This window comes from Helianthus annuus, chromosome 16 (genome assembly GCF_002127325.2).
Source record: "Helianthus annuus cultivar XRQ/B chromosome 16, HanXRQr2.0-SUNRISE, whole genome shotgun sequence".
In the NCBI taxonomy this organism is placed as follows: Eukaryota; Viridiplantae; Streptophyta; class Magnoliopsida; order Asterales; family Asteraceae; genus Helianthus; species Helianthus annuus.
The window spans coordinates 4,223,852-4,295,940 of record NC_035448.2 but is presented as its reverse complement, the minus strand read 5'-3'; positions in this window follow the sequence as shown (position 1 = coordinate 4,295,940).

Below are 72,089 nucleotides of genomic sequence, written 5' to 3'. Positions count from 1 at the left end.
AATTACTCGATCGCTATTACGATTCAGTTTCCGGAATCAATACATTCAAAGAATGTCTAAGTGCCGCCCACATTAGGCTATGCTTTGTCGTTTGTCGGTAATCCGATAAATGAGTTGAAGCATTGTACTTTGTCGTTTGTCGATAATTCGATAAATGAGTTGAAGTACTATACTTTGTCGTTTGTCATTTTGATAAATGAGTTGAAGTATTGCACTTGGTCATTCATTGTGAGAAATTGATCTCGGAAGTTATCGTAACTGCTGTATTGATCACTAATCCTGTTTTATGTGCATTATTGTGAAAATTAGGTTAACAGGGATAAAATCATATTCTGTCAGTACTAAATATGCAATGTGAGTCATTCTCTTTTATCAAATGTTTTACAATACTCCAAATCATTTTTCAGAGTTATAATTACAGTGATTAAGTTTATGTAATCACCAAATTACAGCCGGTATGTGGGGTATTGTGCACAGTATTGTTATTATTGTTTCCTTCACATTAGGTGGGCGAGCCTAATTGTGACATACGTCACTCATTGGGACAGCCAATGGTGATATGACCACAGTCACAGAGCTGGTCTGTGACAAATACCTATTCTTGAATGTTGGTTGATAATAAACATATGTAAAAACCCTTAATACTGTAAATTATAACAAATCTATCATTTTCATAAAATGAATGATTCACTCAGTATTTCCCCGCTGACAAAATCTTTTTCAAACATTTTTCAGGTGACCTGCTGTAAATCAGGAAAAGTGCTGAGGAGCATTTCAAGCTTAAAATAGTGGCTCGATATAAAATAAATAAAGATGTTTTGAAATAAGAAATTTATCACTAAACTTATGTATTGTAAATTCTCGGGGTTTTATCCCGAATTATGAAATACAAATAATCGGGAAACGTTTTAGCTTTACAACGATCCTGATGTTAAATTTCCGCTGCTAAACTCAATTAAACAAATATCACGGGGTTTCTGTCCCGCGGCTCCGGAAACGGGTCAAACCGGGTCGGGGGCCGTGACAATTTAGTCGTTGTAACATCGGCGTAGGCAATCTCCGGCACAAACTTAGAGTTTTGGGCCGCAGATTTTGGCCTGTAGGCCTGGGTTTGGTTGCGCTTAGTAGCGCGGAGGTATATAGTGCGGGGTTCCGTTGGAGGGACGTAATTGTGCCCTCCTGTCGGCTGTTAGTTGCGTGGGATTCCCCGCAATATGTATGGTCGTCCGGGTCGGTACGACCATACCATTCGTTGTGGGATTGCGGTCCCAGGCGGCTGTGGATGCCAGAGCCGCGATGGGCTGTAGACTGTCGCCTAGTTTCGCCATGAGGACCTAGGCAGCTCTGTATAGGGTCCCTGCGGCGGGACCCATATGAGGAATTCTCCTCATCAAGCATGCGGACCTCGCAGTAAGAGGAACCGCGTTCCTCGTGCCTACTACGAGAGGCTGGGTGTGTGGGGACCCTGCCGTCGTATTGCAAGATACGACCCGCAGATGTATGTGGTGCGGGGGTGGGACCGCCAGGAATTTGCGCTTCAGCGCAAGCTTTATTGTATGTTGCGGCCAGCATAGTTTGTTGTTGGAAATACCAGGTCTGGAGGTCCATGCCTGGAGGTATCACAGTAGCATACTGTGAAAAATCTGGTGCGGATGCGGGGGGAGTGCCCCCTGCTGCAGATGTGCCTATGTGGCCAACATTTTGGGCTGGGGGAGCGGTCCCCGCATGCCCTGAGTTTGCAGGGTTTAGACTTTCCCCGGTTGTATTATTTGGACGATCAAACATGATCTCAAGAAAGAAAGAGATGCGAAAAAAGTGCTAAGAGTAGCGGTGGGCGCCAATGATGAAACAATGGTTAACCAAGAGAGGTTAATTCACTGGTCTCGTCAAGTAGGGTTAATCCCTTCTTTCCGAGGATCGGTGGCTGGACCGTCAGCTGGGCTGTCTCCTGCACGAGGAAAACACACCGTGACTTGTAACAAGGAGGAAGAGGTGGGGGGTGCTCCTTGTTACCACTCTCCGACATGAGAATCAGTAATTTGCTTGAGAAGCAAAATGTGTGATAGTAGTAGTAGTGAGAGAGTTGTGAAGAGATACCTCAAACGTGGTTTGGGATGGGTATTTATAGCCGAGGAGTGAAGGAGGGTGGTTGAGTTGACAAACTGACGAAGCGTCGCCCTTATGCAGGTGTGTCAGGCTTGTCGGCTGTGGAGGTGAAGCCACGTCCTACTGCGGTGTCAGTCTGTTGCTTACGTATGGGCTGACAGGCGACTGTCATTGGTGCCACTTGCAATGCAGTGTCAGTCCCACTTGCCTCGTGGGCAGGATGCAGTCTCGCGCCGCATCGCTGCCTGTGGTAACCGCTGTTTTTTCCGCGTTCCCACTCTGGCAAAGACTGCGGGATGCGGTGCTGGGTCGCATCGCCGCTTATGGTGACTGTTGCTGTTGTCCAGATCCCTTGTCATGACGAAAATGTTCATAAGATGCGGTGCAAGGCCGCATCGCTATGTGTACACCCATTTTCATACACAAGGTAAGGAGATGTTCATAGGATGCGGTGCCAGGCCGCATCGCTTATGTCTATCTTCTTTTTCTAATCACTTGACAGATTAGATTCAACAGCTGTGTTCGCGCGTGCCCGCACGGACACAGATAAGTTCTTGCTGGTGGGGGTTTTTGATAAGGGTAATGGTCACTCGCGGTCATGCTGACGCGAGATCTGTGATCATACCCCTTCAGGCCCGTTGTTAGGAAGCCAAACACCCGGCACTGTCCCAATTGCAACCGCCTTCTCGAAACAACAAGAAAGAACCTCCATAACAACAAGAAAAAGAAACAGAGATAAAGGGTCCCCGTGCCTCATAACTTTTTCACACTGGAAATCGAATGTAGGCGACCCATTGACCAACACTGCAGATCTAGCTGAGGAGAGAATCCCGTGAACCCAATCACACCACAAACAAGGGAAACCCATTTGAAGCATCGCATCCCTAATGAACCCCCAATTCACATTATCACAAGCCTTCTCAAAATCCAGCTTCAACAGAAACGCCTTCTTCTTTCCTTTTCTAAACCAAATAATAACTTCGTTAATGATAAGAGGCCCGTCAAGGATAAACTTACCTTTTAAAAATACGGATTGGCTTTCGGAAATGACAGACGGGAGGACCTTTTTAAGACGGTTCACCAACACTTTAGAAATAACTTTGTTTATCGCTCCCACCAAACTGATCGGCCGATACTCATTAAGACTCGTCGCATCTCTGACCTTAGGGATAAGAGTGATAAAAGAAGAGGAACACCCTTTGCTAACCTCCCTCCTAGTATAGAATTCGTTCAACACCTCAACAAAATCCGCTTCAAAAATGTCCCAGAAGTGCTTGATAAACTTAAAATTCAGCCCATCCAGGCCAGGAGCCCTATCCCCTCCACAGTCCGCCACCGCCACCTTTAATTCCTCCAGACTAAAGCTAGCCACCAGGCAATCAGCTTCCTCTTGACTGATTTTCTTGATATTGTCACAGCTAACAAATGGACGGTTGACCAGATCCTCCTTAAACTTATCCCTAAAAACTGGAATACATTCTTCTTGATGATACTCGGCTTTGAACTCCAAGACCCATTCACATGTAAACCATGAATTCTATTACACGCCCTCCTGCAATTGATAAAAGAATGAAAAAATCTAGAATCCTCATCGCCATCCTTAGCCCACTTGACACGAGAACGTTGCTTGAGGTCTTTAGTTTTATTCTCCTCCAACTCCTTTAACAACCTGTCATTTTCCGAGAGAACCCATTCCTCTTCCTCGTCAAGCTCTCTTCCTTCTTTAAGAATCTCCAATTCTTCTAATTCTGATCTAGCTCTAGCCTCCAACTCTCCCTCCTTTTTAATTAACTCATCTCTCCATTCTTTAACATCAGATTGCTAAAGAAGTTTGTATCCCTCTTATTAACAAATACTAAAAAAGAGGGAGTAGTGAATCGAACCTATGACCCCTCTCGCGAGGTGATGTTTAAGCTAATGTATTTAATCTTGAAACACATTATAATGAGTGGCAAGTTTTCAATGAGTCTAGTTAATTCACATGAATATCAATTATTTTTTTTAATGAATTCTCATTCATACAGAACATAATAACTAGAACATTATTGATTGACTCCTAGTACAATAATTAAACAAGGACTCTTTGTAATTATCCCTAACACAACAATTCACATTGTAAGGACGCCTACATATTTATCTATTATATTTGTGTCCAATAATTATCCCTGTCTATTGTGCGGTCGGCAACGGTGGTGTTAAGGGGCGGCGGTGAGGGCGGCCGCTGGTGACGAAAGTGGTCGGTTGCGGCGGTTGTTGACCCATGGAATTCAGATTCCAATTCCATTAAATTCTTATGAATTTGTGCCAACCAAAAGGTTTATATCTTATCTACCTATCTTGACCTATTGGAAGAATTCTTTTGACAAATCCTGACCCTTAAACAAATGTAAGTTGTATCTAAACAATCCATCATTACCTCGAGTAATTTTCTTGACCAAACTTTTGGCTAAAAAAGATGATGCTTGGTTGGCGCTGATGTGACAGAAAATGCCTCTTAAGGACATTAACCATTCCAAATGGTCTATACATCAAAATTTAATATTTTATGGTATTCTACAATAATTGCTCCTAAATTATTAAATGATTACAAAACGAGTATATGTCTTAGATCAATATCAAAACCCTCATTTTTTTGAACGACTTTCAAACAACGGATGACCACACCCCTGCACGCCCGAAGGGTGTTAGGAACCCATCACCTACACACCTCGCTAACTACATTAATTACTAACTTGTTCAAATTTAAGAAATTCCTTTTTAAGGAGTCCATTGTACAATAAATTATGTTATTGTCTCATTTTCGTGCAATATATATATATATATATATATATATATATATATATATATATAGGATTCAGTTCATTTAAGAACTCTAATAATTACAAAAACTTTAAGAACTCCTAATAAAAAATCAATTATTATATTTTTTTATATTTAACATACTTTTATCATTTATTATATGTATTTTTATAATTAGATACATGTTAAGAGTAGTTTGCATATGTGTGTGTGTAGTAATTAGTTACATATATGTAAAAAACTAGTAAACATATGTGTAGTTATAAAATTATAAACAAAAAATGATAAAATTAATCTTAACATGTATGTAATCTTAAAAAAGCATATAATAAATTATTAAAATATTCCAAATATAAAAAAAATATGAATAAAAAGATTCTTTATTAAGAGTTCTGTAAATATTTAGGGTTCTGAAATGATTCTCACCCTATATATAAATATTTAGTGTTGAAAATATGCTACGTCGCGGAGAAGTGGTTGAGATTTTGGTTAAATATTTTCCGGAATACCCGATTCCCACCAAGTAATTACACTCACCCTTTTACATTTCTTTGAATACAATATCCATTTTTTATTATCTACAATGTCCAAGTTTCGTTTTCCTTACATAAAATCACGTATGGTAACATTTTGCGCGTACAACATTTAAAGTTACAAAGGTTTATCAAAGATGTCCAGGTTTTGTTTTTCTTTTACGCAATCTCTTTATGTTGTCATACCGAGTATGGGGACTATATTGATATCGTAATCAAGAAATACAATACCAATCAAATTATTACTGTAACATGCGAAGTAAAAATACCAGTTAAAGTTAGAAAAGAAGACATAGTAACATACTCACATAGATAGATAAAGCTTTATTTTATATTTATGGCTTGCTTATTTTCAAAGTCTAAATTATTAGGCATGTAAACAAAACGAGCGTTTATGAACTTTTTGACAGGAAAGTTCATTTAATAAAGAGTAAACTGCTAAAATGGTTTCTGAGGTTTGGTCAGTTTTGTCACTTTAGTCCAAAACTCAAACCTTTTAAATATGGGTACCTATTGTTTCAATTTTGTTGCCATTTTCATCCAAAATCAAAATCTGGTCAGATTTTTCAGTTAACATCCAGTTTTTTGTCTTTTTCCTCCCTTTTAATGAAGGGTAAAATGATCATATTTTTTAAATTTTTTACAATAAAACATTAAAAGACCATTTTGCCCTTCAATAAAAGGGAGGAAAAAGACAAAAAAGTTGGATGTTAACTGAAAAATCTAACCAGATTTTGATTTTGGATGAAAATGGCAACAAAATTGAAACCATATGGACCCAGATTTAAAAGGTTTGAGTTTTGGATTAAAGTGGCAAAAGTGACCAAACCTCAGAGACCATTTTGGCAGTTTACTCTTTAGTAAACAAACGAACATTAGCAATATATTTTGTTCATTTAATTAAACAAACGAACATGAACACGTATTTTGTTCATTCACTTATGTCCATCAACATCCGTTTATTTTCGTTTAAATTTTAATTAATATATAAATATGTGTGTAAGGGCTTTCTAACTGCTTATATAAATATAACTAGTTAATTAGTAATTTCAGTGGAACTCATGTTCATTTGTGTCCGTTTATGTTTGTTCAAACATGTTGATTTAAGCTTATTTGTTTACGTTCGTTTGTGTTTATGAACTATTCCTTTAAGTTTTAAACAAAAACATGCCCATTTTCTTAATGAACAAACATGAACAAAAAAAAATTTGTTCAATTATATGTACGTTTGAACAAATATGAACATGCCTCAATTCGTGTTCATTTGATTCGTTTACAGATATATTGGGTGATGGTGAATTACAGGTGTAAAGATGAGACAAAACCACGAGCAAGGCCATACAAATACTCAATCAAAAAGTTGAAGGATTTAGGTGTTAATTTATACCGGTATAAGAAAGTTTATATGACACGGTTAAGAATTTACAAGAGAATGGTCATCTCCCGATGCAACCAACCCAGACTGATGACTAATTCCATATTTCATCCTAGTAGTTTGAATTAGTTAAGTTTTATATTGAATGTCCCTCTATATATTTATATATATAAAGAGAATCATCATTGTTTATGTTTTATTTGTAACAAATATTCAGTATCACGTAATGTATACAAATAATATAGTCTTATAATTGTTTTGAAAAATAAGGAATACTACAAAATCACGTAACGTCATGTTAGAGGTTGAATCCGATACAAACAATGTTGAATCGAAAAATGGTGAGAACAAATCTGAGGCGTCTATTCTCTTTGTCAGGGCATGTTATTAATGACACCTCATCGAATTAGAATTATATATGTAACTTATTATCTCTCTATATATATATTTGTGTGTTTATATATATATATACATATATATATATATATATATATATATATATATAAAGATAAAGAAGTTTAACAGTGTTATACAACTTTCTTTGCTTTGAGTACAAGTGCTTAAAAAGTGATTTCTATAGCATTATTTGGGTTGGTGGATAAATGTAGCCCAAATCCACTAGTCAATAAATTAATTTTATGACTTTTGTGTAAAAAAATTAAAACTAGTCATGGGTTTATATATTTTTTTTATATTTATGCATTGATTAGAAACAATTTGTTATTGTTTATTAGGATATGTTTATGTTTATTTATTTTTAACAAATATTAGAAACATAACTCTATAGCTAATCATTTTTAGTGAAGTATACCATTTTTATATTTATACTGCCATGAGGTGTATGCCAGGGGGTCAACGGCTGTTGTTCCAGAGGGAGTGACTGAGTGACTGGGGTGTTTGCAAACCCCGGTGGTGCCTCTGCTTCAAACTCCTGGTCCAAAGACCTGGTTATGGCGGGTGAAACCGGCATGGTTGTAACCACTGAACTCGTCACCAGCAAAGGATTACTGGTTACTGCTTGGTTTGGTGTTGTTGCCGTCTTCTGATCGCTTGCCATTGGGTCTAAGTTCACAGATGTTACCTAAAGGTCCCACAGATGGCGCCAATGAAGAAACACTGACCTGAACGGTAGGCTCCGACTAGGACTTCAACTCTTGGCGATCCGAACAGCTGACTGCAAAACAGAACACCGTTAGGACTCGTTACAGGAATGGGGTTATTCCTGTAACCACCCTCCGGCGTGAGAATAAGTCTCGGTTTGGGAGTAAGAAAATATAAGTAGAGAGAGAGAGTAAATGAGAGCAGAATGAATCATACCTTTGATGTTTACCTCTATTTATAGTTTACCATTAGGGTTTCCCCTAATTTAGGATGGGCTCCGATAAGTTAGGGATTTGCATGATCTTCCCAAAAGATTGGGGATTTGGTTACGTGGTTTATTCATGCAGAATGGAACACTCTAGAATAAACATGTGTAATTAAATATTTATAATAAAATAATAGGTAATGACCAGGTCGGGTTAGCCGTTCCGGGTCATACCTCGTCAGGTACTATGTACTCACCTGATATGCTAGCAAGTTATCACACAAATTGTTGTAGATGTAAGTGGGCGTTTTCCAAAGAATTTATCCTTAGTTTAGCAAGCTAGGCAAATCAAATAGTCTTTAATGCGTATGCGAACCTATAACCCGCTATCTTTCACATCAGTTTTATAACATTCAAGTAATTCGTTCATTAACTTTCCCGGGAATCGCGAACTAAATGTACATATAATAATTTATAAAATACACTAATACATAATTAAAATTTGAAAATCAATATGCTATTTTTATATAATAATTTTTGGAACAATCTCACAGTGTAGTTATTTAAAACCAACCGGTGTTGTAAAAGTCACTAGGTGGACCTACCCTAGTCGGCCAATGGGGAGTTGGGTGTACTCGGAGTACTTGGACATGGAAAATATAATAAAAATTGATTATTGGATATTATATATATGTCAAAATAAGCATAATCCATGTCAAAATAAGCATAATATAAAAGTCAACAAACAAGGTTGACCGACTAGGCCGACTATGCCCGACTACTATCCGAAAAGTCAACAAACGAGATTGACCGACTAGGCCGACTATGCCCAAGTAGTCCCAACTAGACCGACTACTCTCTGATGTTGACCAAGGTTGACCGTCTGCGATTAATTGAGTCCGCCTAAGAGAAAAACGCCTCGGAATGGTTCTGAGGACCGACTACTCGCCGAGTACAAGGCCTTGGAATTCGACTATTACAACACTGAAACCAACACACACCCCACACACATATATACATATTTAATACACATGCATTAACACATATGCATTAACTGATTACCCACTCGCCATAAACATCAGACTCACACACCCACCCACCCACTCATAACACCCATGTCACACACACTTATGCACCTTCAATTAACACAGACGACACCACACATAATACACAAAACACCCACACCAACAAACTTATAACACATACACATGCATAAAACCTGTAACAAACCTGCACGGCGAATGGAGGTGCAGCGAGGCGGTTATGGTGCGGCTAAGTGCGGCGACTTGTACTCCGAAGGTTTTGGCGAGTGGCGTTAGGGTCGTGGTGGTATCGGACGAGGGATGCAAAAGAAAACGAAGAAGGTGTCGGGTGGAAGTCCTTTGCGGCTGTGCGAGCGGAAGGTATAGTGGTGTTTCAGGTTGAGTTTTGAGTCGCTAGAATAGTGTCGGTGTGGATCCCTTGATCATAAAAGACATGGTAAAAGGAACCGGGATTGTTTGTGGGTATGTAAAGGTGCAAAGGTGCGTCCCTAATGCGATTTTATACTCGATTTACATCAACAACATTTTAGGAGTGACTAACATTATACCCGAAATTATGGGTCTTTAACTTTTCAATCAATTAACATCAATACTGTCAGTTTGATTAAAAAGTAACACAAGACTTTCAGTGACTTGAATAATGCTACGTTAGACGATATAACAGGAACACTTATATATAGGAAGTACTAGCGGCATATCCACCATGTCTTTATCATATCACATTTGTCTCATTTTCCTAAATCATTATAGGCTCTATACTATAACACATGATAAAACTTGCGATGACTTCCATGCACCAATTTTTATGATTAACGTGTGCACCCGCAATTACAAAATAACCGATTATTAATCGAAAGTATAACCGGTTAATAACGACTGAGAAGCAACTGATTAGTGGTTTTTAACCATAGGTTCATAACTGGTTAGGGATTTTTAGAAGAAACCGGTTTTTTAACTGGTGATTAACCGATTTACCAGTTAATCAAAAATAAAGAAAAAGGAAAAACCGATTATTAACTGAACCGTATAAAGTGAATAACCCAAAAAATAGAGAAAAAAACCCGGTAGTTCAGTTAACTGAACCAGTTGGTGAAAATAAACTGTTTTGTGCACATGTGCATTGAGACTTGGTAATTAGTTATATGGTTAATTCTGCAATATCCGGCCCAGGCCCATCTTCTTCTCATGCTGTTCTTTAATGTGGGCCTTTGTTCAAAAAGAAGGGGCACTCACATATGGGCTTGATCACCTGCCTTTTCTCCTTTCCTTTTCTTTTATAAAAAGATAGTGACATTTTTTTAACTGGGCCTGAGATTCAATACTAAAGACATCATATTTTTTTTTTTTTTTTTTTGATAGTATGGATATTTCCCACGTGAATAATATGTGGATCTCATGTAGCCCACTTTAAAAAAAATTTAAAATGTCCTAATGATTATAATTTTGTACTTAGAAAAATAAGGTTTGCTATGAAATAACCATAAGTTCGTAATCATTCACATGACTACATGAGCAACTTTACTGAAAATAAATCTAAAAAATTATTAAAAAAATTAGGGAAATGGGCCTGTAATAATCTCATCTAGACTTTATTGGCCATTAATAATCCCACCTCAGAATATTCCCCCCACCAGTCCCACCTTTCACCTATTTTTCCTACAATGGTCCCCCGTTAAAAAAACTTAACGGAGTTAAGCTTTTTTCCAAATTACAAACAGATTTTTTAGGGCTTTTGATCAGAACGATGATACAAGCTCATTGATGTAAAACTTACTTCGAAATGGTGCTCCAAGTGACTTGATTTTGGTTAATTTGAAATTTAAGCACCCGAATTGAAGCGACGTTTTCATCGTTTGGAGCACCATTTCAAGGCAAGTTTTACATCAATGGACTTGTATCGTCGTTCTAATCAAAAGCTCTAAAAAATCTGTTTGTAATTTGGAAAAAAGCTTTACTCCGTTAAGTTTTTTTAACGGGGGACCACTGTAGGAAAAATAGGTGAAAGGTGGGACTGGTGGGAGGCAATATTCTGAGGTGGGATTATTAATGGCCAATAAGGTCTAGATGGGATTATTACATGCCAATTTCCCAAAAAATTATACTTGTTACAGAGAAAAAATATCAAATAAAAACATATGAATGCACATATATGTATACATGAACACGCTCTAGCACTTACGCGTAAACATAAAATACTATATAGACTATCTTGGGCATTGTATTTAATCAAATAATAAGCGTAAAACTTTATTATATAAACGATCTTTCATGATTGATTTATCAAATAAACTCAAAAGTTAAAAAGTAATAAATAAAAAATAACTAATCCAACATAAATGAAAAAACACTAAGGTCGGGTCTCGGGTGGTGTGGGCTAACGCCCTTGCCACCTCAGGTGAGTGGTGCCCCCAACACCGTCCCACCTCAGCCAAATGGGGCATCATAGATGGCCTCGGCCAAAGCCATGACGGGCGTGAAAGGAAGGAGAGGAGGCGTCCCACATGCATTAGCCAATTAGAATTCTTTTTTATTATTATTTTTTTTAAGTTAAAGAGGATTTTAAAGGATGTGTTATCCCACACCGTGTAAATTAACGATGAAATCTCGCGCTTATGTGGCGCATACGTTACGTTGAGGTGACGTGATAAAGCCTCTAGAGACTTTATCCCACACCACCCAGCAACTATTGAAATTTCGGCTAGTTATGGAAAGGCAATGCCGACTTTAACCTGTTCAACGTGTTATTTGCTTTTACTTTTAGTTTTTCACCTAAGTCAGTAACATCTTTTTTCTTTTTCTTGACCATTTTTACTCATTTACCTTACGTGTGCCAAGTATGCAAATAAAATGTATTGATCAAAAAATAAATAAACAGAAACTATATAAATAAATGTAATAAAAATTATAAAAATATAAAAAAAATAATAAATAAAATATTTAAACCATTTACAAGTTATATATATACATATAAACACAAATATATACTAGCTTAGAAATACGGATATTACACGAGATTGGATTAATAAAATATTAAATATTTATTTATTAATAAGCGAAAAAAATAGTTGAGAATATAATTATTAGATAAACAAGAGAGAAATGCAAAAATATTGATTTAAATTATTATATTATATTAAATAATAATATGGAAAATGTGCACTTTTGTAATTCCCATGAGAACATTAGTATCTCAAACTCACACAAAGCTATTTTGTACCACTTTTTTTTTACCTCCAACGACTTATGTGACTATTGTTGACATTTTTTATTCAAATATACTACGTGGATACCTGCTAGACCACAATCCTATCAAGCTCAAAAACATAATGCTAACATATTTATTACATGCAGACAGAGGCATAATAAGTGGGAAAAAGGAACCTCAAGAAATAGAAAGAAAGATAAAAAAATGTTAGAAGTGTGAAGGAAACCTAGAAGTTGGATGAATTAACAACAGCCTTCTCCCTTGTAAGTATAAACAACAACAAAAACTACCAGTTCCTAATTATAAGGAATATTGGATTTTAATAATCATAATTATTCGTTGATGGTCGCCAACAATCACAACTTTAAAAATAATCACTGATAGTCCCAACTATTAACATATTGGCCTTCAATGGACCCTGACTAACAGAATCCTAATGTTGCTAGTCTCTGGTCGCCGGAAAACCGTTTTTTGCCAGAAAAAAGGTTCCTAAAGGTCTGATATAAGGTTACAAAGAGGTTTAAAACGAAAATGTTAAGTTTTCCGACCAAAAAGTTGAGTTTCCGGCCAACAAAGAAGTTTTCCGGTGAAAAAAGAGTTTTCCGACGACTTCAATAATTGGAGCGTTTACTAGAAAAAGATTAGCAAAGGTCCGTAATAAGATTACAAAGAGGTTTGAGACGAAAAAGTTGAATTTTCCAACCAAAAAGAAGATTTCTGGCCAAAAACGTTTTTCCGGCGACTGAACACTAACGCGTTAGGGTTCTGTTAGTCAAGGTCATTAGAGGTCAATATGTTAATAGTTGGGACTATCGGTAGTTATCTTTTAAGTTAGAACAGTTGGCGACCGATAACGAATGATTGGAATTATTAAAATCCAATATTCCCAATTATAAGGGTAACACCTAGAAATCATATTACAAAGTTTCCTCTTTTGTAACTATAAATCATACTTTATGGTTTTAGACAATGTCTAGTGTCTCTATGATTATGGTGTATAATTAAATGTAATATGTAATACCTTTCATTAGACCATGTGTAGTGGTGAAGAAATATAATGTCCCACCATGGGACATTATCTGACACGTGTCATCCCAGTCAGCATGGGGCATTATAGCATAAAGTGCTGTAGTGAGGCATTATTCCAATAACCCTCATATTATTTTTAATGAAAAAAAAAGCATGTGGGTGTGTCATAGCATAGGTAATTTGATTGGTGGGTCTTAGTGGTCCAAGCTACCAACATCACATGTGTCAGAAATAATTTTTGCAATTCGGCGTTTTAAACATAACGCCAAAAACAATTTTTTTCCAAAAGTAACGCCCCAAAACGCCTAGTGTAGTGGGGGAGGCGGCGTTTTGGGGCGTTTTTTTTCAATTTTTTTAAAAATAACGCCTCACTACGGGTGGTCTTAGTAGTTATACATAAATAAAATACTGAATCTTTTTGGTTTTTTTGTAGCGTCATGTTTGTATAATTAAAACCTTTATCTCGGATGTTAATTTTGTTACAAAATTTATAGATTATTCTAACAAAAAATTGTTACTTTTGTATAATTTCTAGAATTGGTCACCATAAATTAAATAAAAAAATTCAAAAAATAAGCTAGACTTTATTGTATATAATAACCGTACAAAAAATAAGTCACTTTACTGTCTATAATAATTGTACAAAAAACAAGTCATCTTATTAGAAATGAATTAAACACATAAATCATTAAATAATTGATCGAGTTCTTGATCGGCTTTCCTCCTCATGATCAATTAACTCATTGATTCTTATTTTGAAATGATCGGCCTTGAACAAATAGTTCGCCTCTTGATTGTTGGCAGATTATTTATCCATGTCCCAAAGTTGAATTCCAACCCTTAACTCGACCAACTGGCCTTCTTTTTCAGGCTCTCTTCGTCTCTACTTAGGCTCTCATACCAATTCAAATCCTAGAATCCATAATTAGAAAACCAAAGAAATGTATAAATTTATGAAAAGTTTGCCTATAACTTCACAACCCGTGATTAACTTAAGGAAAAGTTTATAACTCTTCTTATAGCGAAGACATTAATATGTCCTACTTTTGTATGATTTTAATTATGTGTTAATCATAAATAGTTTTTAATATAAGTAACTTTTTGGAGCCCGGGAAGTAATCTCGAGTGATAACCTAGTATATGTGTGTGTGTGTGTATGCGCATGCGCACACACATTTAAAAATCTAAAAACGAAAGCCTTATTGGCTTATTGGGCCCTCTCTAATAATTTAGAGCTTTAAAACTTAATGGGCCATCTATGATCAAACTAAAACCTTATAACTGGTCCAATTAAACTTATTCTGATTAATAATTGATAAACCAAACTTATCGGGCCTTCTATAATCCATAATTATTTAGCTAATAATAAAACAGTAAATAAAGAAACATAACACAGTGCGACAAGAGTCAACCATGACATCGTCACCAGTTGACCAGGGCCCCGATCGGCCTCCGCCCTCCAGCCATTACCTTTGCCCACCAACGCACCACCGTAGCCAGCCCACCGATGACCACCTTGATTCCTTGAATGTATGTTTTCTTTTTCTTTTTGCATTTCCTTGATTCACATAATTTTACTTGTTTGATAAATTTAAATTTAGCAATTTATAAATTGGGTGTTTTGTTGAATGTTAAGCCCTAAATCAATAAATTGGGTGTGTTGTTGAATCTTGAGCCCTAATTTATGTTTTTTATTGATTGTTAGACTACGAATTGACTAAGTGTTAATCATTAGACTTCGAATCGAGTAATTTTTAATTGTTAGATAACAATATAGAATTGAGTAATGGTTTTAACTTTTGAAACCGAATTGTATTTTAAGAAATTGGGCCTCCTAAACAACTGTAGTTCATGGTATAACACCCAAAACCCATATACAACATATTGATACATAAACATCTATAATAGGACTTTACAAATGTAAAAAGAGAAAACTAGATGAAGCAGTGAAAAAGTCGTGCTTAGTTGAAGTTTAAACATAAACCGCACGTTGAAGAGCAAGAGCATGTAGAAGTAAAACTAGAAGAGGCGGAAGAGCAAGAAGAGTTTGAAGAACAAGAGCATGTGGAAGTTGAACTTGAAGAGGCGGAAGAGGAAGAACATGTCGAGGCTAATATAAATGAAGAACATGTTAAGCATCTCCAGTTGTTATGTTTGATCCAAGAAGGTGGGAATGACTTAATTATGACAGTCATGGTAGCATCTGCAGAAAGGAATTTTTCGAAATTGAAGTTACTAAAATATTCCTTACGATCCACAATGTCCCTGGAAAGACTTAGGGAACTGACGATGATAGCTATCGAGAATGAAATCATAGAGAGTATAAAGTGCGAAGAGGTGATCAAACCGTTTGCTATCAAGAATGCTATCAGAACTTCACTAATCATCAGTTAGCTATTACGTTAGGTCATTATGTAATTCTCATACTATATGTTTGCTATGTCTATTGCTATAACGTTAATCGTTGTTCAAAAAAATAGTTTATATAATTAGTTAGGCCTAAGGGCTTTTTTTTTTGCTCGTACAAGACACTCAATTCCCCATGGACGGCTCTTGTCCTTACTAAAGTGCAACCAAAAAAACCAATTAGCTTAGTTCTAGATTGTTATATGATGTTAGTTGACCAACACTTTTGAACTTAGAATCTGAATGGTGATATGTTTCGGTTGTTGGTTGAACTTAGAAAATCACATCTTATGGTTGATGATGCTATTTTTTTTTAAAAATTGTACATATGGGTTTGACATATAATGTGTGAAGGGGTATGGTCCAAGATCTTGCGTCAGCATCGACCGCGAGTGACCATTACCCTTATCAAAACCCCCACCAGCCAACAACCTACTTGTGCCCATGCGAGAACGCGTCGACACAAGGGTTGAATCCAATCTATCTAGTGATGAAGGAGGACTTACCTGGAACATGAGAACGGTAGAGTGATGCGACATAGCATCACATCTGATGTATGAAAACGGAAGTATTCACAGCGATGCGGCCTCGCACCGCGTCCAGTGAACACTTCTATCAATACAAGGAAGCTGGATAACAGCAACAGTCACCACAGGCGACGATGCGGCCAGCACCGCATCTCGCGTATTTCTTGATCACAAGCAAGAGAAGCGATAACATCAGATGTTACCGCAGGCAGCGATGCGGCTCGCACCGCATCCTATACGCTCAACAAGTGGGACTGACACCACAGTGCAAGTGGAACCAATGGCAGTCACCTGTCAGATCTACGTAAGCGACAGACTGACGTGGCGTCGTCTCCTCGGCCGACATGTCTGACACACCTGCAAAGGTGCGGCATGCCGTCAGTCTATCCATCCACCTCCTCCTTCACTCCTCGGCTATAAATACCAACCCCAAACCAGGTTTGAGGTATATCTTGTAACAACCCGCACCTTCGTGCGTTGTTACTACTCGATACACTCGTTACGCCTAGCACCGGAGATTCGGATCATAATGTAACTATATCAATTATATCGCTAAATCGAAGTATAATCGAATGATTACGCATATTCTATCATTAGTACAAACCTATTTTGCATAACACTCACGATGATGTCGAGTAAAGGCCTAATCTACCCTTCTCGATGAGCGTGAGGTGTCAAAATGTGAGTAATCAACGCTAACGAGGGTTATCGGGTGGGTACTATGACTCTAACCGTCATGACGATGATGGCAATATGAGTAAGTGGTGCCCCGATAATCATTGTGGCACATCACATCGAAGAACGCACTCAAAGGCACGCGAAACTCGATCAACGCACTGGATATTGGATACATAAATACGTATATACGGCCCTTTTGTGATTAATAATAATAAATAATTTAATAATTATATAAATATATGAAAATATGGCTCAAACCGTCGAAATCGCACCAAAAACGGGATCAAAAGGCATCCGAACGGATCAATTCGATCAGGCTAGTCCAATTGGTCAGACCGGCCCAATCAGATAGGCCAGTCCGATCGAATGGACCAGCCGATCGGATGGGCCAGTCCGATCGAATGGGCCAGCCGATCGACTGGGCCAGCCGATCGACTGGGCCAACCGATCGACTGGGCCAGCCGATCGGCTGGGCCAGCCGATCGACTGGGCCAGCCGATCCAACTGCAGTTTTGCCTTCCTTTCTCCTTCCTTGCCTATAAATACCCCTCCATTCCCTCCCAAACACTTGTGTTGCTGCTCCTAACCGACCAAGACGTTCCAGCCCTCAAATCTCTCGATTTCTTCCGATTCTTGTAAGTTTTCAACCCGAATCTTGTACTTTCTTGATCCAAATGCAATCCTTCATCTTTCTATCTTTCGAATCCCAATTTTTAACCGTGAAATCAACGGATTTGGGGTGTTCTAAGGTGATGTCACCATAAAGTTCTTCAAAGGTGATGTCATCCCATGAAGAACAACTCAGATTCGGATGATTTACATACGATTCTTCATGAATCTCAACCAAATCAGTGTTTTTCTATCAAGATGGTCATGGATCTGAGATGTTCTGACTGATTTCATCACAAGTTCTTATGAACTTCGAGGTGTTGACCTCATATCATCAAGAACAACTTAGATCTAGGGCATTTCCTAAGTAAAATCAAGGTTTTTACATCAGATCTATACATAAAAATGGTAAAACCAGTTAGACCAATCTCCTACACATTTCTAGTGATAAAATGATCGATTTCGAGTTAAACACTGAAAAACCGACAAAAACGACCAGTTCCGACGAACGGGGTGATTCCCGGCCGATGAAACAGGTTGGAATTGACGGGATTTCAGTTGCTTAACACCTCATCGTAACGTCTCGACCCAAAACGCCGAAAAACGCTCGAAAAATCATCGAAAACAGCCGAACAGGATGGCCAATCGAGCAGCTAGTCGATCGAACAGCTAGTCGATCGAACAGCTAGTCGATCGAACAGCTAGTCGATCGAACAGCTGGTCGATCGAACAGCTGGTCGATCGAACAGCTAGTCGATCGAACAGCTGGTCGATCGAACAGCTGGTCGATCGAACAGCTAGTCGATCGAACAGCCATTCGATCGATCAGGCTGTCCGATCGATCAGGACCAAGTCCAACCGATCGACCAGGCCCACTCGATCGAGTGGCCTGTTCGACTGGGCCAGCCCAATTTCACCATTTTGTCCGATTTCAACCCAATTTCGCCCGATTTCACGCAAATCGATACCGTTTAACGCATAGTAACCTATCACTCACGTAAATTATCTGAAATCAGGATATTCTCCGGCACCGGTTCCGCTAACCTAATCGAATACGCGCTGTGAGTATACTTGACCCCTTTTATCGAATTTTGGGTGTAACATACGTTCCATAAAAACCAAACTTATCAAACGAATGATTTAATTGGACTATTTATCACTTGCGAATAACTGTTTGCATAGATATACGTGATGCTAGTACATGTATGCTAGGACTTATACTCGTGACGTCCCCCCAAGACTAGTATAGTACTATTTCGCCCGACGGGGTCTAGTTATGCCATCAAGAGTCGAGCATCGAGGACTTAGCTGGTAGTATCAGTTTTGTGAGTATATATGTTGTGTATTACGTTTATGCATGTGGAAATTCGCAGCACTTTCAATCTATCACACTATCACATATCAAACCTGTATACTCGCCAATACTTTTGTATTGACAAAGTTTTAACGTATGTTGCAGGTTTAGCCGAAGTTTACATCAAATCAAGCTAGGAAGTCTAGAAACTCATCTAAAATCTAGGTTGTCGGATTTGAATTGTTCGAGAGGACAAGAAATCTGTGATGACTTACGTGATTGTATTGTTTGTTAGTATGGGATGACAAATGTAATAAATATTATCGCAATATAGTTGTTATGGATTCTCTTGAGCAATCTGATTCGCCTAGTGCCGCGCCCCGATGATTCCGCCATCGGTTGGGGTGTGACAGATTGGTATCAGAGCCATAACTATAGGGAATTAGGCAAAGTTTGAGACTCGACCTAGTCCGGGTCGATGTCTTATGAAAATTGACCTAGTCTATAGTCTAAGTACCTACAGGCCGACTCTTACGAACTCGTTAGGGTTTGTTTGGGCCAACTTGCTACTCTCGATCGAATTTGTTGAAAAGTTACAACTATTGTGTGAACACCGCATACTACAGCTTCACACAAAGAGCCTTTCCTAAGGCTAGAAGGTTACTTAGCCTTTCCTAAGGCTGACACAATACACATGTTTTCAAAACTACTCGCATAACAAAACCGAGTGATCTAGTCGAGACCAGGTGTGAAAACCAATAACTCTCGATAGGATCACTCACTCAGCGTATTTTTCTAGCACGAGAACTCTTCGTTGAGCTAGGAGTGACATCCACATCTCGACAAAAGGTCTCCATTTCGAAATTCTGGTGGAACTCTCGGATTTATTCGATGAGCACAACCACAAATGGGAACGAAGTTGTTAAGCCAGGGGTGAAACCCATACCTTAATCAACTGTTCCACTCCATAAAATGGTTTACAAAAGCTCTCACCAAGGACACGACCATAACAACGACTCAGGCTGTGCGAAGACTAGAGAGACGAATGTTAGGAGCTGCATCCCAGTGGAAGCGTGAGTCCTCTAGATCAACGCGTATGCCCGAACCTGTTGGTTATAGTCGGGTTACTTGGGTAGTCAACGCCTAAACACCCAAGGCATTCCATCTAAATTTTACGTGTATGGTTTACGTCTATGAGTTTTCAAATTTAAGCTTTACGATTTACCGATTTCTCGATTTATCGAATTTACGAACCTCGATTTACAAAGCGCACAACCTGCACAGCCATCGCAATCTAAAACAAAGACCGAATGATCGCAACAAAACCAACGTCTAAGTACTCGAATTCGCTTACGCTATTTCTCTTGTCACGTCCTCACAAATTCTGAATCAATATCTATGAATAACCTACAACTATATCTATATATGTATTAAATACAACACGAATCAATTATGTGAGAGTTTAGGAACCTAGAATTTTCCTATGTGGCTCCTATGTGTTTAATTAAATTCTATACCGAGTTTTGATCGAATCAAATCGCATCAAAAGCTCAAAAAATCATTATGATCGAATCTCATTCCGAATCCTTCTGTCTAGATGCCTTCCAACAACTCGATCTCGAGACGAGTAGCTAGGAGAAGAGCCCAACGACGCGCCGATAAGAGGATTGCCTCAATTGTGACCAAGGAAGTGGTCAAGCTCATTCCTCAAATTGTCGCGCAAGTGCACTCTCAAAGCCACTCTCGAGCCCCGGAAGACGTCAAGACGGAATCTGCATTCCTCTACAAACACTTCAAAGCCTGTGATCCAATGCCTTTCACTGGTGAAGGAGATGTTTCTCAATTACTCCAGTGGTTCGATGCCATCGAGGTTACCCTTCGTCAGAGTGGGTGCCCCGAGGACCTTCAAACTACTTGCGCCACCGGAGTATTCCAATCCCGAGCACTCGATTGGTGGACCGCCGAACGCAACAAACGTGGGATCTCCGCAGCCTACGCCCTCTCATGGGGTGAGCTGAAGGAACTCATGAAGGAAGAATATTGTCCCCCTCACGAAGTCCAGAAGTTAGAGAACGAATTTTGGGAAATCAAGCAAACCGAAGGTGACAATGCGAGCTATACAGCAAGGTTCAAACAGCTTAGCGTAATCTGCCCAAGTCAAGTCGACACTCCAAAGAAAGCTATCGCGAAGTATATTCGTGGCTTACCAGAGTGTGTGGGTGATTTTGTCGAAGCTGCAAAGCCGGCTACCATCGAAGAAGCCTACCGTCTAGCCGCAGAGCTCAACAGCAAACGAGTCGTAAACGGATTCTTCTCCAAGAAGCCTGTCAAACGAGCTCATCAAGCAATCATCATCAACTCGTCCGACGATTCCTCTGGAGAATCGGTCGATGGTTCATCTGACAGCTCCTCGGAGGATTCTTCTAAGGATTGCTCCGACAATGTCTCCGTCAAATCATCAAGCGAATCCGAAGACGACACTGCATCAACTCAGGAAGCCCAACCTAGCCGCAAACGAAAGACCGTGAGCCCAGACTCCTCAACAACTGGACTGCCACAACCCGAACCTCTCCGATCAGTCCCAGTTCAGTCACAACGCGCTTACAATGGATCTCATCCCCTGTGTTTCACATGCACGTATCATCACCCGCTAGAAGCAAAATGTCGCTATTGCGCAAATTGCAACTGGTATGGGCATTATACGTCGCAGTGCCGTACAAGACCGTAACCTGGAAGGAAGTCATCAACAACCGCCGTCTCCGCAAGTATCCACAACAACGTTATTTTGATCCTAATGTTGTTGTAATAATGCGACTTATCGCTATCATTTCTGGAACTTATTTCATATATCGTCGTGTGTGGATTCTATTTCTCTTACAATCGAGCACTATCTAGACGCTAGCACTATGTACTATATTATGTATTTTATCCCTATAACACTCTTAGAATGAGGTACGGTATACGTGCAAGGGACAACTAATCACGGGTGCACACGGGATTACCTTGGTCAGTGCACGGAGATCGTAGTGAAGTTCTAATGGTGCCATAACGTTTAAAAGCACGGTCAAGGGTCTTGGTCGTGTCAACAGAGTGTGACACCAAAGCACGGGGCATAAGTAGTAGGGGTGACGCGGGGGTACGCTTTACCATACTACCGAAACTTCGTGAAGAAAGTGCCATAACGTTTCAAAGCACGGTCAAGGGTCTTGGTCGTGTCAACAAAGTGTGACACCAAAGCACGGGGCATAAGTAGTAGGGGTGACGCGGGGGTACGCTTTACCATACTACCGAAACTTCGTGAAGAAAGTGCCATGTGGAGTTGGACGTTAATAGACCTATTATACTATTATGGTTAATTTGACACTCTACCATCAACCACAAGGCGTAACAAAACTAAACCGCATCACTGCGAGGCTTCTCGTAAGTCCGCGTACACAAATTGCCACATCGATGAACTTAGGTAAGTTCACCCCGAAGAGCAATTGGAGCAACGCGAGACTGGTCGTAAAGTCTAGAACGCAACTTAATCGCAGTTTTGCCGGGTCAATCTCGCAATCAAATCATTCGATAAGTGGCTCGAAATCGCAATCGCATCATGTGTTTGTCTAGAAATCTCTAACGCTAGTTGTTGTCAATTGTGTGAACTTCTATCAGCTGGTGTGGATCGTCTATTGTGGATTCGCTAGACGAGTATCAAGAATCACTCGCCGCATTCCACTCTTAACGCGCCTCGCACCTAATCCATCAACTCGATACTCTTATCATGGTTCGCTATTACTTATCAATGCACGCATTCTACGTGTCATGTTAGCGCACAAGACCTCGCTTCACGAGACGAAACTAACAAGGTTGAAACATGGTGATGTTTTGACCATATTAGTTGACTCTGTGGAAAAAAAGGCCGTGTGGGCTAGCCTTAGTACTATTCGTGGTGTAATCAGTTCAATCAATCGTCTATCACTCGTAACGCAACAATCGTCTCTTATCAATCTGTTGAAATCTATTGTCTATCGATGTTCAAATGTTACTTGGAAGTCATCGCAGGTGGTGTAATGTTAGGGTGCATGACATTGCTTCACAAGATAAAACTAATATGGAAACATGGTGTTTGTCATATTAGCAAGTCTTGTGGAAACGTGCCATGCGAACTTCGTGTGGAATCTAATCGAAATCTCGTTTACCCGAATCAAAATCGTGTCTTTTGTTATCCAGCCAAACATACCATATCAGCGTTTTGTGACCGAACTACTCGCACTCGCTGCCTACGCTTGGTTTGCATCCAACTTATTTCTATTCAAAACTCGGTCTAGCACCTCATCGCTAGAATCAAGGGAATCGAAATTCTATCTGTGTCGTATCGGCACACGTGACACCGCCGCACGGAACAGAGATAATATGGGTAAAACATGGTGGATACGCCGCTGGTACTTCCTATATATAAGTGTTTTAGTCATATTAACAAACTTTCGTGGGAAAGTGCCACGTGGGGCCCGATGTAAATTGTTTTCTGTATTATTAAAGAAAAAAAAAACCCAATTTATAAATTTTGTTAAAAACCGTTGGACAGGTGAAATTTCCTCATAACATGGAGCAGACATCAAAGCAGGTTAGCTCCATGCCCAATGAAAATTTCATAAGTCCAATTCTTTTCTTAAAAACCTTTGCAATGACCGACAGGAATCTTCCCAAGAACGAGGGTTCGGCAGTCGAGTTCCGCTCGAACCCACGTTGTAGGAAAGTTTTCTTAAAACTTATTTTGCCACCTGATTCTTTTAAAATGTAAAACTCAAAACCTGTTACCAAACAACAAAACCCTCCACATAGCGCTGGTGTGGACATCAAAACGGTCGACACCGCGCCATGAGGAGATTTTTCTTAATTAACTTCGAAGATTAATCGAGTATTGGTAAGTTTAAAACGCTATGGAATTGCTTTTTGTGTGTGTTATCACTTTTAACTGATCGAATCGTATCTTCTCTCCGTTCTCACTCGTCAAATCTTAATCGATCGCTCGTTATCTAGACACTAATAATCTCTACTCTCAATCGCATCAACTCTTACGACCCTACTATTGGATTAATTTCGGGACGAAATTTCCTAAAGGAGGGGATACTGTAACAACCCGCACCTTCGTGCGTTGTTACTACTCGATACACTCGTTACGCCTAGCACCGGAGATTCGGATCATAATGTAACTATATCAATTATATCGCTAAATCGAAGTATAATCGAATGATTACGCATATTCTATCATTAGTACAAACCTATTTTGCATAACACTCACGATGATGTCGAGTAAAGGCCTAATCTACCCTTCTCGATGAGCGTGAGGTGTCAAAATGTGAGTAATCAACGCTAACGAGGGTTATCGGGTGGGTACTATGACTCTAACCGTCATGACGATGATGGCAATATGAGTAAGTGGTGCCCCGATAATCATTGTGGCACATCACATCGAAGAACGCACTCAAAGGCACGCGAAACTCGATCAACGCACTGGATATTGGATACATAAATACGTATATACGGCCCTTTTGTGATTAATAATAATAAATAATTTAATAATTATATAAATATATGAAAATATGGCTCAAACCGTCGAAATCGCACCAAAAACGGGATCAAAAGGCATCCGAACGGATCAATTCGATCAGGCTAGTCCAATTGGTCAGACCGGCCCAATCAGATAGGCCAGTCCGATCGAATGGACCAGCCGATCGGATGGGCCAGTCCGATCGAATGGGCCAGCCGATCGACTGGGCCAGCCGATCGACTGGGCCAACCGATCGACTGGGCCAGCCGATCGGCTGGGCCAGCCGATCGACTGGGCCAGCCGATCCAACTGCAGTTTTGCCTTCCTTTCTCCTTCCTTGCCTATAAATACCCCTCCATTCCCTCCCAAACACTTGTGTTGCTGCTCCTAACCGACCAAGACGTTCCAGCCCTCAAATCTCTCGATTTCTTCCGATTCTTGTAAGTTTTCAACCCGAATCTTGTACTTTCTTGATCCAAATGCAATCCTTCATCTTTCTATCTTTCGAATCCCAATTTTTAACCGTGAAATCAACGGATTTGGGGTGTTCTAAGGTGATGTCACCATAAAGTTCTTCAAAGGTGATGTCATCCCATGAAGAACAACTCAGATTCGGATGATTTACATACGATTCTTCATGAATCTCAACCAAATCAGTGTTTTTCTATCAAGATGGTCATGGATCTGAGATGTTCTGACTGATTTCATCACAAGTTCTTATGAACTTCGAGGTGTTGACCTCATATCATCAAGAACAACTTAGATCTAGGGCATTTCCTAAGTAAAATCAAGGTTTTTACATCAGATCTATACATAAAAATGGTAAAACCAGTTAGACCAATCTCCTACACATTTCTAGTGATAAAATGATCGATTTCGAGTTAAACACTGAAAAACCGACAAAAACGACCAGTTCCGACGAACGGGGTGATTCCCGGCCGATGAAACAGGTTGGAATTGACGGGATTTCAGTTGCTTAACACCTCATCGTAACGTCTCGACCCAAAACGCCGAAAAACGCTCGAAAAATCATCGAAAACAGCCGAACAGGATGGCCAATCGAGCAGCTAGTCGATCGAACAGCTAGTCGATCGAACAGCTAGTCGATCGAACAGCTGGTCGATCGAACAGCTGGTCGATCGAACAGCTGGTCGATCGAACAGCTGGTCGATCGAACAGCTGGTCGATCGAACAGCTAGTCGATCGAACAGCCATTCGATCGATCAGGCTGTCCGATCGATCAGGACCAAGTCCAACCGATCGACCAGGCCCACTCGATCGAGTGGCCTGTTCGACTGGGCCAGCCCAATTTCACCATTTTGTCCGATTTCAACCCAATTTCGCCCGATTTCACGCAAATCGATACCGTTTAACGCATAGTAACCTATCACTCACGTAAATTATCTGAAATCAGGATATTCTCCGGCACCGGTTCCGCTAACCTAATCGAATACGCGCTGTGAGTATACTTGACCCCTTTTATCGAATTTTGGGTGTAACATACGTTCCATAAAAACCAAACTTATCAAACGAATGATTTAATTGGACTATTTATCACTTGCGAATAACTGTTTGCATAGATATACGTGATGCTAGTACATGTATGCTAGGACTTATACTCGTGACGTCCCCCCAAGACTAGTATAGTACTATTTCGCCCGACGGGGTCTAGTTATGCCATCAAGAGTCGAGCATCGAGGACTTAGCTGGTAGTATCAGTTTTGTGAGTATATATGTTGTGTATTACGTTTATGCATGTGGAAATTCGCAGCACTTTCAATCTATCACACTATCACATATCAAACCTGTATACTCGCCAATACTTTTGTATTGACAAAGTTTTAACGTATGTTGCAGGTTTAGCCGAAGTTTACATCAAATCAAGCTAGGAAGTCTAGAAACTCATCTAAAATCTAGGTTGTCGGATTTGAATTGTTCGAGAGGACAAGAAATCTGTGATGACTTACGTGATTGTATTGTTTGTTAGTATGGGATGACAAATGTAATAAATATTATCGCAATATAGTTGTTATGGATTCTCTTGAGCAATCTGATTCGCCTAGTGCCGCGCCCCGATGATTCCGCCATCGGTTGGGGTGTGACATATCTTCACAACTCTCTCACTACTACTACTATCTTACTTTGCTTCCCAAGCAAATTACTGATTCTCACGCCGGAGAGTGGTAACAAGGAGCACCCCCCACCCCATCCTCCTTGTTACGAGTCACGGTTTGTTTCCTTGTGCAGGAGATCAACCCACCGGTGATCCAGCCAGCGATCCTCGAGAGGAAGGGATTAAGCCTTCTTGACGAGACCAGTGAGTTAGTCCTGCCCGGTTAACCATTTTTCATCATTGGCGCCCACCGCTACTCTTAGCACTTTTTCGATCATCCTTTTTCCTCTCTCAAAATCATGACTGATCACCAAAACAATACTACCGGGGATCATCTACTCCCCACCAACACAGGAAATGCGGGGACTGCCCCACCGGACCCAAATCCGGGCCATATCGGCACATCAACGCAAAGAGGTCCATCCCTGACGTTCGGACACGACTTATCACAATACGCATCTGTGATCCCCCCGAACATGGACCCCCACATCTGGTATGACCAACAGGCCACCCTGCTGGCCACAACATACAACCGCGCTTGTGCGGAAGTGCAAATACAAGTTGGGCCGACCCCAGCACCGCACACCCCTGCCGATCGTGTTTTACAATACGAAGGAAGGGCGCATTCACGTCCAGCTTCGAGAAGCAGACGTGAAGACCGCGGATCATCTTATTGTTCGGTCCACAGAATCAACGAGGATGATTCCGCGTACGGCTCCCACACCAGGGGACCAGTGCATACTCGCCTAGGTCCTTACGTTGAGGACAGACGACGGTCCGCATCCCGACATGGCTCTGGAATCAGAGCCGGTTGGGCCCACAGCCATACACCGAAGGGTATGGTCGTACCGACCCGGACGACCGTACATATTGTGGGGATTCGCATGACACCTGCAGCAGACCGGGAGGACGCAACTATGTTCCTCCCACTCACCCCCCGCAGTACATACCTCAGGGCTGAAAACGCCCTGAGAACCAGCCCTATAGGCCGAAAGCTGCGGCCGAAAACTCCAAATTCGCCCCGCAAATAGCCCACGCCCATGTCACCACAACAAAATTCCCATTCAACGTTGGGAAATACAGTGGTTCATCCGACCCGGACGACCACATGAACATTTTCATAGGCGCAGGGTGCAATGGCCAGTGGGACGAACCCACTTGGTGCAATTTTTTCCCCCAGACCCTTACGGGTCTGGCCAGGGCTTGGTTCGATTCTTTGCCAGTGGGATCACTGGCCTCATTCGAGGACTTTCATGCAAAGTTCCTCGCTCATTTCAGCCAGCAACGACGTCACGCGCGTGACTCGTTGGACGTCATGAATATCTGGCGTAGAGACAACGAATCCCTAGAAGCATTCGTTGTCCGATACAATAAAGAGTGCCTAGAAATAGGCGACGTGGCAGATCAAATGTTACGGAACCATTTCATCAAGGCCGTGAAGGATAAGCAGATGGTTATGACCATCTCCAGCAAAGAAGGCTTGCCTAAAAAATGGGAAGATGTCATGGCCGCAGTCAAGACATATGCCCAGACACAGCGGTCCCTCGAACCGCATATGGCAAAGGCGGAGCACCAAGCCGAAACTTCCAACCAAGGGTCCAAGCGTAACAATAAACGCAACCGGCACGTAGGGAATAGCGATATTTCCAAACCGTATGTCCCGCGGACCAACCCGTTTGACCCGAGGAAACGCAGTCCTCAACGGGACAACCGGGCACCAAAGAAAGATTATCGGGACCGCAACTGGACCGAGATCACCATGTCGCCAAGCGAGGTCCTTCTTGCAGACCCGCAATTCTTGCGACCGGCCCAACCAATGAAGTCCAAGAAAAATCAGGACCTCACACTCTACTGTGAGTATCACAAGGACTCGGGCCACACCACTAACAACTGCATCAGTCTCCGGCTGGAGATTGAGAGGGCCTTAAAAGAGGGGAAACTGCAACACCTTTTGCTAGGTGGGCAAAAACCCACCAAGCGCATCACCCCTCATGGCGAAGGTACCTCCTCCGGAAAGAGAACCATGTACGTGGCTTCCACTCACATGATCAACGGAGGCAAAGGTAGGCCGCGCAAAGCGGCGAGAAGGCCGGACAATGACTGGAAAGACGAGCAAGTCGTCTTTCCAAAAGTCCGAGACGGACCGCGCGATAGGCGCGCCGTCGTTATTTCAGGCCAACTGGCACATTACTGCACCGAGCGTCTATTCATCGACCCGGGCAGTACTTCTGATATAATCTACGAACAATGCTTCAACCAGTTCGACCAGGAGGACAAAGATCGGTTGCAAGCAGTAGATTACCCATTGGCCGGGTTCGCAGGGGAAACTGTCTTCCCCCTGGGCCAGATCACTTTTCCTGTGCGCCTTACCAGTGGAAGGCACACAAGAACAGAAGAGGTAAACTTCATGGTTTTACCTCACACCTCCAGATATGACGTACTCCTTGGGAGAGAATCCCAAGGAGATTTTAATATGATTACATCCGTCCCCCACTCTGCGGTCGGGTTCCCAACCGAATCAGGGGTCGCGATAATCTATGCCCGCAGGGACGTCATGATGTCGGACGAAGTACGTCCGACCAAGGTCGCAACGCCCACTCTCAACGACCAACCAGAAAAATGGGTTCTCAACGCGAGATACCCAGAACAAAAGGTTACATTGGGCCACGCCTTGTCTCCAACCATCAAAGCGCACCTGCAGCAGCTTCTCTTCAGGAACCAAGACATTTTCGCGTGGACGCCCGCAGACATAACAGGGGTCCCACGTGATATAGCGCAGCATCACTTGAATACCTTACCAGGTATCAAGCCGGTGATCCAAGGCCAACGCCACCTTGGGTCCGCTAAAAATCAGGCGATGCAAGAGCAGGTCGAAGAACTGCTCTCCGCAGGCATCCTGCGGGAAGTTAAATACCAGACTTGGTTATCCAACCCAGTCATGGTAGAAAAACCGTCCGGGGGCTGGCGCATGTGCGTCGATTACAAAGACCTTAACAAAGCTTGCCCCAAGGATTGTTACGCGCTTCTAGAAATCGACAAAAAAGTCGACAATCTCGCACCATTCAGATGGAAGTGCTTCCTCGATTGCTACAAAGGGTACCATCAGGTACAAATGGCAGTCAAGGATGAAGACAAAACGGCATTCCGCACCCCCACCGAGAATTACTGTTATACAAAAATGCCATTTGGTTGCGCAACGCGGGAGCAACTTATCAAAAGCTGATGAACGACACTTTCCGCGGCCAAGTAAGCAAAAGTGTCGAAATCTACATGGACGATCTAGTCGTCATGAGCATGGAGGAAGATACCATGCTCACAGACATTGAAAGAACATTCCAGACTCTGCGGAGCGTTAACATAAAGCTCAATCCAGGGAAATGCTCGTTTGGAATGGAAGAAGGCAAATTCCTTGGTTTCATCGTGACTAAAGATGGATTCAAGGTAAATCCGGAGAAAGTTCAAGCGATCGAGCGCATGCCATCGCCTTTATCGATGAAAGATATGCAACGACTAGCCGGCAGGCTAGCGGCACTCAACAGATTCTTAGCCAACCATGCAGCTAAGTCTTATCCTTTCATCAAGACCCTGCGGAACTGTTTAAAGAAAGAACAATTCCAATGGACCGCAGAGGCTGAAAACGCTTTCCGGGAAATGAAGGAGTGTTTGATACAACTCCCAACTTTAACCGCACCACGTAAGGATGAGCCACTCATATTATACCTATCCGCCGCGGACAACGCGGTGGGTGCGGTATTGATAGTGGAGCGGGAGAGGGTTCAAACACCCATCTATTACATCAGCAAGATGCTCAACGACCCAGAGACGAGGTACTCAATAATGGAGAAGTTGGTGCTAGCATTGGTGCACGCTTCAAGACGGTTGCGACGCTACTTCGCAAATCACGTCATCACAGTGCTAACCAATTACAGGATCGGCCCGATCCTATCCAAACCCGACATCTCTGGGAGATTAGCAAAATGGGCAATCGAGCTGGGCGCGCACACGCTACACTACAAACCGTGCCCCGCGATTAAAGGCCAAATCTTAGCTGATTTCGCCGCCGAAGTACCGATGAATCGCATCCAAGAATGTGAAGAAGCACAAAATCCTGCACCAACGCCACCTTCCTCAGAAACATGGGCACTATTTACCGATGGTGCCTCCAACGAGGAAGGTGCGGGCGCAGGTCTGCGACTCGTCAGCCCTGACGGCCAAGAGCTTACATATGCAATCCGCCTCGATTTCAAAAGCACAAACAACGACGCAGAATATGAGGCCCTGTTAGCGGGACTACGTTTAGCAGTCAAACTCGGCGTGCAACACCTGGAAGCACACGTCGACTCTTTGTTGGTTGCAGGACAAATACGCGGCGACTATGCCGCAAAAGGGGACATCATGATCCTCTACCTCGAGCAAGCCCTGCAACTAACATCCAAATTCGCTTCGTTCAATATACGACATATTAATCGAAGTGAAAACAAGTCCGCGGATGCACTATCAAAACTCGCATCCACCAGCTTACAGCACTTGGCAAAGGAGATACGCATCGAAATTCTGCAAAATCCTTCGGTACCCCAGCGCCAAGTCAACGTCATTCAATACGGTACAACATCATGGATGACACCTATTATCGCATATCTGCAATCAGGCGTGACTCCCGAAAGCAAGTCAGAGGCACGCAAGTTACAACAGAAAGCGTGCCACTATCAAATGGGAGACGGTATCTTATACCGAAAATCATACTTAGGGCCACTCCTGCGATGCGTCAACCCGCAGGATGCCACATACCTCATCCGAGAGATACACGAGGGCATATGTGGCATACATGCCGGACCACGCATGGTAGTGGCCAAAATCATGAATGCCGGGTATTACTGGCCCGGCATGCATCTGGACGCCGTCAAAGAGTTGCGCAAATGCATCTACTGTCAACGTCATGCTCCAAAAACTTTGCGGCCAAAGAACAACTTAGTCCCCGTCACAACCGCATGGCCCTTTCAGAAATGGGCAATTGACGTCGTGGGACCTTTCCCTGACGCTCCGGGTGCGGTCAAATTTATCATAGTAGTGGTTGATTACTTCACAAAATGGGTAGAAGCAAAACCGCTCGCCTCAACCACTGCTATGATAACAAGAAAAATCATTTGGGAACACGTATTGAGCCGATAACGGCACCAACTTCGCTGCCGACGAATTCCAAAAGTGGCTAGAAGAATTACATATTGAGCACATATTCTCATCAGTAGCACACCCGCAAGGGAATGGCCAAGTCGAGAGTATCAATAAAAGCCTAGTCGAAGGCATCAAGGCACGGTTGGGAACGGCCAGGCGTGGCTGGGTCGATGAACTCCCAAGTATCTTATGGGCTCACCGTACAAGCCCAAAAACAAGCAATGGGGAAACACCCTTCAGCCTAGTCTACGGTTCAGAAGCGGTGATCCCCGCGGAAGTAAGTCTCCCCTCTCCTAGGATGTTGGCTATTGAAAAACTAGACAACATCACAGAACGCAGGATCGATTTGAACCTCTTGGAAGAAAGGCGCGAAAACGATGCCATCAACGAGGCCAAATATAAATCCAAACTTGAAAAGTACTACAACACGCGCGTCCGCGTTTGTACTTTCAATCCAGGAGACTACGTCCTACGTGACAATGAAGCATCTAATGCTGAGCGCCCAGGCAAACTTGCCCCCAAGTGGGAAGGACCCTACCTCATCAAAGAGGTCTTAGGGAAAGGCGCATACAAATTACAAACGTTAGAAGGCGAACCTATCGCACGAACATGGAACGCACAACAGCTTCGACGCTGTTATATGTAAGCCATGTTCCTACATTTTCTATGTAACCTATCGGGCCGCAGGCCATTGGCAAATAAATAAATAAGCAATTTTATACATTATTGTTTGTTACTACTATTACAAATGCGTGTTCCACTTTGCGGTATCCCAAAAACAGATTGGCAAAATCTTCATTCGCGATACCCATACAAAGTGGTAACCACACACAAATATTGTAATAGGCCAGCAAAAGGCAAAAAGACTTGAGTATTTATCCGGCCGGATAGACAAGTTTTTGTTAACACTAACACAATTCCTGAGCCCAAAAAGGCAAACAATGGAATTGACGCATACTCATACGACAAAGGTATGGAGTATACTTGACCCCATTCACAAATGGGTAGAGTTCCGGATATATAAGTTTATACAAAGCTTACACAATTCTAAAACCCTAACGGGGTAAATAACGGAATTGACGCGTACTCATACGACAAAGGTATGGAATACACTTGACCCCATTCACAAATGGGTAAAGTTCCGCATACATACGTTCAAACATGCAAGAATTAAAAACACTTGTACAAATTGAACAATAAACTTTATATTCAAAAAATTCAAGCACCCACGCGATGCTTAATGGATCTACATAAAGTTCCTAGTATATACAAGAGGAAAACAAAAAGGGGGCATACTAGCCAACCTAAACCCTATTTTGTACCGCTGGTTCCCGCATCATCTCCAGCACCACCAGCAGGATTTTCCTCTTCTGCATCAGCATACAGCATCCGCAGCCGGTCAACGTAATCCGCAGCCTCTAAACAGTCGTCCAACTCCTCCACACAAGCAAGGGACGTATCATAAAAAGAGGCTACAGCCGCGTTCAGGCAACCTTCGGTGTCCACGTCACGAAACCCGGATCGCTCTTCGATAACACCGCCTATAGACATGACGTTCATATGAGCAATGCAGCGGTTATAACCAGCTTTAAAACCGGCATCGCGGGCACGTTCCTTAACCAAGTCCAAACCAGTTGCGGTCTCAGGTGCATCCATGATCACCTGAACAATCTGCAGTAAAAGGATGATAAGACTCGGATATTAATCCAAGCAAATATAAAGGCAAGGGATACTTACACGCGCGATACCGTGACTCCGCATCCACTCGCTGTCAGCCTCAAGCTGGTTAAAAGAAGATGTCAAGGCGTCCTTGGCCTCAACAGCAGCATCCACTCGCTGTCAGCCTCAGCCTTTCAAAGAGCAAAAAACAGTTTACTCAAAATCAGTGAACACTCGCAAAAAAGCAGAAAGAAAAATACAATAGGAATAACGCATCATACCTGAAGACTGGCAATAACCTTACCCAAGCGGGTACGCTCAGCGTTCGCCTCTTCCAGAGCCTTCGAAGTGCGGTTTTCCCTCTCTTTGGCCTCATCAAGGGCCTTCGCAGTACGGGCCCCCGTTTCCTTGTCCTCTCCCAGCGCCTTAACAGCCAGGGCCTCTGCTTGTTGCGCCTTAACCGCAACCGTCTCAGCTGCAGCCTTTTCTTTGACCAAAGTAGCGTTCGCTGCCTTGGCATTCGTTAACTCCTGACGAGCACGAAACAGATTATCATTCTGCTTAGCCCAGGACTCATTCCACTTCTTGCGCTCATTGGAAAACTTCTCATTCCAATTCTTGCGTTCATCAGAAAGAAGTTTGGCAAGAGTACGAACCTGTTTCAGCTGAGCAGTGGCAGCCCACTCCGAGGTTTGTTTCTGCTTCTCAAAAGCAGCTCTATCCCTTTCAAGCTGCTCCGCACCCTCACGAGCAGCCTTCACCAACCCCTCTGCTTCCGCCCGCAAGCGAGCAGCTTCTTCCTCGCGGCGACCCAGCACCTTGTAATCTTCCAAAATGGCATTCGCCACAATGGAAGTTCCTACTAACATTGAAGAGAGCTGGTTGATGCGCAGCTCACGAGGCGCGGCACGGGCACGTTCAACTTCAAAGGGGTACCCAAACCACCCAGAATCTCCCTACACGCGGAAGGATCGTTAGAAACATCATCCCCCTACATAACAGTCCAGGGGGGTCGATGATACGCGGTACCGCGATCCTGCGTGTAGGTGCGGTAATAGTACTCCAATTCAGACTCCCCAGGCTGTATGGGAGACTCATCGGAACCCGCACCACCAGAAGTAGAACCAGCAGCCTTCTCATCAGCAGAAGATTTAGGCGGCTCAGCATCATGCTGCCGCACCTCAGCATCAGACTTCTGCTTACCAGCATCTGAAAACCTCAAGTCCAATCCATCACCCTCATTAGGAGTGATCAGATTGTTAGAGGAATCTACAGTATCGAAAATCTGGGCAGCAGTCTTTTCCACTTTCTTCTCCACGGTGGGATCGCGAACCGGCGCAACAAAAGGAGCCGTAGGCTCCTTGGGCAAAACAGGCTCCTTCGGCACCCCCGCACACGCAGCAGCGGTATGCAAGGGAGACGAAGGGAAGTCAAAAAAAGAAAACCCTGCATCTTGGGATTCTGCAACACAAAGAGCAACAATTGTTAATCCAACACATTGTACATACAAAACAATGAAAAAAGATATACTTACCAGCAGCAACCGCAGGTTTCTTTTGCGCCGGAGCCGCCCTTTTGGACTGCAGTTTCCGACGCTTTGGCTCACAACCACCAGCAACCTTCTGCTCTGGTCCTCTTTTCTCACCAACAACGGGGGGACCCGCAGCAGTTCCACCCGCAGCCGCACCACTACCTATAACACCCAAACCCTCAAGGGTGTCAGATACTACCACGTAATCGGTATATCCGCGATAACAAGATCGATAGGTACCTGCGGCTTCAGACACTGAAGAAGGGGCAACTGAGCCTTCAGCCCTTCCCTTGCCACGACCCCGCGCGGCTTTCTTCACCGTTTTCTTCTCCGCATGCTTTTTGGGGATGCGCCTCTCAAACTTCCCCAAATCCGCAAGGATAGCTGCATTGAAACAGTCAAGAAAACCAGTTAACAAGATACACTGGAAAAACAGATGCAACTTACGAAATACCTCTTGCGTCTCCCGGCACAGGGGCATTCAGCATTGCGCGCGTCGGTACGTGGAAGTTGCTAAGAATTTCTAGGTTGAAGCCTTCCTTCAACTCAACCGCAATAAGCTCAACCCGGCCCTCGAAATCGGGCTCGAACATTCTCCACAAGCCAACCGCATCCACTGATACAACACATGCATGCATGTTACTACAAGGACAAGGAAGTAAGGAAAACAACAAAGAGTAACAAACTTACCACCACTCTTTTCCCGCAAAACGGGCCTTGCCTTCCTATCCGGCCTAGTGAGCATCATCCGCAACACCCACAGCTGATTGTTATCCAACTTCTTGAGTTCAAAAGGCCGCAGCCTAGAGAACCAATCCACAGTCTTTGCGGTGGCAACGGGAATATCTTCATCAGAAACTCCAACGTTGACATTCCTGAAAGACATGCTGGCATAGACCGCACAGGCTTTAACATAGAAGAATTTCTTCTTCCAGCCTGCCACACCCTTAGGAGGCGTCATCAACTTCAAGCTCCCATGCCGTTGAGTAAAAGAGAAAAAACCAGTGTTCACCGTCAACTGGTAGAATCGCCGGAAATTTTCAACAGTAATGGGCAAGCCATGGGCACGGAAAGTATATTCAAAGTTCCTGATTCGGAACATTCCAAAGGGACTAAGTTGGGAGATATGGAGATGATAGTACTCCAACACCTCCGCAACGAACACCGTCACCGGCAACCGTAGGTTGCCGTCGTTGAAAAAATCAGCCCACAAAGTAATATAACCGGCCGGAGCATTGGCACCGGTATCCCCCTCTTGTGGGTAAGTAGCCTCCCACTCTTCGGCCATATGAACGGTGGTCATCAGGGTTTTGAAACCACCCTTCGACCACTTCAACACCGGTAAGCCACCACCGGCAACATCCACGTCTTCCTCGTCATCTTCATCAGTATCCACTACCAGTTGTTCAGGGTTTTCACCCTCCACATTGTGTGGATTTGATTGTTCAGCCATCAAGAAAATAAAAGATAAACACTACAAACTTAGAAAACCTCGCCGGAAGTTCAAGAAAGATCGTCGGAGAAGACAAAGAAAAAGTTTCCCTCACCGGCAAATTTTTTAAAATTTCGAGCAAGTGAGGGGAAACCACGAACGGTTTCCCCTTATATACCCATCGCAATTAATGAGGATGGAGAAAACAAATCATCACGTTCAAAAAGAACGAATTGCGCGACACCACGTGTCAAGCGTCGTTTTCGCTGACAATTATCACGCGCGCGTGGCCGCCCACGCGCCTGACATAGGAGACGTTTACACTCCTTGCTACAGTGCATTTAATGCCTCGGGCAGTGCAAACGTCCTTTCATTTCAGCACATGCCAGAAAGATCTCACCAACTTCCACCAACTCACACGTGAGATCAGCCACGTATGCAACAAAAAATGACTACCTTATCCAATTACAAGCGGCATGCGGTTTCTCTGGTATACCGCACCATAACCCATACCGCATGTCGTTTTTTTTACATACCCCTAAAAATAGGCAAAAATATATATCTCCACACTATAAGGGGGTATAATACCACCGCACTACCCACGCGCACACGTGGAATATGCGAAAATGACACACACGAGCCCGTTCAGGTGTGTCAGATACTCAGAACCAGCGTTGTTCTTTGGACTGAACCGCATCTCAGATACAGGTAAACCGCATTGCCTTCATTCTCTTCAAGCTTCAAATCCCTCCTGTCCGGTTCACAACCACAGAGGGTGCATGAACCCCTTCTTTAACAAGAAGAAGGAAGGGAATGTACGCGCGCGCACATCAGCAACCCTGACTCCTGAACCTTCAAGAGCCACATCCGAGCAACACACCCGTTTCGAGCGAATATGGGAATGCAAAACCGCAGACACTCATGAGTCGCTGCGGACATAACCATAGCTTCCGCAAAGGGTTGTTACGGAAGAGCCACAACTAACTCCACATCGAGGAACGAAACTACTTCAAGGAAAAACTCCTCGGTATTGGAGCGTGAAGGAAGGTGCCTAAGGAAGAGATGCGGACAAGATCCCCAATGATCATACGAGCCCTTGTCGAACAACAAGCGATCGAACAAACGGTAACAAGTCTGCTTATGACTTTGTTACCCTACTTGTAAGTTGGATAGAATAAACAATGGTAGGCATTACCATGCCTATGATCATGTTTATTTGACCGTTATCCAGAATCACATTGTTCGACCAAACATGGCCAACAATGACGCAAGTACCCAACGTTGTTCCCACAACCGTGGCCAACAATGTCAAGCAACGAGGTAACCGCAAAGGACGTGCGGTTACTTGAGAGCTAATGGGAAGAACATGAACACCCCACGAAAGGAATCATCATTAGATATCCAATCATGGGAGCAGCATGCTCTCTTCTTCATTCACCACTTCAAAGGTTGGTTCGAAGTTTGTGCACACCTTCAACCACCATCTCAGAGATTGGTTCGAAGTTTGTACACTTCCTCCAACTAATTCCCACAGTTGGTTCGGCACACCAACAGGTGGCAACCAGCCAAAGGCTGAGAATTTCGCATCAGACGAAACATTTTCACCGGTACGGAAGAGGCGTCAAATGACCCTTCCGGACCTCCAGCTTGATTTACAAACAGAGAAGACCATCCACATGGTCTAGGATCTTCTCCAGACTCCAAACTACCTTCTACACACCATAGTCCAGTACTCCTCCCACATACAACTTGCATGTGGCAGCAACACTAGACTGGGGGGACTTGAAGGGGTATGGTCCCAGATCTCGCGTCAGCATCGACCGCGAGTGACCATTACCCTTATCAAAACCCCCACCAGCCAACAACCTACTTGTGCCCATGCGAGAACGCGTCGACACAAGGGTTGAATCCAATCTATCTAGTGATGAAGGAGTACTTACCTGGAACATGAGAACGGTAGAGTGATGCGACATAGCATCACATCTGATGTATGAAAACGGAAGTATTCACAGCGATGCGGCCTCGCACCGCGTCCAGTGAACACTTCTATCAATACAAGGAAGCTGGATAACAGCAACAATCACCACAGGCGACGATGCGGCCAGCACCGCATCTCGCGTATTCTTGATCACAAGCAAGAGACGCGATAACATCAGATGTTACCGCAGGCAGCGATGCGGCTCACACCGCATCCTATACGCTTAACAAGTGGGACTGACACCACAGTGCAAGTGGAACCAATGGCAGTCACCTGTCAGATCTACGTAAGCGACAGACTGACGTGGCGTCGTCTCCCCGGCCGACATGTCTGACACACCTGCAAAGGTGCGGCATGCCGTCAGTCTATCCATCCACCTCCTCCTTCACTCCTCGGCTATAAATACCAACCCCAAACCAGGTTTGAGGTATATCTTCACAACTCTCTCACTACTACTACTATCTTACTTTGCTTCCCAAGCAAACTACTGATTCTCACGCCGGAGAGTGGTAACAAGGAGCACCCCCCACCCCGTCCTCCTTGTTACGAGTCACGGTTTGTTTCCTTGTGCAGGAGATCAACCCACCGGTGATCCAGCCAGCGATCCTTGAGAGAAAGGGATTAACCCTTCTTGACGAGACCAGTAAGTTAACCCTGCCCGGTTAACCATTGTTTCATCAATGTGGATATTGATTTTGTAATGTTTTTGGTTTGAAGCTTAATAACTTTCAAGTAATGGTTTATCATTTATGTTTATTTCGCATATTGTGTTGATAATAATTTTATAACGTTGTGGTTTGATGCCACCGATAAATCAAGTATGTGTTTTATTTTTTGTTTTCCCTCATCATTATCGTTTACTGCCTGTACAGACAAGAGTTTGATACTATCTGATATTTTGCTTCATGTTTTGTTTTCATGTATTAGTTAAATTCGATATTATTTAGGATATTGGATTTAAATAATCCTAATTTTCATCAATTGACCTCTCAGGGGTGAGGCTTTGTTTTTAGTAGATTAGGGTTTTCTATTCAGAAGGGGATGGCGGCGTAGTTTGTTGCCCGTCTACCTGCTATCATTATGTAATTTGCCCCATGATTAATTATATAATCAGAAAAAAAATAAACTATAACATATTTTATTTGTACAACTACTCCTAACTTCCAACTTATTGGCTGATAACACTCCCAAACTAACTGAACCCTAACCCAGTTAGTCTTTCTGCTGATGTGGCACTTGTGTGGTGATGTGGCATCTAAAGTGAAATTTTTTATGTCGTGGCAGCTGACGTGGCGTCTGACTTGGCTTTTATGCAGCTGACGTAGCATCTGACTTGGCTTTTTTTATGACGTTGCATGGTTTGGTGACGTGACAGCTGATATCAGCAAACTGGGTTAGTGTTGGGTTAATTTGGAAGTGCTATTGACCAATAAGTTGAAAGTTGGGAGTGATGTAATACAAATCAAAAGTTAAGAGTGATATCGACCAATTAATAAAAGTTGATATTATTTAAATTCAATATCCCATATTATTTACATCTTTAGTGACTTTTCATTTTATCTTCTGTTTAATTTGTAAAATTCATAAGTTTCTAACCTAGTGTATAGATTTATAAAGGTAGAGAATTCTTAATCACATGAAATTAACCATCCTCAAAGGACACTAATTCTTGAATACAAAAAAGTCGCTATAGTAATGAATTATCCCTTATTTAACCTTCAAATTACCGAGACGTACTATTCATTATCGGTCTACGGTGTCCCCACGACTACTTAAACCACACATAAAACAGGAAAAAGCAAAATCAAAAGTCAAGAAATTGAAATGGTATAATAGAGGGGGGGGGGGGGGGGGGGGGCATAAAAGTCAAAATCGATGGTCTATTAATATACCGGTGTAGGTTTGCACTTGACATCACTCGTGACATCATAAAATGTAGACTTTTCTTGATGGTCATGCATGAGTTGTGTGGCGACCACATGTGATTAGTGGATGACCCGGTGGTTGACTCGACCCCTTGAAGTTCTAGAACATCATGCAAACTAATTAATACTTAGGTTGTGGATGTTGTGTAGGTTAATAAACCTTGCAAAATACAAATAGAGGTACACATTTATATGTTTGATATCTTTCTTAATAGAAAACTTTTACCTGACGAGTCAATAAAACATACGCATGTGTTTGATATTTGTATTAATAGAAAATTTTGACAAACCGACAGTCAATAAAACGTCTGACAAGCAGTGGCGGAATCAGCCTATTAAATCAGGGGTATCTTAAAATTATTTTTTTACCGTGCAATCATACAATATGAAAAAAACGACAATAAATAAATAAAGTAAAACAAATACCTAATAGGTTTGTCCTCTTCTTTTTTTTCCATAGCTTAAATCGTTTCATCACGTCGTCCACTTTTACTTTTTGAAAAAAATCCTTTTCGACTGCACAAACCATGACATTGTTCAAAAATTTCGGGGCCATTCGATTGCGTATAAAACAGGCCCATTGCCGCCACCATAATCAACATATAAATGGGTATGTTTTATTATTATTTTGGGTCTTGGGCTAATGGGCTAGCTTAATAGGCTATTAACAATTATGTTTACGCTTGTAAAAAGAATTAGATTTACACTGTTATACTATCATATTTTTATGGTTAGGGGAATTCTCATATTTTTTTAGGGTATTCTTTGTATAAAACGAAAAAATAACACTGTGAATACGGGGTTGAGGCGTAGCCCGTGCTACGGCTAATTATATTGTGGTTCCGCCTCTGCTGACAAGCCTCTAGTTCTGCTATGCATGGATATTAGTAACAAACATTTTGCACGTAGGAAAGTTGATAGATGGGCAACTCTGGTATATCAGTTTTATCTGACTACATGAGACCACTATGTACAATCAGTGGTAGATCCACGGGGATTCTTAGGTCTCTAGGAACTTCATCGGTTTGAAAAAAAAAAATAGTGAGAATCTACCAAAAGAAACCCTCTAGAAAAAAATCTTAGATCTGTCACTGTGTACAATGTATTTATGCATGGCATACGGTACGTCATTTGAGTGACTACATTGTGGATTCTTATCTTGTTTTTTTCTCCAACACGGTTGATATATGTTAATGTGGTAACGTAGACTTGTCTAGGTTTTTATCAAGTAGTGTTGATAAAGAAAAGGTCACTAATTAAGGATAGAAAGTTAACTAGACAAGCTAGTTGAAAGCAAAGTGCCGTGTCAAAGTTGTGGTGGAAGGTGCCGTACCATAATATTATCTATTTTCTTTATTTAGTTCGCTAGATTTTCAAATTCAGTGGACTGTGGGTTCCATTTCCATATACGTGAACCTGCATGACTTTGATTCTTGACTTCTTTATATATAACGAACCCTTTTTTTTTTTTTTAATTTTCTCCTTCTTCTTATACCCTGGTTCAGCACTTAATGGTTCAGACTGTTTGTTTTACGAGCAAATGTCTGAATAATTCAGACATTTGCCTCTGAATGATTAAGTATTGTCTGAATAGTTAATACCTCTAATCAGAATTGGTCAGACATTTGTCTCTGAACAGTTAAGCATTATACTGGTTCTTAATGGTTCAACACTTAAAGATTCAGACATTTTACTGGTTCAGCACTTAACTATTCAGAAGTTGTCAAACAGCCCCTAAGAAATACATAAACACGCCGATAAATATTTGAACACTAAATACTATGGACGCCTTGATCCACAATCCACCACTAAGGTTTATGATTCACTTTGCCTCTAATTATATCACCCAGGTTGTTAACCGGTTCAGCACTTAACCATTCAGAAGTTGTCAAACAGCCCCTAAGAAATACATAAACACGCCGAAAAATATTTGAACACCAAATACTATGGACACCCTGATCCACAATCCACCACTAAGGTTTATGATTCACTTTGCCTCTGATTATATCACCCAAATTGTTAACCGGTTGGTAATATATAAACATAATTACAAAAATATAGACCCATAGTCTAGTAGTGTAGTGATATGGTGTTTTTCTATTTTAAAAAAAATATAAAAATATAGAAATGATCAATTAAATGTGCCATACCCTCCATTATTATCATGGCCAATCAACTTTTCTAAAAGGTTGGAAAGTTAGTGTCGACCAACTAATTGTGAGAGAAAATTGTAATTGAGCACAAAAAGGGTGATGGCAAACTTTAATCTAAAAGGTCGATTTTGAGAAATTCTTTGGTGTTATTATTTAGGAATTTCGTGACAATATATTTTCTTTATTTGGGGCTCTTGAAAGAAAATGGATTCAGCATGCAAGGAGAATTCAAGGTTAAGTGTGGGCTGAGGCAAGAAGACATTTTTTCAATGTTTTATAAATCGGTTTAAACCGGCCGGTAGTACTGGTTGAATCGTTCGGTGGAACTGGTTAAACCGTCCGGTACACCCGGTTAAACCGCCCGATACACCCGATTGAACCATATCTGAACCCAATCCGTTACTGTATAAAAACCGGATTTTAAAATTTCCCTTTATAATGTAAGTAAACATGCCTTTTTTTATTTTACAAATAAAAAAGTTAAAATACCAAAAAACAATAAAATGTAAAAACACATGTATAAAAAGATATCAAACCCCTATTTACTGTTGGTTTAATTCTAAATTTGGGTGAAAAGTGGAGGAAATCAAAAGTTGAAGGAAGATTATGTTAATTTTTAATGAATTTAATTAGAGATAAATATTAGTTTAATTAAAAAGTTTTATTTAATTTAGTTTAAATTGGTATTGGTTTAGGATAACTTTTTTTGAACGTCCAACATAAGAATCGCCGGGTACTTCGTACACGGCACTCATTGTTCGAAAGGTAGCCAGCGACAGCCCAACCTGCACGCACGAAGCCCCTAGCCCAACATGCCAACAGTTTCGGGGAAAACCCGACCCTGCATCCGCCCTAAGGCACGACAATGCAGAGCCGGTAAAACCCGGGTAGATCAGGAATCGAACTTGTTTTCCAAGTTATTACTTTAGTATAAATAGGTTAATTAATGTTTTATTTGTGATTTTGATTAATATAAAAACTTTCTATCATTTTCTCTTGAGTAAATGCCATTTTAGCCCCTGAGGTTTGGTCACTTTTGCCACTTTAGTCTAAATTTGAACCATTTTGCATCTGAGTCCCTATGGTTTCACTTTTATTGCCATTTTGGTCCAAAAATAAAATCATGTCATATTTCTCAAATCCTTTTCCTTAGGGACAAAATGGTCATTTTTTTATTTTATTTAAAGCTTTTATTAAAACAATAATTTTTTGTGGGTCCTACCACACCCTCACTTCTTCTTCTACCTCTTTTCTCTCTATCTCTCTCCTGCCATAACAACTACCATCCATCACCACCTCCACCACCATTAATCTCCACCACCGCCACCATTTATCTCCACCTCCACCACTGCTCAATGTAATTTAACTATAACCAGTGAACAAATCGCTTGATTCTAACCTAATTGAACCATTATCACTTAATAATTGATTAACTTTGACCCAAGTTAGCGATTATCAGTGAACAATTGCTTGATTTTAACCTAATTTTGAAACAATTTGTGCGATAAAAGTATAAGTACAAACACAAACACATACCTCCATTGATATTCTCTGTTACGTTTTCTAATAAAACCTGCAACAACTTTCTTCTTCAAATCAGACACCGAAAAACACTTAAACGCTTCCTCCGATTGTCACACCCGACCACGTAAAACAACAAATCGTGGCGGAAACGTCGGGGAGTGTTGTAACAGAATCATTGTTTCACAACTATGGATTAAATAATTTTGTGTTATTGCATTATTGAACTCATTGTTTTATTACAAATCAAATAAATACAAATATTGTCTTTCAAGTTTTAAAGTCGCTAAGGCACGAGTCCATCCTATGTATAGCATGTATCAACAATCATCACATAGCAGCACCTGAAACATGTGTAAAAATAGGTACGCCAGCATAAAAATGCCTGTGAGATACATAGGTTTTATTAATGCATGATTCATGACTTGTAAGTTTAAAAGAATGTTTAAAAAAAAGTAGTCCTGAACTTAACAATTGTTTTCTTTATAAATCATGCGAAAATTTATAAGAAATTTGATGATATAAAAGAATAATGCATAGATAATTAAATAACCAAGTAAAATGAGTTTGTATAAAATATGTTGTTTGTAAAACAATGTTTTGATAAAAAGGTTTGTAGTATATATAAAAATATACCTTGGTTTTAAGAAAGTCGAATAAGTAATATATTAAAATATATTTTAGTTCCAAAATAGTTAAACAGATAGTATATCAAGTATACTTTAGTTGTTAAAATAATAGTTTTCAGTAGTGTATCATAAGTATACTTTGGTTTTATAAATAACATATTAAACTATGCTTTGGTTTTGTAAATAACATATCAAACTATGCTTTGGTTTTGTAAATAACATATTAACTATGTTTTAGTAATTAACAAAATATATGTTGGTTTTGTACATAGTATATCCAAATATACCTTGGTAAACAATATCACATATGGGAGCATATCAAACTATACTTTTGGGAGTATAACAAAATATACAAAAAAATGTGATTTAGAATTCATTCATTCGAACCTTAATGTATCAAACTACACCTTAGAGACTATAGAAATACCACAAAGGCAATCTCTATTTGGATAAAAATTGGTCTCTGACATTCCATACAACAGGAATGGGGTGTCTAGTCCTATGGCGCTATATCATACTACCAATCAGTCTGGTGAATGTATAAAATAAGTACAATCCAACAATTAATTTTATAATCTTTGAAAAATTAGTGTTTAAACCATAAATATTCATTCGGTTTGTCAAAAGATAAGTACTAACATGTATAATCAATTTACACTTTGAAATCCTGAACATAACAAATAGGTACACATGTTTCACCCCAAATGATTTGAAAACAGTAAAAGAGGGGACTATGTACTCACTTGAGGATGCTTAGAAGTCTTGAATAACAACCAAGCAAAGCTAGAGGGATCACGGAATCAAACGGCACCTAATATAGGTAACTAAGTAAATAAATCGGACCTAAATCGGAAGAGCGGATAGAATGAGGTTTCATAAACCAAATGAGTATAGGAACTCATGTAATATGGTTTAACAAAGCCTACATCCTAAATCAAAACCTATCCTAAGTGCTTACGACCCATTACGACCTGTTTAGGTAGCTTACGCTACTTTAACGCGTCGTTCGCGTAAAACGCGTTCGGACCGCCTAACTAGTCCTATGACAAGTATTATATGCCTTAACAAGTCTAATAATGTTGCCTAATCAGTTTAGATGTAAAAATTTAGGTTACATATGCTTAAAATGAATTTATGCGTAAAAAGGGCATTTTGGTCATTTACCTAAGGCATATAAACTACTTATCATACAACTACTTAAACGAAGTGACCATAAGGTATAACCTCGGAAGGTTATTCCCTATACAACTATGGTCACAAAACATGTTTGGTCGGATCCTAATGATCGACTAAACGGATCGGGTTCGAAAGTCTAAGCGGTTGTTTAGACCGCTTATCTTACGACCCTACATAAGCGCTAATCTAAAAGTGACGAGTTAAACATGTTAAAACATGTTTAACGAAGTTAGAAAACAAGTTTGATATCAAAACAAAGGGTTTTGATACCCAAGAATAGTTTGGTTGCAAAATACGCATGAATACGCATTTTGACCGAAACTACGACTCGTCACTACGCCTAATCAACGTGGTAATCAGTAGGTATAGTCATATGGGACTATAACCATTGTGATTACGCTCACGTTGCAAAGTTCAAACGAACTTTGTGTTGACCATAACCTGGTCAAAGCAGAAAGTCAAACATTGTTTGACTTTCTTTCTTGAAAACGCATAAAAAGCACGAAAGAATACTTACAAAGGGTCCAAGCTAGGAAGATCTTGATCCAAATTGCTCAGGTATGAAGTGTTAAACCCCAACTTAGAGCTATTTGAATCAGATTGTGAGGAATGAGAATGAAAGCTTGGGGGTATTTATAGATTTCGGTAACCGTTAGAATCGTTTCTTGCATTTCGTGCTTTGAACTTGGCCCTCCACATGGGCACATCGTTTTCAAAACCATGGGAACACTAAAAACTATCAAATACCAGCCCAAAGTATGCCAAATCAGGGGTTTAAAACCATTAAAACCTCAAAAATGGACCAAGTTCAATGTTTCTGTTCTGCTGTCTGTCCCGCGCGCGAGAGAGGAAGGGCTCTCTTACGCGGCCCGCGAGAGCCAAGAATGGCAGAATGACAAAACTAGTCCCTGAACTTGTAAAACTCAGTTTTTGGCACTTTTAAGCCCGGTTAACCCCATTTCAAGGCTCTAAAATGAAGTTAAAGTATATGGAACTTGAAATGTGCTAAAAAATATCTCGGATGTCGGTTCGTTTGGTCGTACGGTTGCGTTGTTCGGTTAATTATGACGAAAATCGTAACGGACGCAAAAACGATCCAAATTACGCGACGAATGGAATTTTATCATGCTAATCACTAAAATAAAATATTTTAATGATTACATAAATTTTTGGATGTCCGGATGTATTCAGAACATAAGATATGCGCGAAAATGCAAACTTATGCACTTTTTGACGCTTTTAGTCCCTGAATGACCAAAAAGTTTATTTTAGCACACCGAACCCCTAAAAGCCTATTTCTAAGCTATGTAAAGGATATTTAGGGCACGTTTAACTTATGTTCATGTTACGGAATGTTCGTTACAGTACGAATCGACATACTTTCGCAGTTTGTCGAAATTAGTCCCTGTAAGCGAATAAACTTGATTTCGACACACCAAACCATCCAAAACTTATTTCTAAGTTATGTAAAGGTTATTTAAGGTATGTTAAGCCCATATCACTATTCTGGAGTGTTTGTCGCGTTAAACTTGTCACACCCCTTTCTAAGGCGCAAGCACGAGGTGTGATCATGAAAGGTTTTCATTGCATACGATTGGTAAACATACTACATGCTCGTGAAAATAACTTTAAATGCCAAACGTTACATAACTGAAATGATAGTTTAAGTGTTTACATCAAAAGACAGCATATTGTCTTAAAGTTTACAACTTTAATCAAAGGTAAAACATAAGCAACATCCACGAGCGAGAGTAAGACCGTGCGCACATCCACTTTAGTTACCTGAAATACATGTGAGTTTTTGGAAAAAAAACGTCAATATAATGTTGGTGTGAATTCATGCAGTTCTTGTATTAAACGTTTGTATACTTTGTATGAAAACATGGTATGTATCTTGTATAAATCAAGTATTTCTGTATGTATCTAGATTGTTAATGGGTTGCAAGGCCATTAACATGTGACATGACATAGGAAGCATCCAAACCATAGGCATTTTTCTAGTTGTCGATTCACGACTGAGACACAAAAGCACTGCTTGGTACTAGTTATCACCAAGAGCGTGGCTGCCCGAAAACCCATTAGATCTAACCTTTTGTTCTGCGGTCTTAGTATGTACACGATTAATGTTGCTTATGGTACCATATTCGTGACACGATTTCTCTTATCATTCCTTAGTTCTTGTATCCATCATACCATTTGTAACCATTGTAACATTTGTAACATGTGTGAACCCGAAGTTATAAAACTGAAAACAGTTAAAAGGAAAGGGGGAGCATGAACTCACAACTTTGTGTTCCTTGCGCCGTAAACTTCACCGGATTTGCTTATTTAGCGTTGTGACCTATACGTGTTTTATTAACGTTAGTCACTAGACTTGTATCGCACAAGTACAAGTCACCATCTTTTATGTATTTGTTCTTTGTGTGTTAAAAATAAGAGTGAATTTCAAGTTTTGTCCTTTATCTTTAGGCCACTTTGCAAGTTTTGTCCTTTATGTTTAAATTTGACGAGTTTTGTCCTTTATGTTTAAAAATCAAGCACGTTTTACCCTTTATGTTTAAAAATCAAACACGTTTTGTCCTTTATGTTTAAAAAATCAAGCACGTTTTGTCCTTAAAAATCAAGCATAAAGGACAAAACGTGCTTGATTTTTAAACATAAAGGACAAAACTCGTCAAATTTAAACATAAAGGACAAAACTTGCAAAGTGGCCTAAAGATAAAGGACAAAACTTGAAATTCAACTTAAAAATAATTTATATTTTTAACTATGTATCCTACTTATATTATTTTCTCAAAAATAAATATAACTTGTATTTTTCACCGGAATTATGTATTTTGTCCAAAACTTCATTTCATGTTCATAACTTGTCCAAGTTATATAATCTATCAAGTGATATATTTTCATAAATATATTCTCTTGTATTTGTCTATGCATGTTGTATGTGTATTTTGTATTTTTACTCCTTAGGGGTATTTAGTGTATTTTCAAGTCCTAATACACTATTTCATGTAATACATACTACATACACTTAGCACAAAATTTGGTGATCAATAAATATATTGTCACACCCCGATTTCCACGTGTCTCACCGGTGGGCCCGGTGGGGGATTACCGTGACGTAGTTGGCAACAATATAGTCAAACCACACAATATATGAATGCACAGCGGAAGCATAAAGATAATTATATTTCAACCATTACTTGCAATGTCAATGTATTACGAACAGTCGAAAATGTATCCACAGGGGATCATATAAAATATAAGTATTGTTCAACAGACGTAGGCATCTTAAGCTTGCGAGACTCTTTATTGATGCTAAGGAGAAATAGCCAGCCAATTACGCTTAGTACCTGCATCTAATCTTTTTGGGAAAATACGTCAGTTTACAATGGTAAATACATTCAACCGACACTTTTGTAAAATGTTTATTAAAATTGATTTGAATGCACAAGGCACAAACTCTTTTATAACTTGGGAGAATTATTTAAATTTATAATCTTGTGAACGGATTACATGTTCCTTATGCGTTCAGTAGCCCGGATCTTGTCCGGGTTAAAAATCAATAGACACACCACATCAACTATTTATGCACTGACGAGTGTACGCCTACACTCCGCGCTTAGGTTGTGGCCATTTCGTAAAATGCTGCCAGGGATATCCGGGACATGGTCAATAACCCCCTAAAGGCTTTAAGTAACAAGATTGTTTAAACGAGCCGATCAAATTTATTCAGTTACCCACTCAACGGTGGAGAATTTGATGCCCGATCAAGCGGTATGCTATATACCGTAACCCAAGCCTGTATAACGGAAAATAAGTTAAAAGTATTTACCTTTGCAAGTATAAATCCTTAATCGAATAAATTGCAAATAGCTTTTACTGGTCTCCTATTCTGGAACGAAGGTTTAAAATAACCTATTAGAATCCTAACGGGTCTTTAATTTAGCCGTAGCTTAGACCGGTCAGTTTCAAAGAATAATTACGGTTTAATCGCGTGAAAGGCAAAAACCGGGAATGGAATGTGATTTGGACCCAACAAGTTTGAAGACTTGTTTTATATGGGTATAATAACCACACTCTGGATTTTGGGGTCAAAACATTATGGTTTGACCCGTTTCGGCTAGTTTATGTAAACTAGTTACATAAGCCGAACCGTGCGCGCAAAAGGCGTAACGGGTAACCGTAAGAGTCCTACACTGGTTTCCTAAGTCAATATGCTTTAAAGAGGTTGTGGTATCAGTAGGATACCTTCCATAATGCCCGTAACGAGTTTAAATCCATTTTATGCCCTGTAGGGGTATTTCGGTCTTTTTAAAGATTAATAAAGAGGTTTCTGACTTCTACAGGAAATCTGAGTTTCCCGAACAGTTTATAAAGTCCAAAATACTTTATTTATTATTTAAAATCAGTAGCTGTCACAGCCCCCGATCCCTAGTTCCCGGGAACGGGCGGCCGTGAGCCAGTTTCGGTGGTATCACATTTATTTATCCAATTTAGCAGCGGAAATTTTTAATCAGAACCGTAGTTAGGAAATATTTAATCACAGTAAACCACCATGTTTTATAACATTAACACATGGGTAAAACCCAAGTTTTCAATACACACATTTCATAGGAATAAATCCTATTTATTTAATAAAAACATCTATTTTATTCTTAAGTAACTTTATTGCCACTTTTCCAAGCCTTCAGTGCTGTCCAGCTGGCTTCTATTTGGCTTTCACATTTTGTTACCTGGAACGTGTTTTAAAAACATTTTGTCAGTGGGAAATACCGGTGAGTGAATCCCAGTTTAATCAAGTTTAAAATTATTTCACAGTGAACAGTATTGAGGGCGCATCCCGCACTTACATTTGTTTCCAAGTTATATCAATTATCACCCGTCGGTACTGTCAGACCTTACTTGTGGAAATGTTACTCCCTAACCAGGTGGTAACAGATTTTGTATACAAAACTCCAACATACCCACGATAATTGTATTCTTACAAATACTCAATAACTGCTTTGTATATATTAATTAAGTGAGGTTTTGTAAAAACAGTAACCAAAAAGGTTTACAAAAAGTGGATCAACTCACATTGCTGTTTTAGCTTATCCTTTAGGGTTTCCTGGTGAATATCTATAATTTACACAAATGCACGTGTGTTAGTATAATAACCCATTTTAACATTAGTAATACCCTCCCCGAGACGACATTCCAACGACTACGTCGGGCAGAACCACGACAGCCGTTACGGAACTCTAGATCAATCGGGCAGCGTATCTAATACGTCTCCAGGGGTTATAATAGTTACAACGTAGCAGAACCTCGCTATTTTAGGGGGTATAATGCCCGGGTATAATGACGCCACTACAGAAATTGAGATTTGAAAGAAAGAAATGAACGATCGGACTGAAGGCCCGTTGCCTTCTATTTATAGGGCCTGATTCTGTCTTTCTCGCGGCTCGCGTACCATGAGCACAGGGCCTACGCGGCCCGCGTTGACCTCCGGTCAATATGTAGCTTAGCTGGGTCACTATGTAGGCTTGCCGGGTGTTGGGCCAGGTGGCGGCCCAGGGCTGCGCCACATTCTCGGTCGCTCACGGCCCACATGAACTTAGACGGGATCATACGCGGCCCGCCTGAACTTAAGTTTCACCGAAACCAACTATGGGCTTTGATACGGCCGGCGTAAAATTGAGGTGAGGTCCTACACGGCCCGCCTCAACTTATTATTTATTGTTTTTAATTTATTTTATATATTATAATCTATTTTGGGCTCGGTTTTCACATATGGGGTGCATATAAAGATATTGTGAGACATTTTAAGATATATTAGGGTGTCAAAATTATTATGAGGGTGTCGGTTTTACCGAGGGTTGTTATATCCTCCCCACCTTGTTTTAGAGCTCGTCCTCGAGATCTACTGGAAAAAGTGTGGATATTTCTTTTGCATTTCTGATTCAAGCTCCCATGTGTACTCAGGTCCTCTTTTGGAGTCCCATTTCACTTTGACCAGAACTAATCTTTTATGCTTGAGATTCTTAATTTTCCTATCTTCAATCTGTAGAGGTGTCTCTACAAATTTGAGTTGTTCATTTACTTCTATATCTTTAAGAGGTACTAAGAGTGATTCATCGGCTAGACACTTTTTGAGATTAGATACATGAAATACATCATGTATTCCTGCCATTTCCTCTGGCAGTTGTAGCTGATAGGCTACAGGTCCTACTCTTTTAAGAATCTTGAAAGGTCCAATATACCTGGGACTTAACTTTCCTCTTTTGATGAATCTTACCACTCCTTTCCAGGGAGAGACTTTTAACAATACTTTATCTCCTACTTGAAATTCTAATGGTTTGCGTCTGTTATCAGCGTAGCTCTTTTGTCGATCACGCGCTGCTTTCAGTCGTTCCTTGACTTGAATGATTTTATCAGTTGTTTCTTGTACTATCTCGGGTCCAGATAGTTGTTTTTCCCCAATTTCTGCCCAACAGACTGGGGTTCTGCACTTTCGACCATAAAGTGCTTCGAATGGTGCAACATTGATACTTGTGTGATAACTGTTATTATAAGAAAATTCTATTAAAGGTAAGTGTTCGTCCCAATTACCTCCGAAATCAATTACACAAACTCTAAGCATGTCTTCCATCGTCTGGATTGTCCTTTCGCTTTGCCCGTCTGTTTGAGGATGATAAGCTGTGCTTAAGTTCAACTTGGTTCCCATTGATTTTTGGAAACTTGACCAAAAATGAGAAGTAAAACGGCTATCCCTATCAGAAACAATTGATAAAGGAATTCCATGTAATGAAACAATTTCATTTACATATAATTTGGCTAGTTGTTCCATACTAAAGGTTTCCTTCATTGGTAGGAAATGAGCTGACTTGGTTAGCCTATCTACAATTACCCAGATTGTATCATTACCTTTTCTTGTTTTGGGTAATTTGGTAACAAAATCCATTGTTATCAATTCCCATTTCCAAACTGGCATTTCTAATTGTTGTAACAAACCTGAGGGTTTCTGATGTTCAGCTTTAACTTGTGAGCAAGTTAGACATTTAGAAACATAGGCTGCTACATCCTTTTTCATTCCTATCCACCAGAAATTTTTCCTTAAATCCTAGTACATTTTATCATTTCCTGGATGCATCGTATATTTAGATTTATGGGCTTCTTCTAATATACGGTGACGTAAATTTCCTAATTTAGGTATCCACATTCTCTTTTTATGGAACCTCCAAATTCCATCTGTTCCTTGTTCTAATTCCTTAATCATTCCTTTTAATTTTTCAGTGTCCTCCTTGATTACTGATTCTTGTGCTTTTCTAATCTGATCATTTAAATCTACTTGTAGATTTAATTTAAGAGAACGTACCCTTTTTGGCTTTTCGTGATACTTCCGACTTAAAGCATCAGCCACCACATTTGCTTTTCCTGCGTGATACTGGATATCACAATCATAATCACTAAGTAACTCCATCCATCGTCTTTGTCTCATATTCAGTTCTTTTTGCCCAAAAACATACCTTAAGCTCTTATGATCTGTGAATATGGTAAACTTACTACCAGAAAGATAATGTCTCCAAATTTTAAGGGCAAAAATTATGGCTCCTAATTCCAAATCATGGGTTGAATAATTTTCTTCATGACTCTTAAGCTGTCTAGAGGCATAAGTTATAACCTTTTGACGTTGCATTAATACACATCCATAACCTAATTTAGAAGCGTCACAAAAGACTACAAAGTCTTCAGTTCCTTCCGGTAACGCTAGTATGGGTGTATGGGTTAATCTTTGCTTAAGGATTCTAAAAGCTTCTTCTTGTTTTGGTCCCCATTCAAACTTAACAGATTTACAGGTTAACTTAGTTAAAGGAATGGCTATTCTAGAAAAATCTCGGATAAATCTTCTATAAAAACCAGCCAACCCTAAGAAACTTCTAACCTCAGTTGGTGACTCAGGGCTTTTCCATCTGGTAATTGCCTCGATCTTTGTTGGATCTACATGAATTCCTTCATGATTAACTAAATGTCTGAGAAATTGTACCTGTTCTAACCAAAATTCGCACTTTGAAAATTTAGCATAAAGCTTTTCCTTTCTGAATAAACTTAAAAGTAAGTGCAAGTGCTTTGCATGCTCATCTTTACTTTTAGAGTAAATTAGAATATCATCTATGAAGACAATTATGAATTTATCCAAATATGGTTTACATATTCGGTTCATCATATCCATGAATGCGGCTGGGGCATTGGTTAAACCAAATGGCATGACAGTAAATTCATAATGACCATACCTTGTTCGGAATGCGGTTTTAGGAATATCCTCTTCCTGTACCTTTAGTTAATGATATCCTGATCTTAAATCAATTTTAGAGAAAAATCGAGCTCCTTGAAGTTGATCAAACAAATCATCGATCCTCGGTAATGGATACCGATTCTTAATCGTGACTTTGTTCAATTCACGGTAGTCAATGCACATACGCATTGATCCGTCCTTCTTTTTAACAAATAAAATCGGCGCTCCCCATGGCGATGAGTTTGGCTGTATGAATCCTTTCTCCAACAATTTGTCTAGTTGTTTCTTCAGTTCTTGCATTTCCGCGGGTGCCAAACGGTAAGGTGCTTTGGCAATTGGTGCTGTTCCTGGTAGCAGGTGAATTCTGAATTCAACTTCCCTGTCTGGCGGTAGTCATGGCAATTCTTCTGGAAAGATATCTGAAAACTGAGACACTATTGGAATGTCTTTTAATTCTTTTCCTTTAGTGTTAGTGATTATAGAAATCAAATACACTATAGATCCTTTCCTTATATAACTCGTAGTTTTCATCATAGAGATGAATTTAGTGGATCTAGATGATTTATCTCCTTTAATTATGATCTTTTCACCTCTTGGTGATTTTACCTGAATTGACTTTTGATCACATAAGATATTGGCTTTATTGGCTATTAACCAATCCATTCCTAACACGACATCAAATCCTACCAGATTCTATGGGTAAAGGTTTGCAATAAATTTTTGATTAAAAATTTCTATTCTTGCTCCTTGCAAGATTTCAAAAATCCTAACGGTTTCTCCATTTGCGGTTTCTACTAGACATTCTTGTGGTAGTTTAGTTAATGATTGATTTAGGAGTTTGCAAAATGAAGTATTAATAAAACTTTGGTTTGCACCAGAGTCAAATAATACTTTAGCAAAAATATCATTAACTAAAAACGTACCAGCAATGACGTCCGGAATCATTTTGGCTTCATCTGCCGTTAGAACAAATGCTCTAGCATTTTTAGTATTCTTGTTGTTTGCAGCTGGAGCCAATTTTGGACAGTTTGTCTTAATATGACCTTTTTCTTCACAGTTGTAGCACATTCCATTACTGGTTTTTCTCCTGCAATTTTCTTCCTTGTGTCCTGGCGCCTTACAGTAATTACAGTAAGTGGAGCATTTTCTAGAATGCTTCTTCTTGCAGTTTCTACAGTATGGTGCAGAGGTAGAACCTATATTCCTACGGTTGGAATTCCCAGAACGGAATTCTTGAGTAAGCCTTTGGGTTATGTTTCTCCTCTGGTATTCTTCTCTAGTACGGATTAACTCATCTGTCAAGGTATTGGCTAGTTCTACAGCTTCTTCTATAGTTTGGGGTCTAGCTGCCTTGACTACATGTCTAATCTCTCCAATTAATCCCCAGATATAACGGGAGATTAACACTGGTTCAGGTGATGCAAGGGTTGGTACTATCCTAGCATATTTAAAGAATGTGGTAGTGTAACCCTTACTGTCTACCCCGGTCATTCTAAGATTCAGGAACTTATTGGCTATCTGTTCCTTTTCATTGGGAGGGCAGAATTTCCTTTCTACCATATTTTTGAACTCCTCCCATTCCATGCTATAAATTCTATCACTTCCTCTTGACTGGAGGATAGTGTTCCACCATTCTAAGGCTGCGTTTTTAAACAGATTTGAAGCAAACATTATCTTATCTTCTTCAGCACACTTGCTTATTTTCAGAACAGCCTCAGTTTTCTCTATCCAGCGTAGGGCTGTAATGGGTCCTTCATTGCCCGAGAATTCTATTGGTTTACAGGACCAGAATTCTTTGTAAGAACAACCGTATGGCATGGTTCTTCTTCTTTTGGAAATGGGTGCTTGAAATACGAGTCCATTGTTCACGCTGTGTTCCAGTTCACTTGGTCGTTTACTGCTATGCTTACTTTTATTATTTACTTCTTGAACCGTTTGAATAATAAATGGCATTGCATCTATAATTCCTTGTGCCACTATGTGTTGAACGGCACTATTATCCATTTGGTTTCCATTGTTATTGTTGTCCGGATTCTCATTAACCATGTTAATGTTACTCTGGTTATCGTTATTCAGATTATCTTGATTTCCCTCGTCGGCCATCTGAATTTTAAACATTTACCAAATATTAATATCACAAATAATATTTGAATATAGCCAATCACATGACAAGCACTTTTTGGTCAAAAACGTCGAGCATTGCGACTTTTACTCTATTTATATAGTATGCATCATTACACACCAGTACTGAAATTTAAATTACAATACCGACTGAAATGTAAAGCTACAATACTAATAGTAGGCATCCGTAGTGTTCTTTTTTTTTTCTTTTCTAACACATACACACATATATTATTATATTATATTATATTATATTATTACTACTACCGTTCCTGCCATCACATTTACTGATATGGATTCATCCAAAAATCCATATTACGCTCGTCGTATTTCCATACGAGGCGTTCTCCCACCTGTCGCATTCTCTCACTGCTTTCTAAAATTTCCTCACCGAAGGTCCTAAGTTCTTGGACATTTTCTGCACTCATTGGGGGTGCAGGTTCTAGGACTGGGTTTGGAATATGGGGTGCGGGTTCCTGATATGGAGGCATAGGGGCCTGGTATGGGTATGGATTCTCTAAAATTTCCCTAACATATGCATCACTAATGTTGTAGGGATCTTGAGGATCTAACCCTGGGTAGGCTCCTAAGTTGGGTATTGGCACATTTTCCTGTATTGGGTTTTGTTGCACGTAGTCCCTAACATCGTCCCACCAGGGGTCGTAGTTGTTTGGGTCTAGAGGATTTGGTGCAGGTACCCTAGGTATCTCCTCCGGGTTGTAATCAGGCATTTCTATTTGATTTCCAGGGTTTTCTACTTCCATGGGTTGGTCAGGATTTGGTGGTTGGGGTGCTAGCATTTGTTCCAGGTTTGGGTCAGCAGCAGTGGTTGCTAAAATATGGATATTAGCGATACCCCTATTGAGCATATCCTGATTATAAGCATCAGTCTCTCTTTTTGCTGCGGCTAACACTCGCTGTTCCTGCAACTTTTTCATACGTTTCCTACGCTCGTGCGCTCCCCTACTGAACCATCCCCTCTTTTTCTGAGGAAATGGCTTTTCAGATTGAGCCTTAAACACAAAGATTCCTTCTTCCGTATCAGCAGAGTACCCTGAGAGGGCAGGCTGAGAAGAGGAGGTGCCTTCGCTCCTAGGCGAACCAGACAATTGACGATACGCGTCAGAGGGTCCTTGGTCGCTCATACTGTAAACTAACAAATAGTCAGATAACACATAGCAAGAAAATACAATTATGCACGTATTTCCGTAATTTATTTCCTAACACTTTGAATTTTGATGTCAGCAGAACACTTCTGTGGCTGAATCAGTGGCATAGCTCTGATACCACCTTCTGTCACAGCCCCCGATCCCTAGTTCCCGGGAACGGGCGGCCGTGAGCCAGTTTCGGTGGTATCACATTTATTTATCCAATTTAGCAGCGGAAATTTTCATCAGGACCGTAGTTAGGAAATATTTAATCAGAGTAAACCACCATGTTTTATAACATTAAACACATGGATAAAACCCAAGTTTTCAATACACACATTTCATAGGAATAAATCCTATTTATTTAATAAAAACATCTATTTTATTCTTAAGTAACTTTATTGCCACTTTTCCAAGCCTTCAGTGCTGTCCAGCTGGCTTCTATTTGGCTTTCACATTTTGTTACCTGAAACGCGTTTTAAAAACATTTTGTCAGTGGGAAATACTGGTGAGTGAATCCCAATTTAATCAAGTTTAAAATTATTTCACAGTGAACAATATTGAGGGCGCATCCCGCAATTACATTTGTTTCCAAGTTATATCAATTATCACCCGTCGGTACTGTCAGACCTGACTTGTGGAAATGTTACTCCTTAACCAGGTGGTGACAAATTTTGTATACAAAACCCCAACATACCCATGATAATTGTATTCTTACAAATACTCAATAACTGCTTTGTATATATTAATTAAGTGAGGTTTTGTAAAAACAGTAACCAAAAAGGTTTACAAAAAGTGGATCAACTCACATTGCTGTTTTAGCTTATCCTTTAGGGTTTCCTGGTGAATATCTATAATTTACACAAATGCACGTGTGTTAGTATAATAACCCATTTTAACATTAGTATTACCCTCCCCGAGACGGCATTCCAACGACTACGTCGGGCAGAACCACGACAGCCGTTACGGAACCCTAGATCAATCGGGCAGCGTATCTAATACGTCTCCAGGGGTTATAATACTTACATCGTAGCAGAACCTCGCTATTTTAGGGGGTATAATGCCCGGGTATAATAACGCCACTACAGAAATTGAGATTTGAAAGAAAGAAATGAACGATCGGACTGAAGGCCCGTTGCCTTCTATTTATAGGGCCTGATTCTGTCTTTCTCGCGGCCCGCGTACCATGAGCACAGGGCCTACGCGGCCCGCGTTGACCTCTGGTCAATACGTAGCTTAGCTGGGTCACTATGTAGGCTTGCCGGGTGTTGGGCCAGGTGGCGGCCCAGGGCTGCGCCACATTCTAGGTCGCTCGCGGCCCGCATGAACTTAGACGGGATCATACGCGGCCCGCCTGAACTTAAGTTTCACCGAAACCAACTATGGGCTTTGATACGGCCCGCGTAAAATTGAGGTGAGGTCCTACGCGGCCCGCCTCAACTTATTATTTATTGTTTTTAATTTATTTTATATATTATAATCTATTTTGGGCTCGGTTTTCACATATGGGGTGCATATAAAGATATGTTGAGACATTTTAAGATATATTAGGGTGTCAAAATTATTATGAGGGTGTCGGTTTTACCGAGGGTTGTTATAGTAGCAACTGGAATCGGGTCAAAAGACCTTGTAGAACTCAAGTTATGTCTGAAAGGGTATATTCGGTATTTACCGAACCGTTGCCATAACCGCAGGTTATGAGCAGGTTAAAAATAATTAAAAATCTTTAAAAATCCCAAAATATTATTTTATATCAGTGTGTAAAAGGTTTGATGTCGAAATCTGGGTTTAGACAGGTGTTATGCTAATTGCGCTATTTAATTACTAAAGTTTTCGTAATTTGCGCTATTTAGCATAACTCCTATTCTGGATCTCGGATTGACGTGAAATTTTAGGGACATGTTTAGAAATCAGTAACTAAGGTTATGGTCCTTTCACATGTCCGAAATTCCCGTTTTAAATTGAAAAGGGCGTTACGGTCAACTTTTAAGCATTTAACGGAAAGTTGTAAAAGACTCGGACAAACAACGAACCGGTCATAGAGGGTTATACCAACCTGTAACACCCCGATTTCCACGTGTCTCACCGGTGGGCCCGGTGGGGGATTACCGTGACGTAGTTGGCAACAATATAGTCAAACCACACAATATATGAATGCACAACGGAAGCATAAAGATAATTATATTTCAACCATTACTTGCAATATCAATGTATTACGAACAGTCGAAAATGTATCCACAGGGGATCATATAAAATATAAGTATTGTTCAACAGACGTAGGCATCTTAAGCTTGCGAGACTCTTTATTGATGCTAAGGAGAAATAGCCAGCCAATTACGCTTAGTACCTGCATTTAATCTTTTTGGGAAAATACGTCAGTTTACAATGGTAAATACATTCAACCGACACTTTTGTAAAATGTTTATTAAAATTGATTTGAATGCACAAGGCACAAACTCTTTTATAACTTGGGAGAATTATTTAAATTTATAATCTTGTGAACGGATTACATGTTCCTTATGCGTTCAGTAGCCCGGATCTTGTCCGGGTTAAAAATCAATAGACACACCACATCAACTATTTATGCACTGACGAGTGTACGCCTGCACTCCGCGCTTAGGTCGTGGCCATTTCGTAAAATGCTGCGAGGGATATCCGAGACATGGTCATTAACCCCCTAAAGGCTTTAAGTAACAAGACTGTTTAAACGAGCCGATCAAATTTATTCAGTTACCCACTCAACGGTGGAGAATTTGATGCCCGATCAAGCGGTATGCTATATACCGTAACCCAAGCCTGTATAACGGAAAATAAGTTAAAAGTATTTACCTTTGCAAGTATAAATCCTTAATCGAATAAATTGCAAATAGCTTTTACTGGTCTCCTATTCTGGAACGAAGGTTTAAAATAACCTATTAGAATCCTAACGGGCCTTTAATTTAGCCGTAGCTTAGACCGGTCAGTTTCAAAGGATAATTACGGTTTAATCGCGTGAAAGGCGAAAACCGGGAATGGAATGTGATTTGGACCCAACAAGTTTGAAGACTTGTTCTATAGGGGTATGATAATCACACTCTGTATTTTGGGGTCAAAACAATATGGTTTGACCCGTTTCGGCTATTTATGTAAACTAGTTACATAAGCCGAACCGTGCGCGCAAAAGGCGTAACGGGTAACCGTAAGAGTCCTACACTGGTTTCCTAAGTCAATATGCTTTAAAGAGGTTGTGGTATCAGTAGGATACCTTCCATAATGCCCGTAACTAGTTTAAATCCATTTTATGCCCCGTAGGGGTATTTCGGTCTTTTTAAAGATTAATAAAGAGATTTCTGAGTTCTACAGGAAATCTGAGTTTCCCGAACATTTTATAAAGTCCAAAATACTTTATTTATTATTTAAAATTAGTTGCAACTGGAATCGGGTCAAAAGACCTTGTAGAACTCAAGTTATGTCTAAAAGGGTATATTCGGTATTTACCGAACCGTTGCCATAACCGCAGGTTATGAGCAGGTTAAAAATAATTAAAAATCTTTAAAAATCCCAAAATATTATTTTATATCAGTGTGTAAAAGGTTTGATGTCAAAATCTGGGTTTAGATAGGCGTTATGCTAATTGCGCTATTTAATTACTAAAGTTTTCGTAATTTGCGCTATTTAGCATAACTCCTATTCTGGACCTCGGATTGACGTGAAATTTTAGGGACATGTTTAGAAATCAGTAACTAAGGTTATGGTCCTTTCACATGTCCGAAATTCTCGTTTTAAATTGAAAAGGGCGTTACGGTCAACTTTTAAGCATTTAACGGAAAGTTGTAAAAGACTCGGACAAACAACGAACCGGTCACAAAAGGTTATACCATCATGTAACCTGGTCCTAAGAGAGTCCTAAGGCATATCTAAATCATATTTTAACGGGTCAGAAATGAAGTCAAAGCAAAAGTCAATGTTTTGCGACTTTCGGCTCCGAACCGGGTCAAAACAGTAAATGGTCGGATCAAACAAGCTTAGACTAGTTAATATACTTATTATCATGTTTTATGAGTGTTAAAACTGGTTACACACCATCTACATTACTGATTATGCATGAAATCGCAAAATAGCATTTCTGTTGACTTTTTCTAAGCACGTTTGACTCGACATTCGGACTAGTTAGAGTGGGAATCAGAGGGTGCCCTTTTAGGGGTTTAAAGACCACATGATTACCAACTTATAACCACCTTTGATTCGACAAACCACTGGACCATTTGTGATTTATCGCAAAGTCAATCGTTAATTACGACGGATTGACTTTTACGCTAAACTATGCAAAAACTAAGCCACAAAAGTGGTAGGCATACTTACAGAAGCTTGGCGCACGACTAGAGATGTTAGAAGAATGATTTAGAGCTCCAGAGATGAACTAGAAGGCAGGTTTGAGGTGTGTTTCACATTGGTGCACAACATTGCCTTTTATAGTGAAGAATGGTGCACAAGATCATTACAACTCATCCTACAATTGCTCATGGATGATCAGCAGGTGTCCTATAGTGCTAGGGGACATGTAGAGGGCGCCCATGCTTCAATTAATGCATCAATGATCGTTTACAAGCTCAAACATTGAATCTGTCCAAACTTTCTGCATCTGGAGGTCGTACGCGGCCCGCATTAGAATTCAGGCAACATGGATGCGGGCCGCCTGAATCCTCATGTCAGTAAACGGATCTTGATATGGCGTGCGGCCCGCATTAGCTTGCTGGTTTCACTCACGCGGCCCGCCTGAGGTCTGATTTCCAAGATTTTCAAATCTTTTGTAATCATTAACCTGACCTTTCGGTTTCGAAGGGGTAACTTTGCGATTTGGCCCTCGATTATTTACAATTAAGGGCCTCGTGACTTTTACTCGCATTGTTAAGTCCCCGGTTAGTTTAATTACTATCCGAAAAGCCTTAACTTTTATTGTTGACGCTTTTAACCCCTCGCATACGAATTTGATCATAACTTTCTCGTTTTAAAACGGAACTTCGCGAAATTTATATCGTATATTCTAGTGAGCGTATTTTACTGTTTCAAAGCCTCGGGTTCGTCAAAGGGTCACTCAGAGGTATAAATTAAACATGTTGACACAATTAACCCCTGTAGCTTGTAATCTCTCACTTTCTCCCGCGTTTCGCTCCGTACGATCCATGATTTATTCGTTTGAAGGTACGAGCATCATTTAGGGTTACTATACAGTATATTTACCCCTCGTTGACATTTCTAATCCTCGAATTTACATACTTTCAAGGTTTGTCAACTCTAGTCCTTTATTTAGTATTTAATACCACGTGTAAACTCATGACACGTGTCAACACATTATTGGACACAAAATTTCGAGGTGTTACATATATATATATTTTTCTCACAAATATACATACTTAATATCAATTTTTATCTTGAAGAAATCATCATTCCTTAACTTGAAGTTTGCACAAAAATTAGGGAAACCTTGGTAAATATTTTTAGGTGAATTTCTAGGGAATAAGTTTCTCAAAAACTTATATTTTTCTAAGTGTCAAAATTTATAGAAATTTTGACATAGTTTCCCCTAAAAATGAAGGTTTCCCATGTTTTCAAAACATGTGTTTATTTTCTTTTAAATCATCATTAAACAATCATCAACTCATTCAAACCCTAAACATCTTGCACTTACCAAGTGCAAAAATTATACACTTTAAAATATAACATGAACTTGATCTTTTCACAAAAACGCGTAGTAACTTGGTAAAGTGTTTAGTAGCCTTAGTTACATTCCAAAATATATTTACTACTTGGTAAACTTCATTCTTGAAGGTTTTAGATGTTTACAACTTGTAAACATATTTTACAAAAATGTTTGTTTATACATCTTCTTGGTTCATAGGCATTTCTACACTTATTTTATCACAAAAAATAGTGTAAGTTTAGTAAAAACCACGATCTTTCAAAAATCATATTTTGAACTTGGTTTTCTTGGAAAATCATTCATAAATCTTTGATTTACAAGTTTACTAGTTTACTTTGTTTATCATCTTACAAGAAATCATTTTTATTCATCAAGTTCATGTCTTTACAAGAAGATGATTATTCTAGGTTGTTACATAATCATCCTTCCACTTGCTAGATTAAGTGTTTAAACATCATCTAGCAAGCTTCATGTGATGATTAACATCATCATCTCAAGAAATCAACAAACAAACATTACTCATGCACTAAACAATATCATTTCAACAAGATTTCATCATATGTAAAGCTTATGATTCAAGTTCAAGTCTTTTAGTGTACTTATGATTTCAACATGATACATCTTTTAACCACTAAAAATATGAAGTAAACAAGATCAAGAGAGCCTTACTACTAGCTTCAAGCTAGGGAAGAAACAATGATGAAGATCGAGTGGATAAAAGCACACGGAAGAGGTCCTTCAAGATCCGAGTCCACCAAACCTTCTAATACGGCTCCTTACACCTTGAGTGAAGCTTGGAATGGATGAAGGATGATCAAAAAATGGTGGTGTGTGGAGGACTACTTTCGGCCGAGAGGGGGAAGAGGGCAAGGGAAAGTTGTGTGATGTTGTTAAGTGTAGAAGATGAAGGTTACTTATAACCAATTTAGAGGGTTTGTCCATTGGGTTATATGTTCAAGTAGTACATGACATATCTCATCAAATCTTAAGAAAGATTATGGAAGATTTAAGGAATATTGAGGTAATCTTGAGGTGGGACCACCTCATTTGGGCCGTAAATATCATATGGGGGGGTTAATTGTAAGTTGATGGTAAAAGTAGGTAATTAGTGGAGGTAAAATGTAAAAGCTAGTGTTTTATATGTAGGATGCTTTATGTAGTATGTTAAAGTGTTCGGGGACCATAACTAGCTCAGAAAACGTAAAACAATGCTTCTAGTAATATTTTGATGCTCCGGGTAATGTCCGGTTGTTCGGTTAAATACCGGTTCGTTTAAGTGCTAAATTGCACCGTTTAGTGTCCTTTATGTATCCTTTTGTGACGCTTTCAATCCCCGACACTTAGGAAAGTATTCAGGACCATTTAGTCATGTTTTTGCATGGCACAATCTTGTTATAATGCTGAATTTTGCTAAAATGCATAAAATTCAGCATTTAAAGTGTATTTTGGGTGTTTTTCTGTGCGTATTTTAGCTTTCCGAAGGTCTATATGGTAACCCTTGTATGTACTCTTGGGTTTTAATGTATTCTTGACGTTTGACCTACACCTAGGCTCCAACTCTATTGTCTAACTACTTTCTGCAGAATTGTTGACACAATGTGTCTTACCGGTGAGTTTACTAATATTTTTGATGCAACGCTGTTCATTAACGCATAAAGCAATATCTTGTAGTATAAAACGTGCATGAATTCACTTGTATAGTATGTAATCAGACAATGTTGACATTTAAGCACATAATTGCAGTTATCAAGCATTAATTAAATTGTACGGAAATTACCGGTTACGTTTACGCATCAGTTCGCGTATAACCTTCCAGAAAGCGATTTAGAGCTCGAAATCGAACAAGAATTGATATGTGCAAACGATACACATATTTATACAAATCCCAAGTATGAAATACAATATTTCATTGGTTTGGTATTTGTTTGATGGTTGAAGTGACACAGGTGTCACAGTCTCCCCTGCTTTAGGAAATTTCGTCCCGAAATTTAATTTTAGAGGAAACTTGTGAAGACAACTGTGATTGTTTCGCTTTCAAATGAATCCCTCGAACCCTTAGTAAAACTCTGGGCCATGCTTGGATTCTTAGCGAAATTGTCAACTGTCAAAGTGAAGTCCATGTAGTAACAAAACATGGAGTTTCGAACTACGGACAGAAGAACGTTTCTTATGATAACTATCATAGGAAACTTGTGTATGCTCGAAATCAGAGTTGGAGAGTGTAAGATAAAATGACATTGGTCAAGGTCCAGGACTTCTGGTAACTTAAATAATGCTACGTTTGCAATGTAATAAGGAACACTTATATATAGGAAGTACCAGCGGCGTATCCACCATGCCCCTTTCTACATTGTTCTCGTTTCGTTATTCTCATCACTATAGGTCTTAACACATGACAAAACTTGTTGTGGTTTCTGTGCACTGAATTCCATAATTATGTATGCATCCATAATTACGTAATTCCTTGCACAGTCCGCACAGTTCATTTCATAATGCGTAGGGGAAAAATCAATCGAATAAACATGAAGTGACTTGACTAGACCACCAAAGGATCTTTTTAACTAGATCAGCGAACGATCTTTTTAACTAGATCAACACATGATCTTCTTAACTAGACCGTCATACGATCTCCTTAAAAAGACCACTTAAGGGATCTTTTCAATTATATCATCACATGATATTCCTAACCAGATTTTTAAATCAATCTGATTAACTTAGACCACTAAAGGGGTCTAATTATAGAATAGTACTTCATAATCCAAGGGTCTTAACTATTACGTAGAAGCCCATTAAGGATTTAAGATAGTACCTTTGGATATCCTACTATGAATCCCTCATATGGAGATATGGAAGATTCTATGAGGATTTGGATAATGAACATTCGGATCACACAAAAACACAAGACATAAAAGAAATCACATAAGCACATATTCACATAATTGTATCAGTTTCGTAAAATAAACTTGAAACAACAAATTTTATTTATATAACAACTGAATTGTTCCAAATGTCAAAGGATAACAAACAAAGAAATACAAAAGACTAATTGTTCACTGCTGCATTGTCGTTCGTATTTGCCTCGTTTATGTTAAACACTCGTCCACGCGCTGGATTTGCATTAACAAGTCTTGGGCAATTGTTGCTGTAGTGAGTAAGGTCACCACAGTTATAACACGACCCAGGTGGAAACTATGCTTGAACAGCAGCAGGATTTGCAGCAGCTTGATTTGCATAACAGCAGGTATTGATCAAATGTCCCAATCGCCCACAGTGGGTACATTTGTGACACTGCACTTGCTCCAGATGATGACGATTGCATTTGTTGCACAAGGGTGCAGAACGAACATAATTTTTCCTTGTACGAGGTTGTGCTGGCTGGTTTGGTGCAACCTGATTGTTCTGAGCAGTTATGGCGCAATTTTGAGAAGCCTTGCGCTTCTTCTTCTTGGGTGTCTCGACCTGTTTTTCCTTTGGTTCATCTTGTGCAGTCTTGTCAGATAGTCTCGGGTCGCCCTTTCGAAAAAGCTTACCCTTCCTGATCTGGGATTCAGTCAGGGTAGCAGACAATTCAATGGCCTGTCTGACGGTAGTAGGGTTACTGCCAGTAACGATATCCTGAACTAAGTCAGGAAGACCATCAATGTACTTTTAAATCGCCTTCTCCACAGGCGTAACCATGGCAGGACATAACAGGCTCAGTCCTCAAAACGGTCAGTGTAGGCTTGATGTTCACCACTATCTTGTTTTAGATCGTCGAATTCCCTTTCCAACGCTCTAAGCTCATGACGAGGACAAAACTCCTTCATCATTAGAGATCGAAGCTCTTCCCAAGTTTGAGCTAGTGCCACATCAGCACCCCTATCACGCATTACGCTGTTCCACCATGTAAGAGCACGCTTCTCGAACACACTGGATGCAAACTCAACCTTACGCTCATTCGGACACTGCACATGTCTGAATGTGCTTTCCAAACCTTTGAACCATTGCAGGAGCGCGGTTGCTCCTTGAGACCCAGAAAACTTTAATGGTTTAGCCGAATTGAAAGTCTTGAAATTACACTGGGTGTTGTTGCTGTTATATAACTGATGGATCTGGGCTACTACGCCCGGAAGCACTACAGCCATTTGTTGAGCGACAAGGGCTGCGATTTCTTCATTAGTTGGGGGTTGTGCATCTCGTCGAGGAGGCATTGTCTAAAAAGGACAAGGAAACATGAGAAACGAGTGAGGTTAACAAATGGGAAAAACAAATAGGGTGTTGAAAACTTCGACAAAACACAAGGAAGGCGATTATTCGTTCGTTACTTTGAACAAACGAATGATACGCAGTGACTAATCAAAGTAAATGGGTCAATATAATGTATCGTTGTCACACCCCAATATTCCACGTATTACCGGTGGGCCCGGTGGGGAGTATTGTGACGTAGTTGATATCATCATTGTCAACACACACAATAATATAGCACAGCGGAAGGCTGGGTAAATAAACTATTACAAACCATACTGTCTGATGTGTTCGAGTACATGAATAATACAGACTGGAATGTAATAAGATCCACATGCGGATCATAAAGTACAAAGAAACAAAAACTACAGACTCCGGGTATTTTATTGGATTTGCAAGATCCTCTATAACACCCTATAGCTCCAGCCTATTTCGGGAAGTACCTGTCAATCAATCTTTAGGAAAAATACGTCAGTTTATACTGGTAAATACAATTTAACTGACTCGTTTTGAAAACATTTAAGAAAATTGATTTAGGTGCACATGGCACAAATCATTTTTAACTTGGGACAATCTTTATTAAGATCTTGTATACAGCTTTACACATTTGTCATACATGTGGGGCCGGTTTGGAAGCCGGACATGATTAACTGACTCACCACCTATAAAATCCACAAAGGAGTTATCCCCAACTTGTGGGTAATTTAATATTTAGCATTTGCATCTGTCAGGTGCATGCCTGCACCCCGTGCATAGGTCGTGGCCATTAATAACTTAAATGAGCCGAGGATATCCAGGACACGGTCGTTAACCCCCAAATGTTTATGTTATCAAACAATACGGATTAAAACGGGTTATGAAGATTTATTAAATCACAATCCGACAAAATAATCCCATACCCGACCAAGCGGTATTAATATACCGTATCCGAAGCCCGTATAGGGAAAATAAGTTAAAAGTATTTACCTGGTGATAGCAGTAAAATTCCTAAGGTTCTTGAAAGGAACATTTTACCGGAAGCTATTAATCTGTATAGAAGGTTTAATTAGCCTATTAGGATGCTAACGGGTCTTTAATTAAGTCAAGGACTTAGACGGCTAGCTAGAAGGAAACCTTACGGATCTAAACGCTAGATTAAGCGGAGACCGGGATAGAATGTGATTTAGACCCGACAAGCTTGGATACTTGTATAATATTGGTAAACTAAACACATTCTGGAAAATGAGGCTTAAATGATAAGGTTAAGCCCGTTTCGGCTATTTTACGTAAACTAGTCACGTAAACCGATCCGAACGCGTAAATGCGTAACGGGTAACCGAATGAATTATATACAGGTCTAAATCATTGTTATGCTCAAAATATGTTAATATACCAGTACTATATCAACATGTATGCCCAAGAAGTAGTTTAAACCAAAATGAGTCCCTTAAGGCATTTTGGTAATTTTAATGCCCATAAAAGAGTTTATTTATAAAACTGAGTTCCAGGTCTGATTAAATTAGTAAAAACATGTATTTTGATAAGTTATATCAGTAGGATACTTAATATGTGAGGAAATACCTTTTATAACCAACTATGCACCGAAAGGGGCATTTTGGTAAATTTACATAAGCTTTTAAAGGTCAAAATAGACTTCTGGGTTAAAAACTTTAGCTTACTGGAATATTACATATATTAGCATAAAACATCATTAGGTAATGAGTTTTATATGCCAAATATAGTTTTGACCCATACTAGGTGCTAAAAAAGCTTAAAAATCGATTTAAGGGGCTATTTGGGTAAAAATAGGAAATCTGAGTTTTTGATTAGTTTATAAGGTTCAAAATATTATATTTATCATATAAAATCAGTAGCAAAAAGTTTGGCATTAAAATGTTATGTAAAACTCATTTTATGTATGAAAAGGGTAAAACCGACAATAACCGAAATTAGGCTATAATCCTATGTTATGCTCAGCCTAAAAATAAATAAAAATCTTCAAAAATCCCAAAATATTATTTAACATCAGTAAGTAAAAAGTTTGGTGTCAAAAATCGGGTTTAGATAGGCTTTATGTTAATTACGCCTTTTAAATACTAAAAAGTTTCTTAATTACGCTATTGAGCACAACTCCTATTCTAGACCTCAAACTGATATCAAATTTTCGGGACATGTCTAAATATCAGTAGCAAAAGTTTTCGTCCATTCACATTGTTAAAAATCTCGGTTTTATACAAAAAGGGCGTTTTAGGCATTATTAAGCATAATCACGATCAAGTGCATATAATTCAAACTATTAGGCACCATGCAATATAACTCCAGAGGGTTATACTACTAAGTAATGTGGTCCTAATGGAAGCTTAAAACATGGAAGAATTAAGCTTCAATGGGTCAGAACTGAAAGTCAAAGCAAAAGTCAAGCTTTTGCGACTTTCGGTTATAAACTGCCCTTAGACTATTAATTGTCGGGTTAGGACTGATAAAACATGCTTCAAACTACTTTGACCCGACAATTAACTGGTCAAACGAGATAATTAGGAGATACCCTTTTAAGGGTTAATCACCTATACTAATGTGGTTCTATAACCACTTTCAATTTGATTAGTGGTTAAGCCACATGTAATTAAAACGAAAGTCAAACTGAATTTATAATAAGTTTGACTTTATAGTAATTAAGCTAAATTAAATAACTAAACAAGTAATTGGAAGCTTACTTAAGGTCCTAGCAATCTTTTCTACACTTGATTAGCCACTTCTTACTGATGGAAGCTCCAGAGCAAGTCCTTCAAATGAATTGTTGCAAGTGTGCTTTGAAGCACAAGACTAAGCTCCTTTATATACTAATTTAAATGATCAAGGATCACTTCCAGGTGTATTTGGGGGCCCTAGGATCACTCCAGGTGTCCTAGGAAGTGAAATAAACCGACATAAAGCTCCTGGGATCGTTACAACCGAAGATAAGGCGGTGGACAGCCAAAACCCGCACCTGGCAGCCCTTTTCTGTTACTGGCACTCTCTGGCGGCCCGCGTAAGACTTAAGGGATGTCTTACGCGGGCCGCGTGGACCGGGTTAACTGGCAAAACAAGTTTGAATGCTGGCAGCTTTAGTCCCCGATTGTTTTTAACCCTTTTTAACTTCGTTGTTGACATATAAGGCCCTTGTAGTCAGTATGTTAAGGCTCTATGATGAATAAACAAACTTCGTTAGGCTCGGATTCGTTAAATATCTTCATGAAAGCAAGTTTCATCAAGTTGACGCTTTTAACCCAAAGTTTGGAAAACATGCTTAACGATCTCGGAATGACATGAAATTTTCACCACTTATTCTCGGGAGTATATTTGAATATTTCGAAGCCTCAGTTTCGTTAAAAGGTTACTCAGAGGTCAGAATTGACATATTGACACTTTTAACCCTTGTAATTCATAATCTTCCGATTATTTTCACAAACGGCTTCTTATATCCAATTGATTACCCGTTTAAGAATATTTTCTTCACGTGTGGTCATTTAGAGGCCCAAGTTTGGCATGTTGACACTTTTAGTCCTTTTGTTTGCATATTTTCGCTCTTTGTCAACTTTAGTTTCTTAAACTCAATCTTTCGCATATTTAGAGTTTAGGACACGTGTCTATGTATAATTGGACATGTTTTTACGTGGTGTTATAATCACGAAGACCCGCTTTAGCCTATAAGTGGACACTCATCCCAAGAATTCCCAGGTAAGAGTGACTGGTTTGATTATGTGGATTTGTACGAACACTCTAGCCTTAGACAGAAAACTCAGGATACAGGCATCCACCCTTCCAGATTGCACGTCTTCACACTATAAGACCCAAACTTTGACGAGATTTTGAAAACTTAGAGGGTTCAAAACCTAGTAATCAATCATCCTAGAACAGATGACTGGTTTTCAAAGCGGGTTTGAAATTTGTGTTCTCGTTGTGGTTGTCACTTAAAGATAGGCGACAGTATTGTTTTAAAACTAAACACAAGATAACTTGTGTTAGGATCTTAGGAAGGTTATAGTCTAGGTCAGAGCATTACTAATAACCTAATTCCCTATAACCATTGGCTCTGATACCAACTTTTCTGTCACACCCCGACCACGTAAAACAACAAATCGTAGCGGAAACGTCGGGGGGTGTCGTAACAGAATTATTGTTTCACAACCATGGATTAAATAATTTTGTGTTATTGCATTATTGAACTCATTGTTTTATTACAAATCAAATAAATACAAATATTGTCTTTCAAGTTTTAAAGTCGCTAAGGCACGAGTCCATCCTATGTATAGCATGTATCAACAATCATCACATAGCAACACCTGAAACATGTGTAAAAATAGGTACGTCAGCATAAAAATGCCTGTGAGATACATAGGTTTTATTAACGCATGATTCATGACTTGTAAGTTTAAAAGAATGTTTAACAAAAAGTAGTCCTGAACTTAAAAATTATTTTCTTTATAAATCATGCAAAAATTTATAAGAAATTTAATGATATAAAAGAATAATGCATAGATAATTAAATAACCAAGTAAAATGAGTTTGTATAAAATATGTTATTTGTAAAACAATGTTTTGATAAAAAGGTTTGTAGTATATATAAAAATATACCTTGGTTTTAAGAAAGTCGAGTAAGTAATATATTAAAATATATTTTAGTTCCAAAATAGTTAAATAGATAGTATATCAAGTATACTTTAGTTATTAAAATAATAGTTTTCAGTAGTATATCATAAGTATACTTTGGTTTTATAAATAACATATTAAACTATGCTTTGCTTTTGTAAATAACATATCAAACTACGCTTTGGTTTTGTAAATAACATATTAACTATGTTTTAGGAATTAACAAAATATATGTTGGTTTTGTACATAGTATATCCAAATATACCTTGGTAAACAATATCACATATGGGAGCATATC